Source organism: Crotalus tigris, unplaced genomic scaffold (genome assembly GCF_016545835.1).
Source record: "Crotalus tigris isolate CLP2741 ecotype Arizona unplaced genomic scaffold, ASM1654583v1 scf7180000019423.1032690, whole genome shotgun sequence".
In the NCBI taxonomy this organism is placed as follows: Eukaryota; Metazoa; Chordata; class Lepidosauria; order Squamata; family Viperidae; genus Crotalus; species Crotalus tigris.
Window position 1 is genome coordinate 192,060 of NW_024097532.1, and position 72,089 is coordinate 264,148.

The 72,089-nt window shown below is 37.2% G+C and overlaps 1 protein-coding gene across 2 annotated transcripts; it reads left to right on the top strand.

Annotated features, from left to right (window-relative positions):
- The first annotated feature begins 21,435 nt into the window (after positions 1–21,435).
- On the top strand, positions 21,436–40,933 carry RGS18 (regulator of G protein signaling 18). 2 transcript variants are annotated; one of them, XM_039362332.1, is made up of 5 exons: positions 21,436–21,590; positions 27,706–27,804; positions 34,470–34,531; positions 37,438–37,604; positions 39,085–40,933. In XM_039362332.1, the coding sequence occupies exons 1-5, from the start codon at positions 21,571–21,573 to the stop codon at positions 39,340–39,342; spliced, it is 606 nt and encodes a 201-aa protein (XP_039218266.1). In that variant the 5' UTR covers positions 21,436–21,570; the 3' UTR covers positions 39,343–40,933. The 2 variants fall into 2 exon arrangements, with proteins under 2 accessions (XP_039218266.1, XP_039218264.1); XM_039362330.1 differs by having other exon boundaries at positions 21,442–21,812.
- Positions 40,934–72,089: the final 31,156 nt, after the last annotated feature.

A 72,089-nucleotide genomic window follows, 5' to 3' on the forward strand; every position in this document is an offset into this window, starting at 1 on the left:
ATGATATCATCCTACTACTACTTCCAGCCTATTGCAAAGGCATCACATTCTTGTATGTTCCAGCTTCAATTCAAAACTGCTGATTTCTGACCTTGTTAAAGCCCTTTAGAGGAGATGCTCTCCATTGCTTTGTTTTATACAGTAGTAGCCCAACTCTGATTGGCTGCTGTCCCTGACATGTTCTTTCCCTTTGAGTGACCGGTTGCTGACCTGGGCAATCATTTTGTCTCTGCTGGTCAACAATTGCTTTTAAATTGTATGTATGTATGTATGTATGTATGTATGTATGTATGTATGCATGCATGTATGTATGTATAGATGTGTGTATGTGTGTGTCTGTGTATATATCTTGCAGTTAATCCAATGATGACTTGTTAAGTGAATTATCCTCAACCCTCATGTTCTTTTTAATCTTTTCATTTCCCAGTAGGCATCCTTTGGCTTCCCAGAAAGTGGAAGGAGGAGGAGGAGGAGGAGGAGGAGGAGGAGGAGGAGGAGGAGGAGGAGGAGGAGGAGGAGGAGGAGGAAGAGGAAATCTGCTTCATGGCAATGTCTCATCCTGGCATTGTTTCCCTGTCCCTGGCAGATACCTATAATTGTGTTGATGGCCATACTTGTAGTTGTACAAGAGTTGCAAATTGCTGTAAACCACAATCACTACTTCCAATAAAGTGCTTTGATATATTCAAACCTCAATAATGAGATATACAGTACATTAGCTATTAAAATACAGGGAGGGAAATAACCTGTTTCTAGGCAGATTTACAGGCTGTCTTGCCTTACCTTAAGGTAAGAGATTTTGATACACTTTTGCAATTACTACCATAAAGATAAGCTTTTTTTCTCATTAAGCAATATAATTTAAAGCTCCTCATTAACTGATGCACATTAAATGGCATTAATCAAGGTTTAATATCATCCGGTGCTTCAGAAGGAAAGAGAGAATATTCACTTGGCTTGATTCACAAAGTTTTCTAAGAATCTAAATCAGAGATAGGCAAGGAAAGGCCTCCAGGCCACATGCAATCCCCAAACTTCTTGGATTTGAAAACATTCCAGCATTCCATCTAAAAGTCTTGAGTTGGAGATGTCCTAAAATTGCTATTACAATATAACATAATGTGATTGAAGGAAAAAAATTTAAACACATCATACAATAAATTACATTGACTATTCATTAAATGAAATTAGGTTTAGTTTATCTCCTAATCCCATCTACTATTTTGAGGAATGCAGTCCTGGGCTGAATACTCAGCCTCCACCATGCATAAACCAACCAACCAACAAATAAATCATGAACCTACACAGTAAGATGGCTTCAGAATACATGTAAGATCTTCAGACTGCATGAATGGAAAAAACAAACAGTGGTTAGTCACATATTATATATATCAAGCCTCATGGTAAGCTGAGTTAGTCATAGTGGGCATTATATGTTCTGTATATGTATAGGTATAGGTATAGGTGTACATATACTGTATGCATATGTATATGTATAAAATAATAATGAAATGTCCACCCTGATTACTCAGTTTACCATGAGGCTTGAAGAGCATCACATAAATTATGGAAATGATGAAAAATGTAGAATTGGCTCTATAATGAATAATGGAATATAAGGATGTTTTCTCAGCAGTAGTTCTGAAATGCCAGCTGTATGCAATCCTGCTCATTATTATTATGGAAATAAGCTGGAATAACTGCAACCAAGTAGACAAATTTGAAAAGTAGTACAACTTCGGAAGAACTCACAATTCTTAAATTCGCAGATGAAGACTGATCAAAAGAATGGGATTAGATTTATTACTTATGCACAAGCTATAACTGTGGTCTTCCAGTGCAAGAGGTGGATTAGAATCAGAATTAATAGACATTATAATTCAAAGGTTTGATTATATGATATTTAGTCCAGATCTATTATTTGTCCCATTGAACAAAATGCCTGCTCCATATGAGCTCAATATACTTTATTGACCAAGTGAAAAAGTAATTCTTAACTTTGATGGTATGAGAAAGTTTCTTGCCTTTATGATTTCCTATTTCTTTACCTTCTCCAAGGCCAAAGGCAAAATAATTAACAGAGTTAAGCTCTGGGTTCCATTTCATCCTGTTTCTAAAATGAATCTTCCAGCACAATAAAAATTACATTTTTCAAAAGATATTAGGAGTTACACTCTGAGTCTGAAGGAACTACAAGACAATTCACAGCTATTCACAGATATGGGAAACTAAAACACATGAATAATGGCTACGGGACTTGGGTTTGGCTAGTTTAAAGAAAAGAAGAAATAGGGGAGACATGATAGCAGTGTTCCAGTATCTGAGGGGCTGCCACAAGGGAGAGGGGGCCAAGTTGTTCACCAAAGCACCAGATGGAAGGACAAGAAACAATGGATGGAAACTAATCAAAGAGAGAAACAACCTGGGATTGAGAAGAAACTTCCTGACTGTGAGGACAATCAACCAGTGGAACAGCATACCCCAGAAATCGTGGGTGTCCATCACTGGAGATTTTTAAGAGGAGACTGGACATTCACCTGTCTGAGCCTGTAGGTTCTCCTGCTTGAGCAGGGGGCTGGACTAGAAGACCTTCAAGGTCGATTCTATTCTATTCTATTCTATTCTATTCTATTCTATTCTATTCTATTCTATTCTATTCTATTCTATTCTATTCTATTCTATTCTATTTTTGGTCTGCAAAAATCCAGATGCAAGAAAGAATTAGAGTTTCTTTATCTTCTTGAGACCATTTAGTGGTTGTTTGTATTTTTGCAGCCCAGATATAGTAATTTCCTATAGCTTGAATATCTCTTGGTCAAGGATTATATCTGGGAAATTGCATTCTACAACTCAAGCTACATAGAAAGGAAAGGATATAGCTTGAATAGGTCATTACTAATACTGCCTAAATAAATAACCCTAGGAATTATGACATTCTAAGTATCTAGCTGTCTCTCTCTATGTCTGTTTCTGAGATTCCTGAGGTTAAATCTTGAATTTTGGTCTTCCTGTCTTTTGCTGTACTGGACTGATTGCTGTTGATTTCTTGATATCCATACTGCAATTTGTCTGTCTCTAGCTTCTCATTGCCTATCTTGCCAGCTTCAGCTCTCCACTCTGTACAATAGCATCTCCCCTGCTTTAGATCCTTTTAGATAATGAACCTACGATTTAAAAGTCCTTTTGGCCATCTCTGAAAAGTCCTCTCATCTGTCTATTCTACTCAGACAGATGATACTAAAGAAGATTCTGATAACTTATGAACATTCTGGGAACATGATTCTACATAGGACAAGATTCAAGGGCAGCATGAATGATATCGGAAAATGTGGCAAAGCATCTAAAGACCCAATTTTCCTATATGTGTCCCAATTGTGCCAATTTTAATATCTATTAAAATGTGCACTGCATTGTGATGTAGTGGTTAAATTTATCTTCAACTCTCTAGGTGACTTCGGACAGTTATTCTTATTTAGCCCCACCTATCTCAGAGAATGATTGTTGTGGGGATCGATGGGAAGAAGAAGCACCATATGCTCCATCTTAAACTCCTGAACTCAAGATGGATTATAAATCTCAAAAATCAAATAAGCAACTTCTTTTTTATTATATTAATACACAAGAATAAAAACAGCTTGAATAATGAATGTTTTCATTTAACTCAATTGTCTACCATTTTATAGGTTTCTTAAATTAATATTGTCATTCATTAATGAATCTATTACATTTTAGTGGATTAATGAATTGCTGCAAACTAATTTCCATGGACTCTCCTAATACAACTCCATTTTCTGGGTCCAGTACAAAGTTGCATCTGTTGGTAAATTAAATCAATAGTTCTTATTCTGTAACTTCTAAAAACATTTTGTCAAATCTCAATTCACATTTTACCTTGCTAAGATATTTTGTGTACTTTATAATCCAATTCCCTTATGTACTTGCTGGCAAAATGTCACTCTGCCCTCACATATTTAGAGACCTTGACACTATCAGCCAATTAGAGTTTCTCTGCTGGCAGGTGCAAGTTACTTATTTAATTTAGCTATTTGATCATATTATCTAGTTTGCTTGGCTGACAACTCAGACCCAAGAGAATTGTGCTTACATTGCATGCAAAACAAGGAAAAAAATTGTCCAGTCAAAATTAGGATACTAAAATGGGATTTGAAAACACTTGGCTCAGCTGTAGGGAAAAATGCCCAGTTTTTCAGATTATTATTAATTTGGTTTGCTGCAAAATTTCATATGCATCTGTGAAAATATAATCGGCATTTCATGCCCATAATCTGAAGAATAAAAAAGTAGAGGAAGTACAGTATTGCATATCTTTTTTTTTTTAACTTGATCTGATTCTCATATTACCACATTACAATATTGCACCCCCTCCCTTCAGATCTGAAAAGGGACAGATAGATCTTAGGTTCCCATTCCTTGTTTGTTTGTAGTTTTCTTTTTATATAATATTTTGTACTTTATGATATAGAATGTGCTAATTAAAGAGCTATTCTCTATAGCTGAGTTAATTTGCTAGCATCCATGCCCAAAAATCAGCACAGAAAAGGCTAAAGATCAGCTTTCTCAGCCAGCTCTTATCTGCACTCCTAGAACTAAACCGAAACTTGATTAACATTCAGGCCTCCACATTACCGCCACCACAGTTATTCAGATTCTGAAAATTAAGATTTGGTGACATCTCAGCCAACTACTGTTATATGGACCAGAAACTGATGAGGAAGAGGTTTTCTCTACCACCTCTGCCTGTCAGCATATGTTTAAGAGGAAATACTGAACATATAAACTGCTGAATAGGGTCAGTCTTTTTTAACAAAACCAAGTAAAGCCATCAGGTATCCAAGGGCAATTGAGCAGGCTAGGACATTTTTTTTTAAAATTCCAGACTAAAGACAAGCACATTATATCTGCTAAATCACATATATCCACAGCCATAATCCACATGCTATCACTGTTATTTCTATCAGACATCTACGCACGGATTGCAAATGGTGGCAATGTGAACAATGCAAAAGACTGACAATGATATCCCAAGAAGCTTTTTATAATGTTGTGCCCTCCGGATATAATGGGACTACAATTCCCAGAATTCTCCCAGATGACTTGGCCGTATGGCCAAAAGATTTGAGGGATCTAATCACTACATGTTTGAAAAGAATGAAGTTGGGAAAACTGGCCCCAAGTATATAGCTTAAACCAAAAACTAGGAATTTTTTTTTCACCCAAACTTCATGACAGATTATACTCTCTGGCTAGCAAATCTACAGGAAGCAAAATTTGTCTCATTTAGATATACTGTACAAGTATTTATTTTTACACAGATATCTTTCTATGAGACTGAAATGGATTTCCTCCAAAGGCTAAATAAACCAGCCATATGTTGGCAGCTCATTGGTTATCATATCAAGGAAAATGATTGGTCCAATTACAATTCCTTCCAAGAGTGAGCAAACTCGTCATAAATATTCATCCAATTTTGATAAATGTGGAGATGCTTCCTGTGAGCTACTAAATTCATTTTCACATGCAAATGAATTCAGTTTTAATTTTCAACTCTTCATCTTCCACTGTAGTATGAAGAAAAAGAAGAAGGCTTGGAAGTTATCCTTCATAATATCTTTAAATGAAACTGCTTGATGAGTTGATGAAAGGTCTGTGCACTCACCTAGGCAACTCAACATTTAATGAAATGGTTTTTAGAATATGATTTTTTGTTGAAATCTCCATGGTTGCATCACATTTGGTTAGCTTTATAGATTTCTTCAAATCTAGATATGGAGAAGGAGGGACTCTGCCCTAAATTCATCCTTTCCTATTATGATTAGAAAATATAATGTAAGCAGTAAAAAATGTAATGCAAGGGCAAAGTGTCATAAGGTTGCAAGCAACAAGATTCCAGTTTTAAAAAAGAGATTTGGGATTATCTAGACTTGCTAGACTCTTCTATATGCTTAGAGTTAGCCGATAAAGACTGGACTTGCAATAAAGAAGCAAACTGCAATGAGATAAATAAGCTATGCAAGTCACTATATATCAACACAAGCCTTTAAATTACAACAAAATTTTAAACAATTATCAATAGAGAGGCTTCCTTTCTCCCTCTGCCCTGCTGTCTCCATCCCACCAACACTAGGAAGAGTAAAGCACATAATCTATAGTGATCAATGTTCCTGTACATTTCTATCTTGGTAGCTGCAATTTTAGTTTTTAGTTTTTTAGTTTTATCTATTATTTTATAGATAAACAGGAGGCAGAATGTTGAAAAACAAAGGAAAGAGCAGAGAGAAGGCCAAATTGGCATTATTATTTTTTTGTCTATCATGATTCCTCTGAGGTTATATGAAGTTTGCAGTAAATTGGTTGAGTGGCTGCAGTGTAGTGCCTTGTTGAGAAGCATGTGCTGCCCCAATCCACAAGAGAAAGATAAAATTGGGAGATCAGGATCATCTTGGGAATCTAGAGTGGTTGACTGAACTTTTTTAAGTGACAATATACCCAGCTTTCTCATCTGGTGATATGTACAATACATTGTTCTTTTAAACAAAACAAAACAGAGGGCTCAACAAAATTAGATTCATTCTATAGCAGAGACTCCATTCTTGTACTTGAAATTATCAGACCCTCTGAACAGCAGAGGACAAAAAAAAAAACAGTTAAAGAGCTGAGATTAGCTACATTCATTTTTAATACAAATACAAAAAAGAATATGGTTTATCAATAATTCAAATATGGTGTTTGTGTGTTGTAGGGGGAATGACTTTCATGTACCGTAAATGCCGGCGTACAAGGCGACCCGGCGTATAAGACGACCCCCGTCTTTATAGCCGGGCCGCATTCCTAGAACATTGTCTTATACGCCAGAAACTACCAGTATTTCCGGCATATAAGACGACTCGGCGTATAAGACGACCCCCGTCTTTGGCGCCGATTTCAGCGCTCGCGGAAGTCGCCTTATACGCCAGCATTTACGGTATATTGATTCTGCCTGATGTACAGTAAAAATTTAGATTCTCAAAAGTTCCCTACAATTACAACTTGAGGAAAAGCAGAATTTATGTAAACTATGAACAATCTAGCAAAAATCTGTCTGGTTTTATTCTTCTTTAAATTAATGTGATTTAAGCTATGATACTTTTGTCCTTGGAATGACATGCTATATAATAATTGCCTCTACCAAAATAAAGAAAGGATATTTGACTTCAGAGGCCTCTTAAAATCACACTAAAATCTTCCCCCCTATATTATTGAAGTACCAATGTCCCTAATGATAAAAAGAAGATCTGATCTTTAACACAGGATTCCATTCATTAGAAATTAATGGAACATACTTGTAAACTAAGATTGAAACAATCACTCTGCTGGTCAAGAGTTATGAGGTTTATATCCCTGATATATTCCATCTTGAAAAGAGGACATGAAATTAAACCAGCTTAAAATTAAATGTGGATTCAATGGGTCTCTGATGCTGCATTTACTTCATAAAAAAACTTGGATACTTAAGAGAATTCCAGTTGTCAACCTCTGGGCAAGACTAGGGAATTAGCACATATGGTGAGGGACTCTCATCTGCTTTCAGTGCTGTTACTGACATTTACATCATACTAGCTCTGACACATTGTGGATTGGAGAAAAGTCCATATTCCAGCCTTCCAGAGAACGAGTTTGTTTGTTTGTTTGTTTTTATCAGCACTCCTGCTATTATATTGTTCCTAGCCTTTTGTTTCCAGTTTGAGGAATAGGTATAGGTAGATGAGGGGATAGATAGTAGATAAGGTGTGAGGAGGAAGATAAGGGGATAGATGGAGAACTCATTAAAATTGCAGATGACACCAACCTGACAGAAATAGCCAACACTCCAGAAGAAAAGCTTAAGATACAAAAGGGTCTTGACAGACTTGAACATTGGGCCCTATATAGCAAAATGAAATTTCATGGTAATGAAAAAAGTAATGTTCTACACTTAGGCAAGGAAAACCAAATGCACAGGTATAGTATAGATGGTACTTGGCTCAACAGTAGCAATGTGAGAGGGATCTCGGAGTCCTAGTGGACAATCACTTACATGTGAGCCAGCAGTGATCTACAGCTGCCAAAAAAGCCAATACAGTGCTAGGCTACATTAACAGAGGGATAGAATCAAGATCATGCAAAGTGTTAATACCACTTTATATTGCCTTGGTAAGGCCACACTTGGAATACTGCAGCCAGTTTTGGTCGTCATGATGTAAAAAAAAAAATGTTGAGACTGTAGAAAAAGTACAGAGAAGAGCAACAAAGATGTTTAGGGGACTGGAGTAAAACATATGAAGAACAGTTGCAGGAATTGGGTATGTCTACCTTAATGAAAAGAAGGACCAGGGGTGACATGATAGCAGTGTTCCAATATCTCAAGGGTTGCCACAAAGAAGCGGGAATCAACTATTTTCCAAGGCGCCAAGAAACAATGGATGGAAACTAATCAAGGAGTGAAGCAGCCTAGGAATAAACAGAAATTTCCTGACGGTTAGAACAATTAATCAGTGGAACAACTTGCCTCCAGAAGTTGTGGATGCTTCAACAGTGGAAGTTTTTAAGAAGAGACTGGACAACCATTTGTCTAATATGGTACAGGATTTCCTGCCTGAGCAGGGGAGTTGGACTAGAAGACCTCTGTATCCATCACACCTCTGCTAAGTGTCTGGAATTTTCACTATTCAGCACAAGGGAGAATCATTCTCTGTATAATGCTGAGTATCAGAAGAAGAATTGTAAGCGAATACCAGTTTGAGGAGCTACACTCAAATTCTTTGATCTCATACTTCAACACCCGAATAATATGTTCTTTTTTAAAGTGATCCTGGCTGAATGCTGCCCTGACATAAACCACCAGGGCTATTAAAAAACAGGTATTAATAGCTAAAAGGGAAAGTTGGGAGAAACGTCACTTCCCATAGTATGCATAGAATCTCTTTTAAATTGAAATCCCTTCCACCTCTGAACCACGACAAGAGACAGAGGCTAAAGTGAGTGAGCCACCGTTCACTCTCTGACACTGCCTGTTTTTTCCTACGCATATTTTGGACCACCTTTCTCTTCTTTGCACAGTAGGCTGCCAGACAAAGAAGAGGTTGCTTTCGCCAGAAGCTATATGATTAAAAGCATAATAAAAAGGGTTTTAAATTAGGTCTGCTTGTGCACATACTCTGTCACTTCCAGTCAAAAAGCTTTTGCTGAGATTTACGTACAATGACACACTGCAAACATATATACAGTTTGAAATCCATTTGCCAAAGGCAAAGAGGAATTGCTATCAAACAAAAATTCCTTTCCTAGTTTCTATTTTTTTTCTCACACACACACACAACACCAGTGATCTGAACCCTGCAATGAACATATAGTGAGAAAAACATAAAATGGCTTTGTTCTATTCAGCACTATATTCCCCAATAACATACATTGTTTTAAATAGATGTGGTGGCATGGCAACTGAATGGATTTTATTCATAGCCTTTAAATCATCTTTCTGCAGCAATGGTGAAACTCCTTCAGGTCGAGTGGCTTGCTCCTCTTCACAAAACAACTGTAATAGGATTGACATTTTTGTAGGCAAATACTGAGCTAAGAAATATTGTGGAATAGTTAGTAGTGCACAACACCAATTACATGCCTGCTTGTGTTATGATAGCAAGAATGAAGAAGGAATAGCTGGGGAGGCATTTCTAGTATTTTCTTAAATTAAATGGATTATGAAACTCCAAGGAGAAAATAAAAATATGTTAAGAAGAAAAGAGTTGCTCCAGAATAAGAAAGCCATACATAGAAGTAAATGTTTTCAGGCTTCAGAAGTGCTTTAAAAAATAATCAATTCAACAAGTTTGTTAGTTCATTACTATCCATGAGGGGTCCTTGGTGCTCTCTGAGCTTGCTTGTTTTCTTGCAGATGTTTCATTACCCAAACTAGGTAACATCATAAGTGCTGATATGTCCATGTTACATTATATATGACTCTCATTGATGTGTGTTTGTGTGTATGTGTTTGTTTGTATTAGGCTTATAGCCTTGATTTCAAGTCCCTACTGAAGACTAAAATGCAAAGTTTATTTCTTAAATTAACAAAGAATTTTCTTTTGGTTTTCTTTTTTATTAAAGTAACAAAACCAAACCAGAAGAGTAAAAAACAAACAAACAACCAAGAACAAAAAACAAAAGGAAAAAGGAAATAAAAATATGGAAATATATAAAATATATAAATGTATATTTGTGTATTTATAAATACATGCAGGTGTGCATATTTAGGTATGTGTTAAGATTGCATTTTTCCCCCTTTTTCTGACCTTGATAAACTGGTCCAACTGAACTTCTGAGTATGGTGGAAAACACCTATAATGAAAAAGGTGACAACAAGCAGAATAAATTGTAGGTGATAATATAGCCCATAAAGCTTAATTTTGAGTCTAAATTGAACACTGGGAGGGAAATCTTTTGAAGTTCATTCCAAGAAAGCTTCTTTCTTTAAAGCTTTTTAGTAGCACTTTTAATTTAACCCACCATCTGTTAATTTGTTTGAGATGTTATCATTATCCTCTTCGTCTGTTTTCCTCTAACGCCTACTTTTTTAAAATGGCTATTGCTCATTTCAGGATTGCACATGAAGAACACTATTAATATTCATCAAACATCTACTGTAGTTAAATACCATTAAAATATCATTTTTGGTGCATGCTAAGTTACGGAGACCCCAGCTTTATTTGAATGCTAGCAAATAATGCATAACGAGCTTGCTCAGAAATTCACTTGCATAACTACATTAAATGCATGCATTCAATATGCAGTAATTGTGTTTGATGAAAAGCATGTTTTGAAACATGTATTACATTACATGCATTACATTAAAATCTTACAATTAGTTCCTTATTCTGGATCTCTTCAGATGGCAATCTGTGTGTGGTTGCAAAAGGGTGGCATACCATAGGCTATGTCTCACCAAGGGTCTCACTGCTAACCATGAAGGAAACCCTGCCTCCCTTTCCTCTTTGCTCTGTTTATTTTCCCTTTAAAAGGTGCAAACACTTTGCTGCTTGGAACTTCTTATAAACTTTTTGCATAAAAATGAAAAGGATGGACTTGCAATGTAAGGCTTTCATGATTAGACAAGACAGATTATAGTAAGAAGACTCAGATGATGTAACTTTAGAGAGAGAGGTCAAAATATACTTATATGCTGTATAACGAATAAGGGAAAACTCTTTTTATATTTTTTTCCAGCTTTTTTATTTTTCTTTAATTGTTTTCCATTTTCTTGCACCCTTTGGTTTTTATTTGATCTCTTTCTTTTTTTTTCTTTTTGCCCTTACTTTCTGTTAATTGGCATTAGCTTTTATCTTCTGTTTTAAATATTTTAATCAAGTGTATATATTAAAAAAGATGCAAACAGATGGAAGCACCCTGCATCAAAAAAAAGACCATAGCATCAGTAGCAAAGAGATATCCCTACTCCATTGACAAAACCTTGTCTAGGAGCCCACATAATCTGGAACCATCATTTAAAAACATAGAAAGTTGGTTTCAGTGAGTCAGATCATTCATCCTATTAGGATGTTATTGTTACTGTTGTCACATATTGACACTGGCAGATAGTGATTCTCTAACTTAATCATCCCTATCCTGAAATTTGTCTGGATTTCAACTCTTTCCATTCTTATCATGTTGTTTGGGAATTCTGAGAGCTGAAATAGCTATATTAGGAAAAGCTTGTAAAAGCTTTTTTGGCTATTTTCAGATGCCCTACTTTGGATTATATAAATATAAATCATATGAGCCCCCATCACCACATCTAAACTCTTAGAGACTAACTCATTGTTTGCAAATTGACTCTTCCAGGGCTTATATATATATACCTGACATTTAACATAAACAACAAAGGTGATGTGGTATCTTAGAATATAGAACATAGAACAACAGGGTTTAAAGAAACCTTGGAGGTTTTCTAGTCCAAATTCCTGCTCAAGAAGGAGACCCTATTATTGGAATACATGTTAGAATGTATTTTGCATTCCAATAACTGCCAGAATTATTCAGCCAGTAGATGGCAGTGTTTAGTTTGCATGTATGATTATAATCTATGGTTCCTTTTGTTTTGAGGAGAATTTTTCCTGTGACAGTTGAAACCGTTAAGTAGCAAGGCCCATGATGATTGTACACTGTACATTTTACTTGATCTCTTTGGCTAGGTATAACCATCCTCTGCTACCAATATGTATGGCTATATAATAATCCTCTGCTACAATTTTTATAGAATAAAAGAGAATTTCTAACACCTAGACTCTGTGCAAAGGCTTTCCTGGATACAGCAAAAATCTTTGCTGTCCAAAGATTTCTTTCTGCCATGGGGAAGAAGCTGCAAACCACTCACACACACGTGGGCCAGAATTTGCCCAGCTGTGCCTGGATTCAGGGCAGCATCGATGCAGAGGGAGTGTGGGCAGTCGGTCTGCCTGGTATAGGGGGCTGCTGCTCTCTTGGACTTCCTGTGATAGGGAGGGAGGCACTCAGAATCCAATTATATTTCATCTTTAGTTATCAAATATAGAAAACCCCAATTCTTCCTTCTCTGGATTCTGCCATAAGAGGGAGAGAAGGGGGAGAACAAAGTGGCTTTATGGCCCTCACTTCCTTCAGTATACTTCTAAGGAACTGAATGTGTATATTGCAAAAGAACTAACCATAAGAATGGGGCCTTTTTCCTTTCATGTAGTTTCTTTGAAGTCTCCATCCAGCCGGGCAATAATGAGAAGGGGGTGGAAGTGTAATGCCTGAGACTGTCGCTGAAAGAGGGGGTTGATTGAGTGAGGCTACTGGGGAAACCCTTAAAACCTTGAATTGGAGAGCTTGGACCCCAAGTCCTGTCTAGCATGCCTGCAAGCACTTCTTCTTAATAAAGGATTCCTGTTGGAAGAATTATTCCAAGAGTTCTGTCTCCTTAAGATGCAAAGTGGGGTGGGTCCTTACACTAGACAGGACTTGCAAAATATAATCCACCTGGAAGGGAGACCCTTGCCGGGGGATTTTGCAAAAAATTACCATGTCAGACAATGGAGCAAGAGAGGGGGAAAACTCCCTGGAAAGAGAGCCGCTGACCCAGTTGGAACCTTGCCAGATGTTGGGATCCGAGAGGTCAGATTCCTCAGGAGAAGAAGTGGTGGAGACACGGGACCACAGGCCTTGCTGGTCAATGGGCGTTGGAAGGAAAAGTGAGTGGAGAAAGGAATCAAGAAAGGTGACCCTGAGACGGGGGACCAAGCAACCAGAATGGAAGCAGGAGATGGAGAAATCCCTGCACGCAAGTGAAGAGGGAGGAAGCTGGGCACCGTACTCAGACTGGATCCTAGAGAAAGCTATTGACCTGATGAAGAGAACTCTCAGCTCCTTAGGAGAGGAGAATCCTGAGCCCTACAGCCGCCCCAGCTCCTGGAGCTGCAAAGGGAGAGACACCGAGGGGGACGTGGAACCTGCAACCCCGGGGACATCTGCTGCTCCAGTAGTCCCCACCCCCTACCGGACCACAGATGGCAATCTGGACGGAAGACACTACCACCAACAAGGGAGGCACCGATCCATTCCAAGACGTCCGCCGTTGGAGGTGAAATTCAAAGGGGAGCCAACACGCTTGGGGTTTTTCCTATCCCAAGTCCTCAGCTACATGGAGGAATACAGGCAGGACATCCCCAGCGACAAAGCCCGCATCCGGATCGTGCAATCTGCCCTGGATGGACCGGCTGCAGATTGGGTGGTGAACTTGCATGACTCCAATGCCCCAGAACTCAGTAACTTCAACCGTTTCATGTCCTCTCTGAGAAGACGATTTGAAGACCCCCTGGCTGATCACAAAGCCCGTGAAAGGATAAAAACGATGAGGCAAGGCAAACACCCAGTGGCTGAATATACACAAGAATTCCAGGCCATTGCCAGCAAACTGAATTGGCCAGAAGACATCCTCCTTAGCCATTTCAAAGACGGACTAAATTATGATCTATATGACGCTTGCCTGCCCTGAGGGGACCCACACCAACTTGAGGAATGGTACATCTTGGCAGAGGAAGTAGAGATCGACATATTGAAGAGACACCGCTGAAGAAAACAATGGAGATGCCCCCTGCCTGAGCTGACACACGAACCGGTGAAATCATCGGCTACAGCCAAGAAGCAAATGGGGTGTTTCAAGTGCGGAAGAGAAGGGCATCGAGCTGTAGAATGCCGCTCCAAAGCCCCCCAGCACAACCCAGACAGATCCCCAACCAACAAATCCGGAAAGTCTTCAGCTAAGCCAAAAGAAACTGCCATGAGAATGATGGAAATTACAGAACCCCTCACTTCTACTCACCAAGGGGAAAAAATTCCAGCCTACACCACAGGGCCAGTGGATGCCTCAGATGACAGCTCGGAGGGCGAACCCCTGGTAAGTGGACACATTGCACCCATCCTCAAGACAGTGACTATATTAATTCCCCCCATGCCCGAAGTTGTGAAGGTGAAAGCCTTAATAGACTCTGGCTGCACCCACTGCCTCATTAGCCCAACACTAGTGGGGAATCTGGGCATCCCATCGAGGAGACTGGAACAACCAATCTCATTTGGCCAGTTAGATGGATCCATAGCAGGAGGGGTGCCAGCTACCCTAGCCACTCTACCAATACACCTCTCCCTGGGCAAACATGAAGAGGACATAACGTTTGTGGTGACTCCAGGCATGGAATGCCCAATGATTCTAGGGATGGAATGGTTGAAAAAATGGAACCCCTGGGTAAATTGGAGGATGACAGAAATCAAATTCCCAAAGGGGGACCCTATGGACTTAAAACCCCAAGGGAGGCTACCAGAATCAAGAATAGAAAAAGCATCCATAGGAGAGGAAAAAGACTAACAGAAATACCAGAGGAATATAGAGACCTTGCTGAAGTTTTCAGTGAGGAGAGGGCGAATGAGCTCCCCCCCCCACCGACCCACAGACTGTACCATTGAATTCAAGCCTGGGGCAAAACTCCCGAAGCCCAGATTATACTCCATGAGCCCAAAGGAGAAGGAGGAAATGGAAAGATTCATAAAAAAAAACCTAGAGAGAGGTTTCATTGAGCCAGCCAAGCCTAAAGTGGCTGCCCCGGTCCTTTTTAGAGAGAAGAAGGATGGCTCTTTACGTTTATGCGTGGATTATAGGGCCCTGAATACAATCAGTGAAAGCAACCTATACCCTCTGCCCCTCATGAAAGACATGCTGTCACACCTATCGAAAGGGAAATTTTTTTCTAAACTAGACCTAAGGGAAGCTTACTATCGCGTGAGAATTAAGGAAGGGGATGAATGGAAGACTGCATTTAACTGCCCCATGGGGTGCTATCAATTCAAAGTCTTGCCATTTGGATTACAAGGGGGCCCTGCAGTCTTTATGCAATTAATCAATGACGTTCTAAGGGAGCACCTGTTTAAGGGGGTCCTTGTTTACTTGGACGACATTCTTATCTTCACTGAAACAAAAGAGGAACATGTCAACCTTGTCAGAGCGGTTTTAAAGAAGCTGCGAGCCGCCCACCTATATGCCAAACTCTCAAAATGCGAATTCCACCAGGAAAGGATAGACTACCTAGGTTATCGCATATCCCCCCAGGGCATTGAAATGGACCCAGAGAAGGTCAAAGCAGTATTAGATTGGGCACCACCCCGCACAAGAAAGCAACTACAAAGTTTCCTGGGCTTTGCAAACTTTTACCGCCAATTCATCCCCTCATTTGCCCAGATAGCCTTGCCCCTCACTAACTTACTAAAAATGAAGGGAGCATCCTCAGTAAAACCTAGCCAGCCACTAACATGGACAATGGAGTGCCAAGCAGCGTTTGAGAGACTAAAGAGACTTTTTTCTGCCGAACCAGTACTAAGGCACCCAGACATGGACAAGCCCTTCGTAATACAGGCAGATGCAAGTGATGTGGCAGTGGGGGCTGTTCTATTACAAGAAAACAATGAAGGGGTATTGCAACCCTGTGCATATACATCCAAGAAACTCACGGAAACAGAACAGCGCTGGCCCGTATGGGAGAAGGAGGCTTATGGGATACGTTGGGCATTACTCACGTGGCGACAGTTCCTGGAAGGCAACAAAATCCCCTTCCAGGTGTGGACTGATCACAAAAATTTAGAAGCCCTGAAAACGTCCAGGAAACTCAATCCCAAACAAGCCCGCTGGTCCCAGCATTTTCACCAATTCCAATTTAAGCTCAAACATTTACCAGGAAGAAAGAACTTCCTGGCAGATGCACTATCTCGCATGCCTCAATATAACAGCGCACGAACCACAGACTCTAGACCAATAATGGCAGAGTCACAACTGGCAGCACCAGTAACCACAAGAACCCAAGCCAAATTAAAACCACAACTGGACAGCCAAACTGGAATTGAATTCAGAAAAAGTTTGGAAACAGATGAATGGTTCCAGAAAAACAAAAATGTGTGCACAATGAGAGACGGGTTGCCTTGGGTAGGGGAAAAGTTATATATACCAACAACTCAAAAAGTCACTTTCATGCACCTTTGCCATGACACAAAATCAGCAGGGCATTTTGGATTTGTAAAAACTTTACATTTAATTAAACGGCAATTTTGGTGGTCATCCATGAAAAAGGACATAGAAAGTTATATTGCCAGCTGCCCAACATGTGCATCTGCAAAAAGGCTGCAAGGGAAATCGCCAGGGCTATTACAACCAGTGGCAAATCCCTCAGCCCCCTGGAGGGAAATAGCCATGGATTTTATAGTGGAATTGCCAGAAAGCAATGGGAATACTGTTATCTGGACAGTCACGGACTTGTTTTCCAAACAGGTGCACTTTATCCCTTGCCAAAAGATTCCCACTGCAAAGGCCTTAGCAAAACCCCAACGCATCATCTCTGATAGGGGAGTGCAATTTACGTCTGCATTTTGGAAGGAATTTTTATCCCTCTTAGGGACCACTCAGGGACTGACATCTAGCCATCACCCTCAGACAGATGGACAAACGGAACGTTGTCATTCAGTACTTGAGCAATATTTGAGATGTTTTTTAAATTTCAAACAGAGTGATTGGACAGACTTACTCCCTTTTGCAGAAGTTGCCTACAATAATGCAGTCCACTCCAGCACAGGCTACACTCCTTTTCAAATAGCCAACGGTCAAAGTTTCAGCCCCATGCCAGAATTAACCCCAAACGAACCAACGATCCCATCACTGAAAGAATGGATGGAAAAACTACAAAACACCTGGCCAATAGTTAGAAAAGCACTAGATGAAGCTAGGCAGGCATACAAAGCACAAGCTGATAAAAAAAGGATTGAGCCCACACCATTCATTATAGGTGAAATGGTGTACCTATCTACAAAATACCTAAAGTCTCTACAACCCTGTAAAAAACTTGGACCAAAATATATAGGGCCTTTTCCAATTAAAAGAATCATAAACCCAGTAACAGTAGAATTAGAATTACCCAAAAATCTCAGGCAAATACACCCAATTTTTCATTGCAGCTTGCTGAAAAGAGAGCATCAGTCACCTCTACGGCCAAAAATCCCCCCTCCACCACCTCCAATCATGGTAGAGGGCGAACAACACTTCGAAATAAAGGAAATCCTTGATTCTAGGAGACATCATGGAGCAACTCAGTACCTAGTTGCCTGGAAACACCTCCCTGCCTCACAAAACGAGTGGGTCCATAAACGTCATGTCAGAGCCCCGAAGCTATTGAAGAAGTTTCACACAGAGTACCCTAACAAGCCTGACTAACTTTTATACCTGTTTTGTTTCTTCCAGGTGGATCTCTCTTATTTTTGAGGGGGCCGGATGTCAGAATCCAATTATATTTCATCTTTAGTTATCAAATATAGAAAACCCCAATTCTGCCTTCTCTGGATTCTGCCATAAGAGGGAGAGAAGGGGGAGAACAAAGGGGCTTTATGGCCCTCACTTCCTTCAGTATACTTTTAAGGAACTGAATGTGTGTATTGCAAAAGAACTAACCATAAGAATGGGGCCGTTTTCCTTTCATGTAGTTTCTTTGAAGTCTCCATCCAGCCAGGCAATAATGAGAAGGGGGTGGAAGTGTAATGCCTGAGACTGTCACTGAAAGAGAGGGTTGATTGGGTGGGGCTACTGGGGAAACCCTTAAAACCTTGAATTGGAGAGCTTGGACCCCAAGTCCTGTCTAGCACGCCTGCAACCACTTCTTCTTAATAAAGGATTCCTGTTGGAAGAATTATTCCAAGAGTTCTGTCTTCTTAAGATGCAAAGGGGGGTGGGTCCTTACAGATGATGTCATTCCCATCCCTGAGCAAGCCTGGTTCTGATGTGGTTTTAGTACTACTATATTACTATATTAATGTGTATGAGAAAATTCTCATAACAATGACATGTAATCAGTGTTGAATTTTAAAAATTATATTTCATGTATGAGAATAATGAAAATATTTGCATATGGTGTAAACGATAGCACGCACCACCTGGAGTGGTGCCTTTTAGTAAATAAATAAACAAAATCCCTCTAATCCACATTTCCCAGCAAATAGACGAGAAGCAAGATAATGAAGCAGGGTGCCTGAATTTATTTAGTGTTTTGCCTAAAAGGAAGTGATTTCACTCAGCCATCCTAGGTATTGCTTTTATTAAGGTCCTCTTAAAAAGCTTCTTTTCTTCTTCTCCAAATGATCTAAGATAATATCAGGCAAAGGCATATGAAGCCAGAATATATGGATCTTACCTTTTAAAAATCCAATTAATCAATATTGTTTTGTTAAAGAAAATGAATGAGAAGAAAATAAAACATTTGTAAACATACAAACATACAAAATGATGGTGTAAACAAGAAGGTCAGCCTGTACAAATCCGTATTTTTGCATGCAAAAAGGAGGCCAGTGTAAGAGATTGTCCTATCAGAAGCAAGGAATATACCTTCCTCTCCCTTACGCATAGATGTCAGTTGTGCTGGTGTTTTAATCTTGCTACTTAACTAACAATGTGATATGGTTTTTCAGCACACACACAGACAATGTAAGTGCAGGGCTAGCTGTGAGCCTTTATGCTTACAGGATTTTCTATTTTCCAAAGCACCAGAAGGCAAGACACGAAACAATACATAGAAACTAATCAAGGAGAGATGCAACATAGAACTAAGGAGAAATTTTCTAACAGTGAGAACAATTAACCCATGGAATGGCTTGCCTCCAGAAGTGGTGGATGTTCCATCACTGGAGACTTTTAAGAAGAGACTGGACAGCCATTTTTCTGTAATGGTATAGGGTCCTGTGCTTGTGCAGGGCTTTGGAGTAGAAGACCTCCAAGGTCCCTTCCAACTCTGTTATTTTGTTATTCAGAGGCTCAGATGGAATGACCTATGGTTGCCAGCATCTGATGGTTAAGGCAGTTGCTTCACTGTTCCGTAGGACTGGGCCTGGGCTAGACTGTGATAGAAAGTAAAGCAGTGTATGTGCTTTCTTCAGTAACATTAATACTAATTGGACTAATTGCATTTGTTATTTACATTTCTCCCCTTATTCTTTTTTCACTTTTGCTTCTTCTTGGAAGTTTTCTCTTTTTTTTATTTCTTCTTTCCTGAGATTATTTTCTGTCTTCCTGGAATTAAACATTATTTCTGAAATGGGCTTGGGTTTTCTTTGTCTCATTCAACCTCATTAGTCTCTCCTCTTATCCTTCACTTTACTTGTATATTTAGTTTATAATGAAAGGAACTTCATAGGTCTTTGGGGGAATAGTGCACATTTGCACTGCATACTAACAATATTAATTTAAGCAACTAGTAATAATTGCCATCATATTACAGATCTATGCCAATATTCACAACCCATTCAATAGATAATCTAAAGGTTGTTTGGTCTATTTCAATGATTTAAATCAGAGGTCCCCAACCCTTTGGGCACCAGGGACTGGTTCCATGAAGAGAGGGGGTTTTTTGTGGACCAAAGGGGGTGTGGTTTTACATGCTGCCTGCATCCTGTGGATGGGGCTTCGCTTGTTTGCAAGGACCAGTTTATGGCATGCTACAGACTGGTACTGGTCCATGGACCGGGATTGGGGACCCCTGATTTAAATGTACATTTAAATAACATAGCTTGGAAAAGATGGATATTTTATTTTGCAAGTATACAATTACATATATATTAACATGTTTTAGAAAAAGTGTTTTAATTAAAACAAACAAACAAAAAACCATGCAGCTTATTGTGGAACAAAATAGAATTCTGAGTAAAATCTGCAAAAGTACTATGGACCTACTTTGAACTGTTAAGTCCATGCTAGCCTCTTAGATTTCTGGACTTCTTTCTTCTTTTCAAAGCTCTATTCTGTGTGCTATTTCTGCCCTGAGCAGAAAGCAGATTTGTTTATATATAATCTTAAAACAAGACAATTGGTAGTATACTTTTATTATATATCATAAATAAGCATTAAAATACAAACCAACTTAAATGGATTAATAAAATAGAGGCTCTTCACATTGTTTAGACATAAACATCAGATGCTGTTGGACCAGCTCTGTTTCATAGAAATTGAGGAATATACATATTTTCTGTGCAAATGTTATATTAATTAAGAAAAGGGCCATGTGAGAAAAGTTAGAATGTTAAAATAGAGAGATGAGATATGCATGTCTTTAAGATGTGTTCATTTTTACTAAATGTTTCTGTGCATAGTTAGAAATTATAGGATGTGAAACAGGATTCTGAGATTCGACACAAAATGCAATTTCTGACATACAAACTTTTCAAAGCTGGGTTTCGTATTACACAGTTTCCAGCTCATGTAGTTCTAAAGTAACTGTAAAAATCAACAACAAAGTTTGTGACTCAAATTCTGGTGACATTTTGTAGAGCTTTTATTCAGTCAGGATAAAGAATGGTAGCTGTAGGTCATATTAAATGGGTATAATATGTGCTTGAACGAAATATATGTAAAAGCCAGACTTTGATTTGAAAATTATTGATGAAAGACTGTCCATCAAAAATTCACCATCCAAGGGTCACATGTTTTGCCATTCAATCTAACCTCCTTCATAGACTTCTTGACCTCTTAGGAGTAGGTCTGGATGTCTATGAAATAAATGAAATAGTTAAAAAAAAACCTCTCAAAACAGCCCAGCTGAAGTTAATATGTCTCTTCACCAGTGCCTGACTGAACAACTACTTGCAGCACTTTAGGCTATTTTAAGTTCTGTTTTTTAAAAAGAACTGTAATAAGAGGATATCATATCAATTTTCCCTTTTGCTGCTCTGTGTGGCTGGTTTTGTTTAGTTCTCAGTATAGTGTGCTAAAGGCCATCTTGTTTGACCAAATATCGCATTCATATCTGCTAACCACAAGTTACAACCACAAGTTGGGGGAAGGCCTATGTTTATCTTTCCAACTTGCAAAACATAAGCCCATTTCTAATCTCTCTTTTGAAGAAATGACTTCTGGGTGGAAAAAAAGAAAAGAACTTCTCTAAAAAGTCACGTGTGCTTATCACAGCAGCTAGGACCATAGCGGGGAACATCTCACAAACTGAATAAGCCATGCCAAATCAAGATTCAAAGTAAGTGCAGCATAAGAAAGAGCAATCCAGTCCTTGAGGTTTTATTAACGTGCAACTGAAAAAAGATCAGAGGGAGATCTAATCTGTCAGAGTGCTTACATGCAAAATGGAGAACCCGCTGGTATTATCCTCTCAGCTCAACTCAGCATCAAGAGTGAAATCTCTCTGTAAAATCATGAAATCCTTGAACAGAGAAGGGGCAAAGCCAGACACAGGAGACAGGTAAGAGTCTAAGGGGTTTGGATTTGAATGTACTTTATTTTGTGACTTTCTTGCTTAGTGGAAAAACAACAAAATACCCAAGTCCAGACTACATTCCGCTGCTCAGGGCAGAAATTGCATGCAGGATATGTAGCTTTGAAAAGGAGAGAGAAGGCCAGAAGTGTAAGAGGCGAGTGCTGACCTACAGTTCAAAGTAATGGAGAAGAAATGGTGAGGAAGGGAATGTATTTCATTGAGCCTTTTGCAGTTACAGGGAAGATAAAAGTGTGTTCTTGTTTCAGTGCAAGCTTTATTCAATCCTTACTCCTTCCCCTCAAAAAAAATAAAAATAAATCAAGATGTAGTGAGGAGTCTACAGTAGTGAAAAAATTACCATTTCTTATTGTCAGTAAAAAATGTTGACAAATGCAGAAACTGGTGCACATTTGGTCAAATGCATAGCACGAAGTGAAAATCTTTGCAAATATATATGTATTTTATGGGTTTGGGAGGGGAGTTGCCAATCCACAGAAAAGCATACTATTGTAAAAGTCTGTTAAAATCTGAATGTTATTTATTTATTTAGAATGCTTAGTAGAAAATGTTTAAATAGAAATATGAAAGAAAAAAAGAACCATGTTTTTTCAAGCAAACCCAAGCAATTCAGTTAGTTGTCTCAGAAGTTGTTCTATAAAGAGGCCAGTATATCTCTCTAACCAAAAGCAAAATAAAACAATATAGTAACAATTGAAACAGTTCCAAATCACTTTGATCAGAATTCTGTATATGGAGATATGTGTTCCTCCTTTTGAAGTCAAAATTAAATATGCTTAGCTAATTCATGATCAGAACTAAAGATCTATCCACACAGCTATAATAATATCTGGTATCATGTCTAAGCATGACTCAGTACCTGCCCCACACCCACAATCATATTTCTCCCAAAATAAAAATATGGATGTTAACATTGGTAAGAGTCAAAGTTATCAGCTCAAATCAATGTGTCCTTTAAGCATAAAACAACATTCCCTGTCTTGATTAAATCCAACTTCAATCATGCGTATTTGCTAAAGAATCCTGCCTCAGAACACTAGTTTCTTTTCTGATTGCCAACAATACTAAAAAAAAATGTGTAAAGGGGAAAAACATATCACTTCTGTCTATTGAAGGGACAGTTTTTTGAAATACAATTAAGAAATAATTTAATTTAGTTAATTTAATTTAATGACCCTCCAATATTCTTTGATTTTCTTTTTGTTAAGTGTTGCTCTGAAATCCTGCAGGACAATTGAGCATTGTTCTTTTTTTCAAGTACTTAAACCCAATACATGATGATATTTCCTTGCCTGCCAGACTATTTTATTGTATGATGCTGCCCTATACCTCTCTTGCAAACTATAGTGATGGACAGGATTCAGTGGTTCTAAAACTTTGCTTCTTTCCTCATTCCCAAAGATGCTTTTTCAGGATGCAACTAGACTTTCTTGTTTTTCTTTGAAGACTTTTCGCTTCTCATCCAAGAAGCTTCTTCAGGTCTGATTGGACATTGGGGAACAGAAAGATTTATATTCCTTGCATCTTTCTATTCCCCATCATCCAGTCAGACATGAAGAAGCTTCTTGGATGAGAAAAGAAATGTCTTCAAAAAAAAAACAAGAAAGTCCAGTTGCCTCATGAAAAAGCATCTTTGGGATAACTATTACCTGGATGACTGAGAATCTCCATAGACATCTTCCTTCCTCACTTTATTAACATTGATAGCACAACATTTCTAAAATTTGCAACTAAGAACTACACCTCTTGGGTGGATTTCATGGTCACAGATCCAGTCAAAGATAAAACAAAGCAGTCATTTACAGCAGTGCCTTAGAATAGTCTGGATATTACCAAGGTTTGCTTGTGTGTGGCTACTCACATTAAAAGGGTATGCCAAAATGGAATCATGCTTACAGATCCTAGAATGTCAGCATAGAATGGCAAATGAAACCTGCAACATAATTGCTATGCAAATATTCTCTGTTCAAGATTCCAGTAATTTTCATTATTCCATGCCTGGGGCGCATATTTAAACTTCATGATATCATCATACCAATTCTCTTTTAGTCATTTTTCCCACCTTTAAATGTTTGCAATCTTGCAAATTTTGGATTTCCTGCAAGCCTGCTAACACTTCCGTACTGGGCACAGCTGATAGCTGGTACATTTTTGTTTATGTAAACACAACACTCATAACTTTAATACTGGAAAGTGAGGAAGTGGTTTCTTGTTTATACGTATGTTGATTTGAATACATACAAAGAAGCCATATATGCAAAGTAGTAGACAAACGTCAGTCTTGTGATGTTTAGCAATAATACTTGAAAACACACACACACACACACACACACACAAAACATTGCTATGCTAGACTGATGTAAATATGTAAATAATTAATATCGGTTGGAGACTTACAAAATACATTTTCAAGTTCTCGGGGTTTTTTAAATTGTAGTGTCATATTGGGTATTATGTACATAAAGCTAATTGTTTTCCCACATATGTGCAGGATTGCCTATCTTTGTTGGTCTATCCAGATCTATCAGGTTGGATGTTCTGAGTCCCCTGGGTGACCAATGTCAACCTACAAAGCATGCCTTCTCTGCCATGGTGCCTGCCTTATTTTCAGCCCTTTGAGGTTGTCCACATCAGGAAACAAACTCCATAAAATAGCAATAGCACTTAGACTTATGTACCATTCCATAGTGCTTTATAGCACTCTCTGAATGATTTACACTGTCTAAGCTGTTTACAGAGTCAGCGTATTGCCTCAGTAATCTGGGCCCTCATTTTACTGACCTTGGAAGGATGGAAGCTGAATCAACCTAGAGTTCATGATCCAACTCTAGGCTGTAGACAGAGATTGCCTGCAATACTGTATTCCAACCACTGCACCACCACAGATCCTAGACTAGAACCAAGCTTCATTGTGATATACTCTATGGACAGAATCTTGCAAGCCTGATGGTGCTTTTTGTTAGTGATTCAGGGAGCGAATCTTAAGGAATACCTCTGCCTTTTTTTTTTTCTTTTTGTAACAGATTCTGAATATTTCCATCAAGGCCACCTCTATGTTCCATGTTATAAAACAGTATCTCCCCCCCACCCGAGATAATCCTGACTTGCCAGCCTTCAAGAAAGCCATGAAAACCTGATCCCCCCCACATTGGGTTTGAATTTGCATTGCATTGCTATCCATTGTTCACTCTTCAGAGTTTCATTGCTTAGATGGGCGGTCATATAAATTTGTTAAATACAGGTGAAACTCGAAAAATTAGAATATCATGCAAAAGTTCATTTATTTCAGTAATGCAACTTAAAAGGTGAACCTAATATATGAGATAGACTCATTACATTCAAAGCAAGATCGTTCAAGCTGTGATGTGTCATAAGTGAAATGATTATGGCTTACAGCTCATGAAAACCCCAAATCCACAATCTCAGAAAATTAGAATATTACATGCAATCAATAAAACAAGGATTGTACATAGAACAATATGGACCTCTGAAAAGTATAAGCATGCATACATACTCAGTACTTGGTTTGGGCCCCTTTTGCAGCAATTACTGCCTCAATGCGGCGTGGCATGGAAGTTATCAGCCTGTGGCACCGCTGAGGTATTATGGAAGACCAGGATGCTTCAATAGAGGCCTTCAGCTCTTCTGCATTGTTCAGTCTCATGTCTCTCATCTTTCTCTTGGCAATGCCCCATAGATTCTCTATGGGGTTCAGGTCAGGCGAGTTTGCTGGCCAATCAAACACAGTAATCCCACAGTCATTGAACCAGGTTTTGGTGCTTTTGGCAGTGTGTGCCTCTCCATTCTTCCTCCAGACTCTGGGTTCTTGGTTCCCAAATGAGATGCAAAAGTTGCTCTCATCAGAAAAGAGGACTTTGGACTACTGAGCAACAGACCAGTTCTGTTTTTCTTTAGCCCAGGTAAGACGCTTCTAACGTTGTTGTTGACAAGAGGAATACGACATTTGAAGCCCATGTCCAGGATCCGTCTGTGTGTGGTGGCTCTTGATGCACTGACTCCAGCCTCAGTCTACTCCTTGTGAAAGTCCCCAACACTTTTGAATGGCCTTTTCCTGACAATCCTCTCCAGGCTGCGGTCATCCCTGCTGCTTTGCACCTTTTTCTTCCACACTTTTCCCTTCCACATAACTTTCTATTAATGTGCTTTGATACAGCACTTTGGGAACATACAACTTCTTTTGCAATTACCTTTTGAGGCTTTCCTTCCTTATGGAGGGGTGTCAATGATGGTTTTCTGCACAATTGTCAGGTCAGCAGTCTTTCCCATGATTGTGAGTCCTACTGAACCTAACTGAGAGACCATTTAAAGGCTCAGGAACCCTTTGCAGGTGTTACCTGATTAGAGTGGGACACTTTGAGCCTAGAATATTGAACCTTTTCACAATATTCTAATTTTCTGAGATTGTGGATTTGGAGTTTTCATGAGCTGTAAGCCATAATCATCTCACTTATGACACATCATGGCTTGAACTATCTTGCTTTTCATGTAATGAGTCTACCTCAAATATTAGGTTCCCCTTTTAAGTTGCATTACTGAAATAAATGAACTTTTGCATGATATTCTAATTTTTCGAGTTTCACCTGTAAATAAGCCAGATTTGATGCCATCTAGAAAATTCTCAAGCTGCATGGTTATATTTGGAGAGTACTAGGTTGTACTATACAACTTGTATTCAACTCTCAAAACTTTGGCCATGGTATCCAGAAAACTTTGCTATTTATAATGAAAAAGAAGAGTGAAATTACAAAATGTTTGAAAATGTCATCAGATTAAATGTAATTGAGGTTTAGTTTTTTGCACTTTCATTTTGTAGGTCAAGGATGCTACTAGATGCCAAATATTTCCATAAAAACAGATGTCTGCACCTATGCATACATTAATCCCTTTTCTTTATATTCATTATAGTAACTAAAATACAATACAAGTAATATGGTGCAATAGAGCTAAGGTTAAACATCAGGTTAAAAACTGGGAGACCGTGAGTTCTGGTCTCATCTTGAGTATGAAGCCAGCTGGATGACCATGGGCCAATCACCTTCTCTCAGTTCTACAAAGCAGGCAATGACAAAATCTGCAAAATCTACTCAAGGGAAACTCAGGGGGCTTGTCCAGACAATCAACAGGAGTTAATGCTCACAAGAAAGCATTACAAAAAATAGTGGTACAAGAAAAAAAATGTCCTAATGCTATTTTAATGGATGGGTGGTTTGGGCTGAAAGTTCCAACTCCATTTTGTTCTTGTCTCTTGAGATGATAGCGTCTACTTGCACAAATCCTATGATATGGCAACCAAGGAATCAGAGCACAGGAAAGGAAAGCCATTACAATATCACATCATCACCCCATTTGCATCGTTCAGCATTATCAAAGAAAGCAGCACTTTCTGTGGCAGCGATATACCAGCTAATACATTCAAGTTTCACTGAATGCATCATGAAATATGTTTCATTTTAATCATTTCAGCTATTGCATTTCCTCTTTTGTTATCTGATTTTTAAACAACACAGTCTCAGAAGGCTCATGATCTCAGCCTAGTTTCGCTAAGATTAAGCCTATTCCTTCCTCCCTCTCTAGTCTCTCCTGCTCTTGTCACCAAAGTAAACGGGAAAGACTATCAACATGAAAAGATGTTCATTTACCCTATGCAGATGATTCTGTGCAAATATATTCAGAGGTGTCAGTAAGGAATCTATTATTCTCTCTAGCAAATGGGAAAATAACATCAACATTTATGGGAATCATATGTGAAAGGGAAGCAATGAGCTTTACAAAGCACTCTGAGCTGGCACAAGAGAAATGTTTGAAAATCTTACCCACAGTAACTTTCATTTTCTTGTAGGTCTCTTGAAAAGAGGAACCGGCTAAGTCTTTTGCATAAGTCTGAATTGCACCCAGATATGAATTTTGACAAATTTGAAAAACTAGCGAAAGCATCAAGGTGAGACTTGTTATATAAATTAAAAAGACTACGCTAAAGAAGGAGTCATATTTAATTCAGCATATCTCTTGCATGCCTGTCTTACATGTTGTTTTGATTATGCCATCGTTGACAATCAGTGTTTTCTCAACTTTAGTAATTTTAAGATGTGTGGACTTCAACTCCCAGAATTTGAAGCCCATTATGCAACTCTAAATCATAGGAAGTAGTGCTCTGCCTCTCTCCTTCAGTTTAACAGGAAATAGCATTGTTTTGTTTCGTTTTTCTACTGAGAAAGTTTTATAAAAATGTTTCATAAGCAAGATATAGATTTTGCTTCTGCTTATTTTAATAAGATGACCGTTGAGGATGTTTTTTTAAAAAAAACTAAATCCCAAGTTTAAATCACAAGGGACTCTCTGGCAAGGAGCTGCCATGGCTACACTAAAGCAAGTTGGCATAGGCAGGGCATATTCAACAACTTTTAATATCACTTTGCTACAATGAAAGATGTTCAAAAACCCAACCCCCAAATGCTAAAGGAACTTGCAAGCAAAAAAAGGGCAAAAATAGAAAAAGTAAAGAACTGAAACATTTGAGGGGAAGTAGGACTGCAAGGCAATCAAACCGGTTAGTCCTAGAGAAGATCAACCCTGACTGTTCTTTAGAAGGCCAGATCCTGAAGTTGAAACTTAAATACTTTGGCCACCTAATGAGAAGGAAGGACTCACTGGATAAGAGCCTAATGCTGGGAAAGATTGAGGGCAATAGAAGAAGGGGATGACAGAGAATGAGGTGGCTAGGTAGAGTCACTGAAGCAGTAGATGTGAGCTTAAATGGACTCCAGAAGATGGTAGAGGACAGGAAGGCCTGGAGGAACATTGTCCATGGGGTCGCAATGGGTCAGACACGACTTCGAAACTAACAACAACAAGAGAATGTCAGCAGAGTATGATACCTCATGATCACTTTTTGATAGAGATTAGGAATATCTTTCAGTTCTTTTGCACCATTGTGCAGCTTAGTGATGGTCCAGTCAAACACGGATACATGCCTGTATGATTTTTATAAGATCTTATGCAATTTTTGAAATTCTTAATGGAATTCTTTTTTTTTTATTGAAATTTTTTTTAATTTTACAAAACAAATCCCCTCCCCAAACCCACCCTCCCATACCCTCCCCCAACTCCCCAAACCTCCCTAACCCTCCCCTAGGCCTCCCAGAGTTGATTACAGGCTTGTCCTAAATGTTTCAAAAAGAAAAAAGAAAAAAGAAAAAAAACTTAAAACACATATGAATCCTAAACAAATCTAAATACCTTAAATTAAATAGATTATCTTCTCTAAAAAAAATAGTAAATAAAATCATTAAACACATTATAATATACTCTAAACATCTTCTAATAATACTTATAATATTATCCATCATTCTATATAAACTCCTTCCAAAACACAATTTTAAACACTACTTTCTTTGAACATCTATACCTACAATATAAAATCTAATATAAATCATAAACAAATCTAAATACATTTGATTAAACAAGTTATACTCCCTCCAAAACACAAATTTAAACATTACTTAAAACTTAAAACAGTAGAATAAACAAGTTGTACTCCCTCCAAAACACAAATTTAAACATTACTTAAAACTTAAAACATTAGAATCCCCTTATAAACATTTAATCAAATTCCATCTTAAAAATAGTAATAATAATAATTACTGATATTATTATCATTCTTTATAAACTCCCTCCAAAACACAAGTTTAAACATTACTTAAGACTTAAAACATTAAAATTCCCTTATACACATTTAAATCTTTATCAATAACAAGTTCCATCGACAATAAACACATTAAACATTTAAATCTTCACCAATAACAAATTCCGTCCACAAAAAATACAGTCCTTATCAGTCTCAATTGTCCATTTTCATTCTCCATCCTTATCATACTAATATTATTATTATCAGTCTCAATTGTCCATTTTCATTCTCGATCCTTATCAATCTCTAATTTTCATTCTCCAAAAAACACGGTCCTTATCAGTCTCAATTGTCCATTTTCATTCTCCATCCTTATCATACTAATATTATTATTATCGGTCTCAATTGTCCATTTTCATTCTCAATCCTTATCAATCTCTAATTTTCATTCTCCATCCTTATCCTTATCAAGCTTGTTGAAACCCCTCAAGCTGAGATTTCCCATTTTCCATTTCTTCAGACAACAATTCCACCCTTGAAAATTGCTCCAAAGGCTTTATAAGTCTTGCTTCTCCCGCAAATTCAGAAACCACTAAATGTGAGGCTTCCTTAACCTTCTTCTGTTGCTGCTTTTCTTTACAGTTATGTGCTACACAAGTTATCTTCTGCTCCTCAACCTGAACTTGTTGAGGCCTCTCAAACAAAGGTTCCCCAATTTTCATAAATGTAGGCTCTTCAAACTGTAATTCTACATTCTTTTCTTCCAAGGCTTTAAACTTAATAGATGGCGATGAACATACCCCCAGGACCGAAGTATAAAAATCTTTTGCTTGAGAAACAGTATTAAGTCTATAACATATCCCCAGGTAATTCACCACCATTCCAATCGAAACATCCCATCTGAACGAAATTCATCTATTTTTAAGTTCATCTGCTAAGAAAACAAACTCCTTTCTTCTTCTTAAAATTTTAGATGGGATCTCCTTTAAAATTATGACGTCTTGTGAAGCAATTTGAAATCTCTTCTTATAAAAAGCTTGTATAATTTCATTGCGTAGAGATCTTTTTCCAAAGTAAATTACCACATCTCTTGGCAAATTCTTTTGCACTGCCACCACGGAATTAACTCTAAATAATTTTTCAATTTCACTAAGTATTTCCTCTTTTTCTTTATTCAAAATCACGGCAAAGTCCTTTGCAACCATCTCTTTCAGATCTCCTTGCAAAGACTCTCCCAAGCCTCTAATTCTTAAGGCATATTCCATTTGACCATATTGAAGCATAAGAATCTCATTTTCCATTTCTTTTTCCATACTTTCAATTTTTCCCTCCATTAATTCCACTTTTTCAGCTACTTCTTCCACACGGGAATTCAACTTTTCAAGAACAGAAGCAACTCCTTTTAAAGCCAAAACTATATCTTGCCTCAAAGTCTTATTATTTTCGTCTAAAATCTTTTTCATTTCTGCCCTAATTTGAATTATAGCATTTCCCATCATATCTTGCAAATCCTTCACAATTGTTGGCTGGACCACAGAAGAGGGTGGAACTATTGATTTAGGAACTGTAGAGGTCCCTGGGCGCTTTGAAGCCATCTTAAAAAAAAAACTTTACTCCTTCTTGAAAATTACAAAAATTCCTTCAAAAAGAAATCATAACTCCCTCAAAAGAGAATCATTATAATAAAAAGGGAGTTAAAAAAAAGGAAAGAAAAAAAAGGAATTAAAATATCCATTCCAATCATTAAAAAGAAAAGGAAAGAGAAGGGGGAGAAAAAACACCAAAAAGCCTGCCTTTTAAAAGTACAAAAGACAAAGCAAAAAAATCAAACAAAAACAATAATGCTTAAACACCAAGAAGCCTGACTGTTAAAAATACGAAAAACAAAACTAAAAAGTTAAACAACAAGAATAAAAAAAGAAGAGAAAGCAAAAGAAACCGATCGCCATTCTAGCTTCCCAAAAAAAAAAACGCCAGAAAATCTGCCGATCGCCATTTTACTTTCCCTTTCGGCAAAAAGTAAAAAGTAAAAGGAGAGAATATAAACATGAAAATAAGTCTTTAAACTTAAAATACATATAAAATCAAAGAAAGCAAAAAGTAAATCCTCTAATCAACTCTGTCCGCTTCTAAAAAAACTCACCAGATCCCTTTAAACGCGGAGGTCGTTGCAACGGCTTGTTTTGTCCCTAGGGACAAAAACAGCTGGGAAGCGGAGACAGTCTGAACTCCGTGGGAGCACTCTGTCACCCCCCAAAAAAGAGAAATGGGGGTACATAAGAGGCTCTACCACTATTCAGACAACCCTCTTCCCCCCCCTTTGCCCAGGAGGGGGATTTTGAACCGCTGAACAGCTGATGTCCGCTGTTCATAGCGATTCATTACACTTACCCAGGAGGACGGCTACAAAGTAGCCGCCATCGCCCACGCAGATCCACCGGAAGTCAATGGAATTCTTATAAGGATTTTTTTATAGGCTATTTTTTTTTTCTTTTTGCAGGAAACACATCTTCCCACAATCCTTTTTGCTCTGTTGTTTAGTCTGATTTTGTGACATCTTTTGTTCTGTTTCTTTCTTTCTCTTCCATGTGTCTTTCATAAAAATGGTAAATATTAGAAAACAATTTCCTTAATATAGTGCTTCTCAGCCTCAGCCACTTTATGATGGGTGGGCTTCAACTCAAAGCATTTTCCACCCAGCATTCTGACTGAGAAATTCTGGTAGTCGAAGTCCACACATCTTAAAGTTTCTCATGTTAAGAAACATTGCATCAATATATTAATGTTTTAAAATTGTCACATGTTCTTTGGATAGGCTTATTTTTCTCAGTGTATCTACATGAAATCTGCTTTTTATATGGGTATGTTTTTAGCTATAGGTTCACTGACATTCTGAAGACTACTTTCAACCTAAGTTTCCCCCATCTATAAAATGGATAAATATTTGTGAAAACAGCTTCTGATTTCTGTTTAAAAAAACACGGTTACTTACAACCACCTACAACCACAATTGGCATCAGCATTTTCAATGCTATGTAAGGCAGTTGTTAAGGGAATCTTACCCTATTTTATGTGCTTTTTTTTTACTATAGTTGTTAAGTGAATCACAGCAGTTGTTAAAGTCAAGCAATAGTTATAATAATAATAGTAGTAAAGTTGGAAGGGACCTTGCAGGTCATCTAGTCCAACCCCCTGCTCAGGCAGGAAACCCTACACCATTTCGGACAAATGGCTGTCCAGTCTCTTCTTAAAAACTTCCAGTGTTGGAGCATTTACTGCTTCTGGAGGCAAGCTGTTCCATGATTAATTGTTCTCACTGTCAGGAAGTTTCTCCTTAGTTCTAGGTTGCTTCTCTCCTTGATTAGTTTCCACCCGTTGCTTCTTGTCCTGCCTTCAGGTGCTTTGGAAAATAGCTTAATTCCCTCTTCTTTATGGCAGCCCCTGAGATATTGGAATACTGCTATCATGTCCCCCCTTGTCCTTCTCTTCGTTAAACTAGACATACCCAATTCTCGCAACCGTTCCTTATATGTTTAGCCTCCAGTCCCCTAATCATCTTTGTTGCTCTTCTCTGTACTCTTTCTAGAGTCTCAACATCTTTTTTTACATCGTGGTGACCAAAACTGGATGCAGTATTCCAAGTGTGGCCTTACCAAGGCATTGAAGAGTGGTATTAATACTTCACGTGATCTTGATTCTATCCCTCTGTTAATGCAGCCTAGCACTGTGTTGGCCTTTTGGCAGCTGCAGCACACTGCTGGCTCATATTTAGGTGATTGTCTACTAGGACTCTGAGGTCCCTCTCACAGTTACTACTATTGAGCATGGTGCCACCTATGCTGTACTTGTGCATTTGGTTTTTCTTGCCTAAATGTAGAACCTTGCTTTTTTCACCATTGAATTTCATTTTGCTAGTTAGTGCCCAGTGTTCAAGTCTGTCCAGATCCTTCTGTATCTGAAGCCTGTCTTCTGGAGTGTTGGCTATTCCTGCCAGCTTGGTGTCGTCTGCAAATTTGATGAGTTCCCCATCTATCCCTTCATCCAAATCGTTGAGACAGTTAAGACAGTCCAGCTCCCTACTGACTTTGCTTGTCAGAAATCAGCTGAAAAGGTTGCAAATGGTAATCTGCTCTGTCTCAGCTAGGTTATCAAGCTTGCCTGCTATTGTATTTATCTCCTTCTTGTTGGTTTCCCTCTGTAAATTGTCTAAATTAATTTATTTTGCACACTTCTCCAGGGCTATTGACATGTACTTGAAAAGGTCACTTCCCAAACTTTTTAGCAGAAGAATGATTGAGACTTTTTGGTGTACCTTTCAGTGGTAGTTGGCTTTTTACAAAGAAAAAGAAAAGCAACCTTCTTTCTCATCTCCTAAATTAAAAATAAGTCCTTCCAAAATAGTATGGCATTTGGTGAAAAAGTCATTATTTTGCTGTGCACAAATTGTGTGCTTATGTCACGGCTGCACTAATATTGCATCCTTCTTTCTGAATACCATGAAGCTTCCTGTGTAATGTTAAAAATAGCTTGTGATCATAGTGCCTTCGGCAGTGTTTGAAACCACATCTCAGTATGAACACTTCTCTTTCATTCCCAAGCTTTTTTGTGCAAAACCATTTCAAAGATCATTGACCCCTTCCCACACACAGAGACAAACAAAATACTCCTTTTATGGATTTATTTTAAAATAATAAAGGGGTGAGGCACGTATTTGCTTATTTTAAAAGATTACAGATGTACGATAAAATCATTCAGAAGGCAGCACTTCCTTTCAATACATTGATTATTTTCATAATTTAATAGGAAAAACATCAGCGAAATCAGATCAGCTTTTTGAAGCTTTTTTTCCCCCCCAAAGAAATCCTTATTCAATACCATTAGAAACATGACAGACTGAAATTAACAGGAGATAAAATATGTTAGGAAAATATGCAAGTGTGCACACAAACAGGTGATGCCTCTCTTTTTATCTTGTGTAGTGAGTCCCCTGAAGCTGTAAAAAAATGGGCTGAATCTTTTGACCAGCTGATTTCTCACAAAGGTTGGTATCAATGTTTTCCACTAGCATTATGCTTCATTACAGTTCAACATTCTCTTTCATTTTACAAGAAGGCTCAATTTTTTTTCACACAAAATATCTTTTCATTATTATTCTTCTGTGATGAAGGATTAACCATGTGTAAAGTGAAGAAGTCTATTAAGTTTGACTGCCAGATTGCTGTGAAAAAAGGCCCTGAATTTTGATCACTACCGTAAAAGCTTAGAAGTACTGAAGCTTCAATAGTGGAGAAAATTATTGAAGGAAGAAGTGAATATTTTATTAAATATTAATATTAATATATATTATGTAATGTACAATAAACAATTATGAAATGGAGCTTGTGACTAGTAACATAGATATGAACTTCTAGCTATTCTATCAATAACAATTATAATTAGGATATAAATATTACAAGCAAAATTATTTGGGTTTTTTTTATCCAAAGTTGAGTATACTATTGAAAATGAAACAAAAAGTCATACAATTTTTGAAGTTCAATTAAGGGAAAAAACTCAATGAAAATGGCTGTTGATTGTGACATCATCAGTCAACAGACCAATCATCTTCCTTTCCCATATCTAAACTGAATATTCTAGTTGAGTCTTCCAAGCAAAGCCATGTTGCAGCTTTCAATTATTCTCAGTAATTGTACATTAAGTTATAGTTTCTAAATATGCCTGCAGTGCTTATTTAATATCATTATAATATTATACATCACCATGTCTAGTGATCTTTTGCTGGCCCATTGTTCAATATGCATTACCTAAAAGCTGTCTTGCTGGGCCTCAAACAGAGTTTTGAGCAACCTGGTGAAATCTAGCTTTACAAAGTAGCACTGCAAATGAGTTAATCAGCATATAAGCAACTTTTGAGTTAACACCTGACTTATGCCCATTGCAATGCACATATGTTTGGACTGGTAGGATCTATATATAAACTCCATTGGGTCAGAGCAGAAGAAAATATTATTTCTTTTTGCTGATAACCCAATAGAAACCTCCAGAAAGATGGCCACGTTTTGTGTCATTGCTATCTTTGGGCAAAGACTAACTGTTTAGGTTCCCTACTTCCCAGAAGTTTTCTTTCCATGGCACTGAAAAATGTGAGCCCTTAACATGTGTTTGTGCACTTTTTATATAGGCATTGTATGCACTATATTTTGTATTCTAAACCAGGGGTCCCCAACCCCCAGTCTATGGACTGCTACTGGGCTCCGGCATGCCAGCAACTGGTCCACACAAACAAGCAAAGCCCCATCCCCAGGATGCAGGCAGCACATAAAACCATGCATCTCCATTCCATGGAAAAATCTCTCTCCACGGAACCGGTCCCTGGTGCCCAAAAGGTTGGGGACCTCTGTTCTAAACAATCTATTCATTTTAAGATATTACTCCATGTCTGCAATTTATATTAAGATTTTCTATAAAATATAGGATAGCATGACTGTTGATATATAAAAATAGCTGTGTATTGGATTAAGAGTGATAAACACACTTAAGCATTGTGCTATACTAAAGTAAACTTTATGATAAAACATTGTAATAAAAACTAAAGATAACTGGTGATAAGAAGGAATAAAGTAAATTTAAAAATAAGGCTTGATTGAAATCCGGTTCTTCGTATTTTACAGTTCTTTTATTTTGTTGTCAATATCTATTTTTTCATATTTGCTAAGATCCTTCTTGAGATAGATCAGCTAAAAGTCTATGAAGTATTTCCAATAGTATTTCTATTATTTTTTTCTTCAATTCAATTGTGACTGAGTCTCAGAGACTGCCTGAACAAGTCCCTGCAGTTACCTTGGCAAGTCTTTTCAAAAATGATTTGCCATTGCTTCCTTCCTAGGGCTGAAAGAGAATGACTGGCTCAAGGACACCCAACTGGCTTCATGTCTAAGTGGGACTAGAACTCATAGTCTCCTAGTTTCTAGCCTGATGCTTTAATCACTGCACTAAAGTGCTTCTCATCCACTAATATAAGTGGAACCAAATCCTGTAGTCAAAATATTATCTAGAGCCAGTATCTAAAGATAAATTTACAGTCAATGTGATTATTGAAGTAGATTAGTGGATTGTGGTGCAATTCTAAATTCAGTAACATTAATGGTGCATGTGAAATGCCTTTGTTGCAATAAACTATTTGACTCAAGCTGGATATTTTTGAAATTACAAATGAATATGCATATATAATTAATATGTAAATGAATCCAGGTGAAACTGACATTGAACTAAATAGTGTAATTTGCCCATTCTTAGACCAAACAAGGGGCACGTTGGAAAGAATATGGCATACCTATTACAGGAAGTCCTCAAGTTAAGAAGCAGTTCTGTTCTCTACCTCTATCTTTAACCCAAATTTATATTTAAATGAGAACTTGTACTTACAAACCGACTACCTATTACTAAAACTGGTGCACAGCATTGTCCTTCCTCAAGCTGATGAAGTGCTGAAACTGCACAATACTTTCAGGAACCCCTGAAAATTACTGAAAACAGGCTTGTATATGAAAAATGAAGAGCTTTAGCACTTTGCCACACTGAAGGAGAATGTCACCTGCCATTTTAGTAACAGACAGCCCATTCACATCTAATATTTGTCTTTAAATTAGACATGTTTTTAATCTGAATATTGCCTGCACTTTTCTCAAATTAAGCTCTGATTCTGCTGAAAGCTTTTCTGGTTTGTTCAAAATAAACTTCCACACAGTGAAAGTTTGGGACATTACTTTTGCTTATCCTTTACTACACAAACCACAGTTATTGTTCCAGGACTAACTTTACAAAAATAACAAAAATGTGTAATTTACGGAGAGAGTTAACTAAAAAAATATATCTAAAAATGGTAGTGAGAAAATGTTGTCATGTTTTATTTGATGTTCCTTTGATTACATGATGTTTATTCCGTAGGTGGCTTAGATGCATTCATCAAGTTTTTGAGAAGCGAGTTCAGTGAAGAGAACATTGAGTTTTGGATGGCATGTGAAGAGTATAAGAAAAGCAAAGATGCCTCCCAACTTCTACTCAAAGCAAAGACAATTTATGAGACATTCATTGAAAGAGAATCACCAAAAGAGGTACAGTGAAAATAGTTATTTTAACACAATTGGTCTTTTAAATCCTTAAATATTTTGTCTGCAGAGAAAGAATGTCAAGGTAATGTCCATGACATATCCCCTTGACTTTTCTGTCCTCTACCCCACCCCAGTTCTCAACCCTTCCTTCCAACAAAAACCCACTGCACATAGTGAAACTTACTTCTGAGAAAAATTGCAATAGCATTGTATTTTATTCTGTTTAATGTCATTTGGAATGAATCCATCATTGAAAAAGGTTAAGATCATAGCACATGCTGCCACAAGATTATCCCAGAAGTGAAATAGGAATAAAGAGTGAAAATACTTACTTGCTGAGAACTTTATCTCCCTATTTTTATTGCTACTTGTATTGTATAAGAATTATTCTTCATAAGTCTTCTGAAGCAATAATTACTGGTGTGATTATTAGTACATACAAGTTATTACTAACACATTGGCAAGATTTCAGATAAGACAAATGAATAAAACAAATCACAAATTTAAGAACAGCATTCAGAATAATAACTGTAATGCTATAAGCAGATTAAAAAAATTGATTACAGATTTGTTTAAAAGGCAAGAGTTAAGGATTGCATATTAATTATATGTAATGGTAAATAAATATACACATACACTCCATGTATTGGCTTAGATTTCATTTATAGTTAACTATCAAATGTCTATCATTGCGTCACGTATTCATGAAAGGAAAGCAGCTACATAGCATGTCAAAATATGTGTAGAAACTATTATGATTTGTGCAATTAATTAGAGCATTCCAATCAAGTGGGTGGTCATATAAATTGAACAAACTGTTATGGAAAGAAACTTTTCCCCCCTCCCAGTAAAGATTGACAAAGATTAAAACTAACCCTATTTGTCTTTCAGAAATAATATAACATTAGCATGGCTGGGAAGGTATCCATTCTAAATCCTACTAAATAAGTGATGAACATTGTTAATGCTTTACTGTGTCTGTTCAGTGTTTTTTTTAAAAAAATAAAGAAATTTGAACACACACTTCTTGTCACTGAAAATTTATGATACATCCCTTCAGTTTTGCTGAACATGCTTGTCATATGAATGCTCAGCACTTTAAATTTGATTTCCAGAAAGTGCCTCAGAGTATATAGAATGCAGATGTTGCACTTGTCTATAGTATGTTGGAACTGCCATGTGATCCCAGGCAAAGACCCAGCTTGTTAAGGTGTTGCAGGCAGATGTTTATAATAGGTAGTCAATTGACATAAGCCTATGAAACATATGACTCTCTGAGGACTCATTACTGAAACTTCAGTGTGTGTGAGTCTGACAAAATCCCCATCACAATATCCCCATGCTTCTCATAAAATGTGAATGTAGAAGATTTCTTTACAATACTTGGGTAAGAATTCATAGGTTAGGGAGTCAATACCTTATACAGAAAGATTGAGAATAACCAATAATCATCCACTTTATCAAATGTTTTGTTTTTCTCTAGGTCAACCTTGATTTTAATACCAAAGTCTCTGTAAATCAGAATATGGTTCATCCAACGCAAAACACGTTTGATGCTGCACAGAACAAAATTTATGCCTTGATGGAACAAGACAGTTATCCGCGCTTCTTAAAGTCCAACCTTTACTTAGACTTACTTCATGGCAGACCTTTAGGCTGTTCAGCTCTTCGGCGGAGATCACGTTCTTTTACCTTCAATGACTTCAAAGATGCTCAGCCAGATTTTGCTGTCTGGCTGTAAATGTTAGCTTCCCTTTGACCCCATCTTCATGCCAATGAAGGGGCAGCATTACCTCAAATAGTTTAGATGAGGAAAGTTATCATAGAACCCACAGAATTGTTTCCATTTTATTTTAACTTGTTTACTTGTAGATGATCGTATCCATATCCATCCATATCCATCGTATCAGTTTCACCTATTACATGGATTGCCAAGAACTTTTTATTCTCAGATACTCTTTATAAAATTAGGCCTTTCTGAGTTGCAAAAATTTGGATGACCATTAAAGAGGGACAAAGAGTTAGTTTTATATTTTTTCACTGCCATCTAGTGATCATCTGTATTTCTACAATTCATATATATTACACCTAGTACTGTGAAGGTCAAGTCCCTAATAAACAGTAGCACATTTAACAATAATCGCTATGCACATGCACAGCCATAAATAGAAATATGTTGGATTGTGTACAAAATCCAAATATAATATGTGACATAAAAGCAGGGAATTCCTGCCTCTTACAGTGTGGGAATGATTTTTGTATGAACATCAGATAGCATTATTCATCAAGCATTAGAGCTATCCGTTTGCTTTTTTTATATTCTGTGAAGCAATATATCACATTCTGAGAGAATGTGTGAAAAAGTGTGAAAATATTCATGCTCAACATTATGCTTCCTAATGTGAAAGAGTGAACAGATACATTCAACAATTTAGAAAGAATAAACACATAGTCAGAAGTTTGATTTTAAATGGGACCTAGAAAAACATTGAACAAATTGAGGATGAACTCTTTAGAAATTCAATTTGGTGAAATAGTTAAGCATCAAGCCAGAACCTAAAAGACCACAAGCATGAAGCCTGTTAGGAGACCTGGGACCAGTCACTGCCTCTCAGTTCTAGGAAGCAGCAATAGGAAACCATGTCTGAAAACCTTCCCAAGAAACCTGGAGGGACTTATTCAGGCAGCTGTCAGGAGTCAGTACTGACTTGAAGATACCCACACAACAAAAAGCAATAAAACTTATAGAATGTAGGGGGGGGGTTGATTCCTGATTAAATCTTCTTAGATACTGTAATTAAAAAAAGGACAAAGAAGCATGGTATTTTCCCTTCCCTGTGAAACCACAAGCAGAAATCTTTTTTTGACATAGGTATAAAATTGTAAGCTTGAATGAGAGGACAAATAATTCAGAAAAAAATACTTATTTTTTTTTCAAACCTGCTGTCGAGGTTTAACTACTTACAACCTAATCTTTCATAAAATAAAGTGATTGGTTGCCATGGGAACTAGGTACTTAGACAACTCTTTGTTAGAATTAGGCCATTTTGAGAAAGCTCTGACTAGGAGTAAAAGGAATAAACTAACCTATGATATTATGCAATGTTCGCCTCCCAAGGATATCCCTGAAGATAATCCATATAACTGTATGTGTGATGAGAGAATGTGTACAAAGGCAAAGAAAGAGATGAGGAACGTTGCGTTTCCAATTCTGTCAGAATCTGCCTTAAAATCTTATGCAGGGTACTGTACTTCAGTTTTCTGTGAAAAACTGTACCATTTGTATGTTCACTCTGTACATTTGTAAATAAAAGCATAGTGTGACATTCCGAGAAGACTTTTGTTATCTCTTTCCAAACCAAAGAGAAACCTGGATACCCATTGTATATGGACTATCTCGGGGCTCAAACCAGTAGGAAAGGTGTATCACTGCAGCGCAGTCTCAGTTTTAAAATATTCCTGTTTATTTAGCCGCATACCTGGAAACTTCCACAAATCTATAATGCTTTTCCTCCCAGAAAAGTAAATGTGGACCATTTGTTTGCATGCTCAAAAGAACATAAGCAAGTTTATTCTGTTGCAGAGGTTAGTATGACCTAAAGCAGGGGTCTTTGAATCTGGCCCTTTTATGATTTGTGGACTTCAACTCCCAGAATTCCTCAGCCAGGCACACTGATTGAGGAATTCTGGGAGTTGAAGTCCACAAGTCTTAAAAGGGCCAAGTTTGAAGACCCCTGACCTAAAGTTTATTTCTTTTCCTTGTGCTGCAGTTTTAAAAATCTGATTCAGGGAGCTTTAACCTCTTTACTTTATATTACAGTATTGCAGTGACTGATTTTCTATTCATTCCATGTAAATGAATGAAGAGGGTGGTCTCTTTTTGTTCCTAAGTTTGAGGATGTAATTATATAAATACACTTGAAAATAAAATAAAAGCTCAAAGACTGGGAGGAAAAGAGGGGGGGATTTATTTAGACATGGAGACTAAAGGAAAGCTGCTATTTTAATTTTAAGATTAAGCTGTTTGTTGAAACTGCTGTCTAGAGATATTGATAGTGAAGAAAGAGTGTTCTTTCTATTAAAACATTTACTATTCAAGTCATGCTTGTAGTATATGATTCAGCATGTGCCAATTACTATGCTCAGCTCTTTCTTCTTCTTTTTGCTTCAGGGTATCTGGTAGGGATATCTTGCAGTGCACAGTGACTTCTAAAATATTAAACATGAGTTTCATTCATTAAATAAAAAATAACAGGATTAAATAATAAGTACTGCTGACATACTCAATGATCCTGCAAAAAAATGGCATCTATCCCTCCAGAAGCAACTGTTGAGGGTGGCAATTTCATATGCATTAGCTGTGCAGTTCTTAAAAAATTTAAAAATCATCAGAGAAAAGGGTATAATGAGAAAGAAATGCCCCTTAGGCAGAAAAAGAAACAAGACATCAGTGAGGTCATGGCAAGTACTACCAATTCAGTTGGAAACAGATGGTGGAGATTTGATTGTAGCAACCGTATCCAAAACTGTAACAATAACAAGGTTAGAAGGGACCTTGGAGTCATCTAGTCTAACCCCCTGCTCTCAAAGACCTATACTGTTTCTGATAGCGATGGTGCAGTGGTTAGAATGTAGTACTGCAGGCTAATTCTGCTGACTGCTGGCTGCCTGTGGTTTGGCAGTTTGAGTCTCAGCAGTTCAAGGTTGACTCAGCCTTCCATCCTTCCAAGGTCAATAAAATGAGGACCAAGGTTGTTGGGGTCGGTATGCTGACTCTGTAAACCGCTTAGATGGGTGTAAAGCACTGTGAAGTAGTATCTAAGTCTAAATGCTATTGCTATTCCAGTCTCTTTTAAAAAGCTTCCAGTGTTGGTTCATTGTTTTACTGTTAGGAATTTTCTCCTTAGTTCTAGGTTGCTTCTTTGAGTTGCATTACCTTTCTTTTTATCAGGGAACTCTGTTCGTGGCATAGGAAACCTAATGAAAGTCTTCCCTATTTTATTAAGTCCTGATTGGACAGTGGTTAAAGTTTAGTATTGCAGGCAAACTCTGCCCACAGCCAAGAGTTTGATCCTGATATGGATTGAAGTTGATTCAGCTTTCCGTCCTTCTGAGGTTGATAAAATGAGGACCCATATTTTTAGGGGCAATATGCAAATCCAAATACTATTGTTAAGGAAAGAACTTGGAAGTATCAATTTACCAAATTTAAAATGCACAGAAAATGTCAGTAGCTTTAACTACGAAGGAAGAGATTAAACATTGCACATTTGAAAGCATAAATCATCTAGGTTATTGTGAGTGCAGATGAAAGCAAGAATTTTGTGGGAAGTTGGACAACGTTGCATGTCAAGCTGCAATGAATGGTACTAATGAAAGTACTGGAGATAAGTTTAGGATGAAACATATAGAATATTCTGAATGCATAAATTCCAAAATAAAAATTATTCTGCTGGATGCCAAAAAATTGTGTTCCAAATTGGTGATTTAAGGGTAAGTCTCTTCTTACCTACATGTGGGAAAAGAATAAAAGTGTGACAGATTGGACTGATTATACTGAATGGCTGAGAAATCAGTGAAAGACACACAAGAGTGATAAGAGATTCTGAATGTTAGAAGACCATTATTTAAAGCTCTCATGAGGAGATCTGTCTAAAAAGTGGATATGGAAGAAAAAAATGTGAAAGAAAAAGTGAAAAGTGAATCCTGGATGGATGGATGGATGGATGGATGGATGGTTATGATAGATAGATAGATAGATAGATAGATAGATAGATAGATAGATAGATAGATAGATAGATAGATAGATAGATAGAGGCAGGCAGACAGATCTATCAAACAGAATAAATAGAAAGTAAACACAAGGAAACTGAATGCAGAAGCTACTTGAAACATAATAAAAAGAACAACAATACAATACAGTGTGCCACAAAACTGTATAGAGTTACATTAATAGAAAATATGAAAATGATCTTTGGTAGAATAATGAAGTGCAAGCAACTATAGAATGAAAAAAACCAAGATCTAGGAGAATTATGGAATTATGGAAAAAAATGAAAGAAAAATATTGCATACTGTAATAGGTATAGAAAGAAGAATACTGTTGTGAAGACTGTAGTCAAAGAGAACAAGGAATGGATAAGATTAAAGGAAGCAGAGAAATGTAGATCAGTTTGATGAAAAAAAGATATTGCTTTGGAAGTAGATGGAAAGGAATAAATAAGAAGCCTCTAAAAGTGTGAATGGAATTTTTTAAAAGTGATTAAATTATTCAGGATGAAATTGATGTGTGATAATCCTATTATAAAATGAATATTGTAGAGATTTGTGAAATGGGAGGATAGCAATATGTGAAAATTCAATTGAAATAAAAACTAAAAATATTAGAGCCCAACAAAAAAAAATTAATAATAATAATAATGATGATAAAGTTGGAAGGGACCTTGGAGGTCATCTAGTCCAACCCCCTGCTCAGGCAGGAAACCCTATACCATTTCAGACAAATGGCTGTCCAGTTTCTTCTTAAAAACTTCCAGTGTTGGAGCATTCACCGCTTCTGGAGGCAGGTTGTTCCACTGGTTAATTGTTCTGTCAGGAAGTTTCTCCTTAGTTCTAGGTTGCTTCTCTCTTTGGTTGGTTTCCACCCGTTGCTTCTTGTCCTGCCTTCAGGTGCTTTGGAAATTAGCTTGACTCCCTCTTCTTTGTGGCAGCCCCTGAGATATTGGAACACTGCTATCATGTCCCCCCTCATCCTTCTCTGCATTAAACTAGACATACCCAATTCCAGCAACCTTTCCTTATATGTTTTAACTTCCAGTCCCCTAATCATCTTTGTTGTTCTTCTCTGTACTCTTTCTGGAATCTCAACATCTTTTTTACATCATGGTGACCAAAACTGGATGCAGTATTCCAAGTGTGGCCTTACCAAGGCATTGAAGAGTGGTATTAATACTTCATGTGATCTTGATTCTATCCCTCTGTTAATGCAGCCTAGCACTGTGTTGGCTTTTTTGGCAGCTGCAGCACACTGCTGGCTCATATTTAAATGATTGTCCTCTAGGACTCCGAGATCCTTCTCACAATTACTACTATTGATGAAAAGCAAGTGATAAATGCTGTGAGGAATGTTGAAAAGAGGGCAAAATTGCACATATAGACAATGTAATTGTATTAAATTACAGTAAGGATTTAGTTTGCTTCTGGAGTGCTGTGCGCTTTGTTTTATATATGTGATATGACTGTATCTGTGTGTGTGATGGTTCCAAGAATGCTATTATTGTTCTCCTGCCTGCAGGCAAAAGTAGTATTAGGAATGCTAGAACTATACAGAAGGATTTGTTTTCAAGTATGCCTCGGAAAGTATTTGGTAGATTTCTGATGGAAAGGCTACGAGCTACAACAATGAACAAAATAAGGGAATTACAAGGTAGCCTTATGCCAGATAATGAACGTGCAGATCATATTTTGCTCTTCAACAGGTCATTGAGAAGTATATAAACGTGGGAAAGAATGTCAATTGTACATTTGTTGATTTAGACAAAGCTTATGATGATTGGAATCAGCCTGAATTATGAAATGTGTGCATATGGTTGGTTGCTGAATGAAATAAGAGAGGTGTCATTTAGAAGTAAAGCTTACTTTGGATTAAATAGAATATTTAGTAAAAAGCTGAAGATTAAGCAGGGAGTCAGCTGTCCCCCTAGTTAATCAATTTATTTAAAGACAAATACATAAAAGCATCATTGCATCCGGAATGTCATGCTTGCCATCGTGCTGTTTCATTGTAATGGTTTTGTTTGATTGTTGTGAAGCACCCAGAAATGTTGTGAGTCAGGAAGCATACAAGTTTAATAAATCATTGGTATTCATTGTATCCCTCGGTTTATCATAAGATCTTGCTTTGCCCTCTTTGTGTTACCCTGCATACATTGTATTGGATCCCTATTGGACAAATCACTCAGATTCTTTCCATACAATGTTCAGCCAGCTGGAATGTTTCTCATTTCTTGTTTGTAAAGAAAAGATTGCAAGAGAAATTCTCACTGTTCAAATTTTCTTGCTGAGTGTATTTCCCTTTTTCTATAAATTTCCCTACATCAAACAGTGAGTTCCTCTTGAAGCAACCATCCTCCAAGAAGGACTGGCATGCCTCCAGCATCACTTAACAACAAGGCAATAGCTCTGTCTACTAATAGTTGGACACATAATTGCTTCTTCACATTTTCATTTAATCTGAGCACTTATAAATTTTCATGTGATGTTAAGAAGCAAGCAAGCAAACAAAAACACTTATTAAAGAAGGAACCATTATTTTGCCTCTAATTAAGTAAATTATTTCCTGTAATTTAGAGCAGTCTTGTCCAAACTAGACATCTTCATAGTTTGGATTTCAAGCCCACAATGACTGAGATGGCATGGTTGTTTTAAAAGTTGACGTCTAATAATAGTAATAATAATAATAATAATGTTGGAAGGGACCTTGGAGGTCATCTAGTCCAACCCCCTGCTCAGGCAGGAAACCCTATAACATTTCAGACAAATGGCTGTCCAGTCTCTTCTTAAAAACCTCCAGTGTTGGAGCATTCATTGCTTCTGGAGGCACGTTGTTCCACTGGTTAATTGTTCTAACTGTCAGGAAGTTTCTCCTTAGTTCTAGGTTGCTTCTCTCCTTGATTAGTTTTCACCCATTGCTTCTTGTCCTGCCTTCAGGCACTTTGGAGAATAGCTTGAATCCCTCTCCTTTGTGGCAGCCCCTGAGATATTGGAACACTGATATCATGTTGCCCCTCATCCTTCTCTTCGTTAAACTAGACATACCCAGTTCCAGCAACCATTCCTTATATGTTTCAGCCTCCAGTCTTCTAATCATCTTTGTTGCTCTTCTCTGTACTCTTTCTACAGTCTCAACATCTTTTTTATATCGTGGTGACATCTGAAAGGCAGATTGAGAAAAACTTATTTATAGCATATTGGAACAATATACACAAATTAAATCCTTTAAATCTGGGGTCCCTGATCCCTGGGCCATGTGCTGGCACTGGTCCGCAGACCATCAGGAACCGGGCCATGCAAACAAGAAAGCCCCATCCACTCATACACCAGATCAGACACTATACATAGCCCCCTGCTATGTAGAAAAACTTCCCACCACAGAATCAGTCCCTGGTGTCCAAAAGATTGAGAGCTACTGCTTTAAATAATAATAACAAAATACCACCTCCATTGTGAGCAAACAATGTCAAAATACTTAGCATGTTCGGCAGTTACTTTCAATAGTTTAACAGTGATCACAATACATTGATTCTGGGAAATTTTTTCCAGCTATAAATAAAAATCCCCCTGTCTGCTTGGGAATACAAGAGTCCAAAGCCATGAACAGCATGAGATTTCCAATATCACCACATATAAATAGTAGCATAACTCCATCCTCTACTATCTATAAAAGCTAAATTTCCATTGGAGTGGTAGGGCAATATGTAACTGCCTTTTCTTATTATTATTCTCTTCTCTACTTTTGTTGCTGCATAAATGTGAATTGAAAGCAGTTTGGGATAGGTGCTCCTCATTCTGCTTGTATCACTCCACAAGCTTCTATGAGTGTTATGGATGCCAAGCCAAAATGTGCATTGAAAGCAACAAGTCAGGTAAAAACAGATATATAGTTTTTCATTTTACATGATTAAACGTCTTGGCAAAACTCTCCCTCCCTGCATCAGGAAAACAGTATAGATGTCCATGAAATATTAATGTGGGTAGCCTTATGCTCTTGAAAAATTATATTATTTAAGTAATTCTCCCCAAAGCTTATATTATTTATATGGTAGATATGGAAATCAAGTTTAGTCCCTGGTTTGCTTGACATCATTGTGACCTGTTTGCATTAGAAGGGCCAGAGATTTTAATCTAGAAACTGCCAATATATTTTCCTTTTAGAATTTCTCTCTTCAGTTTTGCAGAATCTGAACTCAGAATGCAGATCACGGAACCTGTCATGCCTCCATAGAGGGGGAGGTGTCTGTGACTTCAGAGGAATGTGGGGAAGAGCAGGCAGAGGCAGGCCAGGGCCCTTCAGGATTGGGACAGGAGGAACAGGAGAGACAGAGTTCAGGTGATGAACAAGCGCCACCCCCACCTGATCCTAGAGCACAGAGAGTGGAGAGAAGGAGGGAACAATGCAGGCAGGCTCAACTACTCAGGAGGAGAGTGTCCCACCCCTCTCCACAAAGCACACCTGGAGAATGAGATTTAAGGAGATGCTGCAGGGAGAGGCTTTTGTAGGGAACAAATACTGATTCCTTGGAGTTGTGTGTGTGTGTTGTTGTTGTTGTTGCTGATCTCTTGTTGTGACTTCTGCTTGGAAACCTGGAAACTCTGACCCTTGGACTGGCTGACAATGTTGTTTGGATATTTATAGATCTCGGACTGTATTTTGGCTCCCCTTTTGAAACTGTTCAGGCAAGGTGTATTCCCACAGACTTGTTAGGTTTGTGATGTATGTGTCATTCTTTCTTATCTCCATGACCTTGAGTAAATTTCTCTCCTAAATCAGACTGTATGTGAAACTATTTCTAGCCAGAGGTGTGTGTGTTTTCCTTTGTTTGGAAGCTTGCCAGAAATGTGGGAGCATTTGGGGAAAATTTGGAGCAATTAAAGGGTGGTTTGAATTGCCATCTGACTGCATTGCCTCTGTGCTGTGCCCTGGGTCATCACAGAACCTGTTTTGACACCAACTTTGAAAAACAAAACAAAACACAACACAACAACCCATGATATTGATTTATCAAGCGTTCATTACCACCCCTGGTTTATTCTGGGAAGCCTTCTGAACACCTCGCAACCTTTAATATGAAAAACATTGTACAAGAAATTAACCACTCAGACTGAAATTAACCCTAAAGCACAGGCATTTGCATTGAATAGAGGACATGAGGGCTCAGATAAGGTTGTGATGGAGATCCGGCCCTTACACATTTTTAGCCCAACTTCTCTGTGTTTTCTCCCTTATTCCCCCTTGCTCTCACCTATGAAATAAAATAAATATTGACAAATTTTGACAAAAACCTGAAAAAAAGAAAGATGTGCATCTTTACAGTCTATAGCAGACATGTCAAACACAAGGCCCAGGGGCCGGATGTGGCCTGCAAAGTGGTTTCATGTGGCCCGTGAAGCCGCCCTGGAAACAGTGAGAGAACGGTCCCTGCTGCCTTGGCCCTGGACCAGGCTGGCCAGGAGCCAATGTACAATTTTGTGGTGGCCATCTATCCTGAAACGCATTCAGTCTTAGCTCCATAAGGCCGTCTAGAAATAGTGAGGAACCAGCCCCATGTCAGCCCCACCCCCAGGGTGCATGCTGGGAAGGTGTCACCCTTTGTGAGGAATGAAGAAATGGACCATGCCTTGGCGCTTGCCCTGGTCCCACCCCCTTCACCAGAGACCCTCAGATCTGTCCCACTCCTGGCCAGGCCCCCACAGGCACCCTTGATACAAACGATGAAGAGCTGGCCATGCCCACCCAGTAGGCCACACCCACCTGGCTCCCTGAGGGCAACCGCAATGCTGATGCGGCCCTCAATGAAATTGAGTTTGACACCCCTGGTCTATAGGAACAGTGAGAGAGCGAAAGCCGTGCACACTGTCAGAAAGTGTGCATTATATATCCCAGGAGCAATGCAGGAGAATGTCCTCTACTGCACAGCAAAGATGAGATCTCTGTCAATAGAGATATTAAGGGTCTGAAAAAATTCAGTTCTGGAAAAAACGAACCTTTAGATAATCATTCCCGAACAGCTTATAACTTTACAAGTCAAACTAATAAATTAAATTATGCAAATAAGAGGAGGAAGGAGTAGTAGGCATGATGCTTTGAGTTAAAGGTAAAAATAATAAAGGTGGGATAAAAAGATTCTAACATAAAATAACTAAAAAAAAATAAGGAACTAGTAACCAGTATAGATTTTTCAATATGATCTCTCTACGGTGTTTAATAGAGTTGCTACCACATTTTACACCAAACTTCCAGTTCCTTTTTATGGAGAACATGTTCAGGCAATGAAAACAGGATGTAAGTATGTCATGAATAGAGGTAACTGTTGCCAAATTTAAAGGCATTCCTCACTCTGTCCACTATTTAAGAATTGAGTGATAGCTGAGAATTAATTCAGAGTCCGCAAACAGTTGTTTCCCACAGAGTACAATTGTTTTCAGGTAAATGGCATTTCTTGCAGATATTCCAATGCTACTTTGTTGCTATTTGGTCGTGCCATTGTTCGTAGTCAGTCTGTGCAGTCTTCAAGCAGCAGCTAACCCAGTGGTCCACTGTTTCTTAGCTTTTTTGCAAAGGTGGCAATAGCTGCCTGTTATTATTTTCTCAATTCTAGCTTTGTATGTATTTGTTTTTAAGACTTGGTCTTAAGAACAAACGCAGTCAGAATTAGTCCTCTGTCTCTTTCTTCACTTTTCCTGCTCTTTGCCATTACCAGGTCTTGTTATCTCTTTTGGCTCTTCCTTCCTTCCTTCCTTCCTTCCTTCCTTCCTTCCTTCCTTCCTTCCTTCCTTCCTTCCTTCCTTCCTTCCTTCCTTCCTCCCTCCCTTCCTCCCTCCCTCCCTCCCTCCCTCTTTCTCTTTCTTTCTTTCTTTCTTTCTTTCTTTCTTTCTTTCTTTCTTTCTTTCTTTCTTCCATGTAATACTTTGCCTTGCCATGTCTCTTTTCTGTTCTTCATTTGGCCTTTCTATTCTTCATTTGTAGACCAGTTTGGTCTTTCCAGTACTCAGTAAACCTTCATGGTATATCTTCTTCACCTCAGATATTTTTCAACTGTCTGGTGTACTTCCAATATTCTGTATTTATCTGTTTTTCTTGGTAAGTAGAGTCTATCAGCATCATTACATGGGTGAATGACATAATTCATTGCTATTATTCTTTCTATTCAGGGCTTTTAATTTTGTTTGAATCCTGTCCACTACTATAGCCATGAATCTAATAGCTGGATTGATCTGGGTGTTAATTGCCTTGATAGTATTTCCTGCACTGAGTTTGGAAGAATTTTTTCACTCTCACAATGTTTTCACTTCTAACCTTTTACTTAACTTCAGTATGTTTGATGTTGTCAGCTTGAAATCTGCTCAAGTATTTGTAGTGATCATCTTCATCATCAGACTCATAGGCCATCATGATTCCTTCAATTTTCATTATTTTTCTCCTGTTGATAGTGAGAGTGGCATATTTGTCCAGTCCAAACTCCACTGCATATTTTTGACTATTTATATGCACAGTGTTGAGAGGTAATTCTATTTCAGATGGTGCTTTTCCATGCAACTTAAGATCATCCATATAAAGGAGGTGGGATGTGTGGCAGATGTGTGTTAGCCATGGTCTATCTTATTCAGTATTGTTCAGTAATCAATGCAATGACAAACAGTAAGGATAGTGAGTTTCCTTGAAAGATTACTGTCTTGTCATTAATCTCTCCCAGTGTATCACCTTTGACCAGTAACAGTATTGTCCATTATGCCATTGATCTTGCACAAAGCTTGGGATGTTTCCTGCTATTTCTAAGTACTTGATTATCATTATCATTATTTTAGCTCATTAATTATCACCATTATTATCGTAGCTCAATGCTCTGTTTAGAAAATGCAACAAAAATCAAAGGAAGATTAACTTTCAAAGACTGGATTTTTCCTGCAAGAACTGTTAAACAAATAATGAAATCAGTAGAAAGGAGATATAAAAGTGAAGTTAGATTAAATTTTGGGCTATGGAAACTATATTGCTGATTCCATTTCTACCCAAGCACTAAGATCATCATGTAAAATGTATGAACCGAGGGAAGTAGAGGACGATATTGAGAATACAAGATTAAAAAGGTAAGCCTGTCTTGCTCCTTTTCTCATGAGATTCCACCATAATATATGAATGAAGACATAATGTGAGGCTGGGAAGGAGAAGAAAAGAAGCAAGACCCAGTGTATAACTAAATAAAACTAGTATAGATCTATTATTAACACTTAGATGCTTGAAAATAATAGCTTGCTCAGAAATGATTCCTTTCTCATGTTGCAACAAAAAAGTAGCTCTCCCAAAAGAGCAGCAAAGAATATTGCATACACAGGCATGAGTTTGGCATTTTGACACTAGTAACCTGCTGATAGTTGTAGTCTAGATCACACAGCTAGCCGTGGGAGAGTTAAGGCATCTGGATTCCCCTCCCACATAATGCTTGAGGGACATTCAGGCTGTACCAGGGATTCCATATACAGATGTTTTTTGCATCTTTTGTATAGATGCAATCCATGAGCAGCTGAAAAACATCTGGGTGTTGATTCTTCACGATAATATAGCCTCCAGTTTAGAGCTTTCCACAGGATATGTTCACAAAAGTCAAAATAGCACAACAATAAGGTTAAAGGAGAGCTTTCATCATACTATCAAGGCCATCCAGTTTACTTTTTTTCTCCCATACTCTCTAAACATACTAAACCCATACTCAACAACTCTCTAAAAGAATGTGCATGACCAGCTATCCCCAAGGAATATAAATCCTTCCATTCCACACCATCTAATCGGAGCTAAAGAAACTTCTTGGATGGGAAGCGAAACATCTTCAAAGAAAAACAAGGAAGTCCAGTTGCCTCCTGAAAAAGTACCTTTGGGTTTTCCCCATGCTCCAAAGACACATTGGTTCCAGTTGAACTTCCCCATGCGCTGAGTGTTTTGACAGGAGTGTTTTGCCTGCAGTTTATTTTTGGTATCAGGTTAACACTTGTGAGAGTTTTAGCACCCTGCTTCCACTGATGGTACCACAGTTTGGGAATCACTTAATGTCTTTTAGATTGAAGAATCATTTTCAGGATGGTTGGTTGGTTGAGTTTTTTCCCTTTCCGAGCCAAGAAAAAGACTATTTAATTCACTCAGGCTTTTGAAAGCTATTTCTGTTATTTATTATTTATGTCCTTCAAAAGTTTTTTTTCTGCTTTTTAAAGAGGTTTTCACCATAACTCCTCATCAGCTTCAGTTAGTAGAATTGGAATTAAAACCAGTATCCCGAAGGATACTAAACTGAGAAACATCTAGAATGACAGGATAACATCTTAGTAATTTGTTGGCAGAAAGCTATCAATATTTCTCCAAATACTGAGCTGAAATAAATAAATGATTCCATACAACCAGTACAGCATGGGTGTCCAAACTTAGCAAATTTTAAGATTTCTGGACTTGAATTCCCAGAATTCCCAGAATTCCCTAGCCAGCATGCTAGCTGAAGTCCAAAGGTCTTAAAGTTGCAAAAGTTGGACATTCCTGCACTACCGTGTAAGGCAGCAAAGAAATTCAACAAACTCTCTTTAGCGCCATCTAGTGATCATCAAAATATTAATCCATCCAATAGAGTGGCCCCTTATTTCAAGTGGTAAAGTCACTTCCCTCCCTCCCCCCCCCCCAGTTTCCTGTAGACTTCTCCCCAAATGGTCCCTACCATGCAACTTATTTTTTAAAGTTTTGGATGAGAGGATTGGTGGACAATTCCAAACAAAGCACTGAGCTGTGTCTATAAAAGTTTCAGAGTCAAAACAAAACTATGGACATTTTTTTGAAATACTTCCAAAATGCTGGAGGCCAGTATTTTGCAATTTGCCAATTTCTGTCACCTATTTATTTATTTCTGTTACTGTTATTTATTTAAAAGAACCTTAAAATATACTTAAAGCCTGGAAAGCAGAGAGACACCAAGAGAATCATATAACAAGTTCAAATTGATGACCCCTACACTGGCCATCTCTATTGGAAGAAGGATACAAACAAAAATTTGCCTGATATTTGAGAAATTTTCATGATGTTCCATCTTCCAGTAAACATCAGAAGATATGAGACAGCAGATCACGGATTTACTTTTCTTGTAAATTGTGATCAGGATGCAAAACTTGGATGTGATTTTCATAGCTATGAGTTTATTCATTATCACATCTGACTATTTTAAAAAAATAAGACAAAAATCATTTCTCTGCACTGAATATTCATATTAAACTCTGCACTTTTTTTCTTTCTCTCTCTCTCTCTTTGAGCTCACTGTGTATGGTAATGTGTTGTTAATTGCTTGTCATATGGTGGCGGGTAGGAATATATGAATATAATTAATTCCCACTCATTTTATGTTTGAATGCATAATTATATTTATTGTTTCACTTGATTGGATACACCTAGATTAACCTAAGAAGAGACACAGTATTAGAAGCTGTGAATAAGATTAAAATATATTAAAAAGCAGCAAACAAGTCATGTTTAATGACTTTATCCCTGAATAGGATGTTATTGTAAAACATGAAAATGTCGCTTTTCTAAAATAATTATGTAAAGATGCTATATCTAGAACTGTTTTCTTCTTAAGATGTTTTCCCAGGGGATAATAAATTATTTGATTTATCCTGAATAATTCTTTAAGGAAGTTGGGACTAATTTGCTACAGGGAAACTGTACATTCCCACTTGAAAAATCTGGAAACTGGTATCCATAAATGACGTCACTCTCCATCATATATAATGGCATTTTGGGCAGCATGATAGTATTTCCATTCTAGTACAGCACTAGTCAGAAGTTCAACAGAGCAATGCTGGCTGTGGTCAACTAACTGTATATACTTAAGAATTTCTGTGAAGGAAATGGTTCAGATTAGATAATCTCAATGAGTCAAACAGATTCATCTGGCTTTTAATTTTGAAGAAGCATTTTCCATGCCATACAGTTCAAAAAATCATCAGCCTCAGTGCAGTGACTTAGCTTAGTAGCCAGTAAAAACAATGCTTCAAAACAATTGATAAGACTATACCATCTATGGAATATATATATCAAAATCTGCAGCATGGTGAGCAGGACATCACAATCCAAGCCCTCTCTGTTTTGTACATTGTGTGATGTTGATGCATCATGTTCCACATGTCATCTTGCAGATGTTGTCATCCCAACCTACCCCATCCACCTTCAGAAGATTCTGCTGGATTCATATACCTATTGACATTATTCTGGTTCCTCACTTGTATCCTGGTTTAATAATAAACTTGCAAATTCTCCAACTATAATTTCTGCAGTTGTGAACTGAAGCTCCTAATTTCAAGTGCTGGGTTTTCAATACTGACGCTGAAGAATTAATTTTTGCAGAAACATTATGATTGGTCACAAGATGACCAAATATATTTCTCAAACCATGGAAGCATGTTCTTATGCAACTCTTGTTCTAATGACCTAAGGGTGCTTTAAAACCCACATATGTTCAGTTTTGGCCTGGAGCAAGTAGAAGTCACTGATCGAGAGAAACGATTTATTTTTGAAGAATGGTGAATCAGAAACAACCTAAACTGCCCATTCTACCATTTCCCTCTTACCAGATTCCCCATTTTAAAAAAGGGGGAAAGTAAAAGACTAAAAAAAGCTATCTGAGAGCCAGCTGTGCACACCTAATTTCATGTGAAATTTGTGCTACTGCAGAAGATACTGACTTTTAATTTAGATCATCATCTGTTCCGATGCATATGCAGCTCTTCAAAGAGAATGGCAAAGGGCTCAGAGTATATTTCTTTCAGCTCAGAATGTCAGCAGCTCCAATAAAACCATGTGATAGCAGGTGATAAGAAAGACTTTTACTTTAAACCCTGGAGAGATCAGGATAATCATAGGTAGCCCAGATAATATTTTGCTAGAGAAACCAATAACTTGCCTCAGACAAAGCATTTTCCTTATAAAATGTCAATGGCTGTAATAAAGAGGAAGGAAGGAAGGAAGGAAGGAAGGAAGGAAGGAAGGAAGGAAGGAAGGAAGGAAGGAAGGAAAGAAGGAAGGAAGGAAGGAAGGAAGGAGATACCATGGCTCATGTGTCTTTCTTCAAGTTCAGCTTGTTCAAAAGAAAGAAGGAAGGCAATGGCAGACAAGGATTGGAAAAACTAATCAACCAGCCAACCTCAGGTTGGATTGAAGCTGAAACCAAAATGAAATCAACCCTGAATAACCTTCCTTCTCTCCCTTTAAGGAGAGATTTGCACTAGCTGGGTTTATTTCTTTACAACCCCTATATGGAACACTTACTTCTCATGAAATATATTTTGTGGTAAACCAGTGGCATATTCATTCCTCCACCACAGTAATGTGATGACTGTCCAGCAATGTATTATTTTATTTACTATTTAGAATATGTACTCCAGCTCTCCAAAGGCATTGTTCTATGAGTGACTCACAAGCATTTAAAAGGGCCCTTGTACAGAAGAGAAGGGCAACATATTATTTTAGCTCATGAAAAAAGAATGGTGAAATGCCTAAGTAAAGGTAACCGCATACAAATGAATTGCTAAAAGTTCAACTATTATCAAATATTTAGTACAAATCACATTGCCTATGTCTGTAAAACTACTAACACAATAACAGTTAATTACAGGACCAAAGGTTAGCAACTAGGGGCTTGTTATCATTATGTACTTTTCAAATTGATACACTACTCTGTCTGAAGGGCTATTGAAAATGCCTGCAATATACAATATAAGTTCACAGGGTTAGAATCAGAGAGCTTTAGTTGTTCATCTTGTGCGTTAGGCAGGACAAAGGAAAGGAAATCCGATTTACAGTAAAAGCCCTGCTGCAAAAGAAAAAGGAAAGAAATACTGATGAAAGTTATTCACCATTAATGTCAATGCTGCTAACATCGGATGTTCTTGCTTTGACAACAGATGGAAATGTAGCCATCTTTTCTCTTTCGCTTTTAGAGTTACATGATGCTGGGAGGGGGGATGTGGATGAGAGTCCAGTTAGTCATAACAACAATAACTCAGCTGTGGGAATCAAGGTTATTGCACTCAGAGCTGATAAAGATTTCGTGGGCTGGAGGGCTGGGGAGAAAGCCCATGCTTCAAGCTAATTGGGGAATGTGATTTATGACTGTTAATTGGAGGAGGGAATTGTGCTTTGATGCTTTGTGTAGGGGGGAGAGAATTCAGTTTTTGGCTTTAACTATGTAGTGCCAATGCTTTGCTTCTCGAATAAAAGATTCTTTAAGGTAAACAATGCCTCGAAGTTCTTTTAAAGAGTTTCATCTGTCAGAATATAATAACTAATGCGTGAATCACATAATATATACACTCTGTGTTAGGATTAGCAAATTACCCAATTGTCTTATACAGTTTGCCTAGTTTATCAATAAATGATGTTGCCTTGAGGAAAGAGAGTTGTAAATCTTTTCCTAGTAAGCCTCCCTAAACCATAAACAATCATTTGGAAAGCCCTTAGCTTCTTAATCCAGAAAAGGGACAGATTGAAAAAAATAATTCAGTCTCACAAAAATTATAAATATTTTTCCTAATTTATTTAAATTGCACATATTACAGTACTTCCACAAACTCAGAGTGATTCTTTATGACAGTGGTCCCCAACCTTTCTTGCTCCATGGATCGGCAGCAGTGGTGACGGTGGGGGGAGGAGGAGATGTTTTTGTGCATGCAACCTAGTTCTCACACATGTGCAAATGAAGTTTCACACACTCGCTCACTGCTTGTGTGGCCCAGTTCCCAAAGAGCCACAGACAAGTTGGGGAACCCTGCTTTCAGAGATATCCCACAATCAAATGCTACAATGAAAATAAATTTAGAACAATAATTGATTTCCCAATGCTCCCCTTTACATAAACATACAAAGTCTCCAAGTCAAACTCAACTCTTAGTAATGATTTTATTACCTTCTTGTTCTTTTTTTTTTTTTTTTTTTGCAATCTCAGAGATGTGGTTTCCCACTGCTCTCTCTCAATAAGGTATTTACAACTTGCCAATTAAGTCTATGGCTCCAGAATTTTGTATACTCCTCACACACATACTGGAATTAGGAAAATAAGGACCTATGGAAGTGTAGAATGGGGAAAGATGATTTTGATGGAAATATGCAAGAGCCTTTTTTCTAGGCAACAGGAGTCCATAAAAACAAGATGACATTTGGAAGGGACTTAGATTCTGCCCTGATTTACTGAATATAAGAAAGAGAAAGAAGTACAGCACAATTTATATATTTATTTTTATCCTGCCATTATTTTTATAAATAACTCAAGGCAGTAAACATATCTAATGTGCCTTCCTCATCCTGTTTTCTTCACAATAGCTGAGAGAGAGTTTGGGCTGAGAGACAGTGACTGCAGTCACCCAGCCAGCTGTCATGCCTAAAATGGGACTAGAACTCACTCTCTAGCCTGTTTCTAGCCTGAAGCCATACCCACTAAACCAGATTAGTTCTTTGTAAGATTTGCAAAGATTATTTGTTAGTAGATTTACAAGATTCTGTTGTAATAGCCAATCCTAATAATTTTAGTCTGCCTGGAGAGTTGATTACCTGTTAAGTTTACTTAGTGGGTTGACAAGAGGGTAGAGAGATTATGATTGTCAACAAATACAAAAAGGAAGCTTTATGAGGAAAGGGCAAACTCAGATATAGGTCATATTTATCATTCAAAGTTAGGTTGTGGTTTGTGTAAATCCAATCATTATTTAAAATGCATCATAATTTAGTGCAACATACAAGCTCAATCAGAAGTTAATGGACATATGATTGAGCAAAGTAATACCTGGAATTATTTACCTGTCCCAAAGAAAACACGGCCTAAAATAGCCTTTCCAGAAGTCTTGCAACACAGCATTTGGTTTACTGCATGTCTGAGTGAAATAGTTTGGGGTCCATTTCTTTATGCAGTAATAACATTTAGAAATTTGCCCTGAAGGGATTGGATGCCAGAATTACAGATATTTCAGTTCATAAAGTAATAGTAGGAATAAATCATCTTTGCTAAAATATTTGTCTGATTTTTCTAGTTTAGTATATTGATTTCTATTAATTCTAAAATATGTTCACTACTTCAAAATAGACTGAATATGAATATATTACATACACATAAGCATAGACATACATCCTATTTTACTGATTATATGCTGCCAAATGCATTTTAACTATTAAGGATATTGTTCCAGTAAACCATGGATCAAATTGGAAGAGATTTACAAAGTGCATATTGTAATTCCTTTCCTTATTTCTTTTTTACAACATTTAAGATAACTTAGAACATGGATGTCAAATTCGCAATGTCATGTGACATGTCACAACATATCGTGACTTTTTCCCCATTGTCAGCAATGGGATGGGCATGGTTTTGACATGACACATCCGGCCTGCAGGCTGGCAGTTTGACCCCCCTGACTTAGAAGATATTTTCCACTTAGAAGAATTTCTAGTTTTAGAAAATGAAGTGAGATCAGCACATCTGTTCATAACCCAGAAGGCTACAGGAACTGATGAAGTACCAAATGAAATATGTTCTAACCATGGTTCTAACTAACTAATATTCCAATCAGCCAACCAAATCAGGAGAACAACACAGAGACCACAGATTGAAAGGCATCAATCTACACACCAATACCATTAAAAAAAAAGACTTAACAGAGTGTACAAACTATCAGCCAATTAATGAAGTAACTCTAGTTCTCTTTTCTCCCCTATCACAGTCTAATAGAATGCCTTTTCTTAGATAGTAGTTAATGAAAAGGTGGTAATAAAATAATAACTAATATTTGCACCAAAGTTACTTACTTGCAATGTTGATGTGCCATCCCAATTTGGGATGCTGTTGCAATTATTTATATGGCTTTAATTTGTAACTTGGTGCTGTGTAAAGTCATAAATCAGATTACATCTAAGTCCTTGGACTTTGAGCAAAGTAGAGTAGTGGACTCAGCTCCTTCATCTGTCAGCTATTTAAAATGCTCCTTTGGTCTTTCTGCTTTTGATATTTTCAAGGTTAGTTTGTCACAATCAATAAACTGTCCTTCTTCCAAAGACATTTTTTTCCAGCCTGCAAGGTTATTGAATTGTTTTGTTTCTTGTACACTTGTCAGCAGGTTTTTGGAAAGCAGGGGTTGTTGTTTTTTTGTTGTTTTTTAATGTAGTTAAGGAGATCATCAAAATAAGAAAAATGGACTTTCAATACAATACCTATATTTAGGCATATGTATACTTTGCATTTGCCTAATGACAAATTATTGCACAGAGGGGGAGGATCGAAGCACCTGCTGGCATTTAACTCATAACCTGTTTTGACCTGTTTCAGCAAAGATTTCATTATTTTCTCTGCAGGTAATTTCTCTTCAGTCATCTGGTTTCAGCAGATCTCAGATACTTTTGAAAATACTCATTTCCATAGGAAAAAAATATTTGCAAAGGCTGTTCTCCAGTTGGGCTTACGTAAATTCAGGGCCACGTGCAATTCCTTTAACACAAGGACACTGCAGCTATTTAAGATACAATCCAAAGAAATGTCAAGGAATTATAGTGTTTGGCTATAGGAAAATAAGCCAGATTTATCCTTCTGGATAAATCTAGTCCATTTAACTACTCATCAAATTCCAGATGTGATTTTTTTTTTAAAAAAATCTACATTTATACAAGTTAAGGTGTAAGATATATGCAAGCTTATCAGCCGCTAGTACTTGTGATTTGTACTAGGTCCTTATTTATTTATTTTTAAGGCATTTTCTTGTCTCCATGCAGTAACTGCTGTTATGGATAATTTCAGATGAATTATACTATTTTGAAGTAAACTGATTTAGTGTCAAAATTCTGGACAGCTTTAAAGCATAAGCACTATTATCAGAGCCAGAAAAAAATCATTTTCTGGTTTGTGCAATTTTTCTCCAAGCTGCCCTCTATGGATCAATAGTACATTTAGGCACAGTTTGCACTTCTGTTTAAACTTCTTTTGCTGGAGACTAGCAAGACTTTCTGCCCAATTTTAAGCATATTGTTTCAGAAGTAAAACTGACGATCTAAATACACTGATTTGGAAATCTATCTGGCAAAGGAAGAAAGCTAGAGTTAGACTAAAGAAAATAGATATCTTGACCTATTGGATGGGGTCCTATATTATCAAACATCTTTTTGAATATGGCTAAAAGAAATAGATAATCCTTAGATATTAAAAGATCATTATACTTAGAAAAATATGATTTATAATTAGGATGACACACTTTTCTGTGGGATGGGAAATGTGAAAATATCAGGATGGCTTTTAACAAGGGAAGCTTGTATTCACCCAAATGTAATTAACTTTGAGAAAATTGTAACTTATAAAGATATTTTGAATACTGAAGGGAAACTAAAGTTGAAATAAGAGTTGGGAAGATAGTGTATTGGTTTAATAAGATGGCCTCAACTGCAAAATATAATTGAGAGATGAGCTGGATAGAAACGATGTTATAAACTGGAATTATTTTTATTAGATATAATATTAGAAAAATAAGAGGACATATATATTTAATGTTGTATGTATTAATAGCAGTAAGAATTGTATTGGTTTAGTGTCCAAGAAATGAAGAAACATTGCCTGAAGAAGAGAGGATCAAGAAAACACTGGAATGTGTGTAGAAATGGACAGAGCGATATTGAAGGATAAAGAAAAAGAAGATATAGAATAATTTCAAATATGGGATATAGTTTATTATTGGCTGGAAAAAAGCAATAGAGATTAGGAATTTAATGTGTATTTTTAAGTAAAAAAAGGACCAAAATAACACATTGTTTACTAAGCACTTATGATTTGTAAAAATAAAAAATTAGTAAAATATTATAAGAAAAAAAAGAAGTAAAACTCCATTGTTTTAGCATGGAGATGAGAAAGGAAGAAAGGAGATGTGTGTTACCCCTTCTCATCTAGAGCCATTTAGACTCAGAATTTTTGCATCAAGAAAAGCTGTCAGGGTAGCATTTATGCTCAGAGATTTCTGCAAAGTTAGAGAACTTGCTTTTATTTTATTATTTTTATTATTTTTACAGCCACCCATCTCCACTGACTCTTTAATGGAACATCCTTGGACAAGGAAATGTCTCTTTTTTGCAACTGTGATGTGGAAATGTCTTTTTCAGCTTTTCTTCCTCCCAGAATGGAAAAGTTGAGAAAGGGAAAATGGGACCACCATTTTGGGTCTTCCGTTGCAAGCATTAACTGGCTTTACCTTTTTTTTTTAACTTTCATTCACAAAAGGATATTAGAGAAAGTTACAGGAACAATAAAATCACTCTGTCATGAATGAAATTGGAATATTGATGTAGGAAAGTTGAGTGGTACAAATAATTTCAGTCTTCTAAAATTGGAGTGTTATATTTTAAATCCCAGTGTTATGAAAGTAGAGTTATTGATTGATGGACCTTCAAATCATGATTAAATCCTGGCAAGTGCCTGAGTTCTCTTGGAAAGATGTTGGAAGTGGTTTCACATTGCCTCCCTTGTAGTGCTGAAAAGATAGTGACTGGCCCAAGATCACTGGGTTGGCTTTTCTAAAATGGGACTAGAATTCACTATCTCCTGGTTTCATGCCTTTAACCTCTGTACAGTACTATTCACCTAAGGTAGTTTTATACTTGCCCTCAATATACACTATTACACATATGCCTGCAATGGTCCAGATATTGGAGGACATCAATCCATTACTTGATAATTCCTAGGCTCCCATCTAGAACTCTTTTCCCCAAAACACCAGCCAAAGATGTGACCAATTTTGTTTGTGGTTACAATACTGTGCTATTCTTTGATGAATAAAGTCATCATTGTGCAGAACTAAAATATTTTTGTTGCATAGGGTGCCCTACAGAAGTTAAACAGTTCCAGTAGAAATTAGATTATTAGATTATTATCATATTTAACTGCTATCAGAATTTTAGAATGAGTATCTGTGTTGCTTCCAATTTTGTCCTAAAGCCAAAAGTATTTATAGAAGGGGCAAAAAAGTCAAAATGATGGTCACAACCACACCTCTTTCTTATATGTATTACACGTGAAGCATGTTTTAAAAAAGGTAGAATATTTGTACGGTTATGACCAATATTCATAGATACCTGTGTTGGAAGGCAAGAGGCTTATGATTTTAGCATTTACCCATTTTCTAAATATTTGTGATTATTAGTAATGTATTCTCACAAACAACATTCATAGCGTTGCCTGGAAAATAAATATGAGGCTCTTTGGGCAAGATATTGTACCTCCACATATGTTCAGTATATCAGAATAATGATTTAGCTCTTTGGTATCATTCCAAAGTAGTTTCTAGAATGGTAATTTGTGTAGTTCACCAGTTAATTGCCCTTCTCCCCATGCTTCATCCCTACTTTAGAATTTTATCATGTTCCCCAAGCTTACCACAAAGGTGAATCTATGCCTTGTTGCTTAATAGGTTTTGCTCAGTTGATGGTGTTTCTGCCATTTTCTAAACAATGCCTTTTGCATTCAAAAAGCTCTTTAGTGGCTGACATTTGGCTGCATCTGTTCGGCTATGCTACCCATTAAGGTTTGAGCAGAAATCATTAACTAGCTTGCTTGTACCGGGACTATTCAAATAGTGCTGTAAGGATAGTTTCCTCCCCCTCAGGGGTACCATTACATGAGTGGAATGTAATTCTAACAGCAAATCAAGTCCTCTTCTTTATTTACATATCCCTGCAAAATCTGTTGCCACTCTTTAATTAGAAACAAACACATGCTCATTATTCATTATACTTAAAAACAGGTATCTTGTACTACTGCCACTTTATACTCTGATTGCTTCTTAATATAAGCATATAATATTGAAGATGCTTATTTTTTCCCTCCTCTTTATTAACTTGGGTATGAATTCTAAAATTAGCTCTAAGGCACAGTATATCTGAAATATTTTCAGGCTGTATAGAGAATTCTTATTAAAGGGAGCTTTGAAACTGGTCTGTGAAGAAACTGGAATTGGTTTAATGAGTGCAACTTTTAATGGGTAGAGCCAGGTCACCCTTTTTCCCTTTATCCTGAACTGAGGAACTTTATAAGAAACATTATAGGTTTATAACCTCTGACTCATTCTTCACTTATGATCAAGACCAGCTTTACTTCTTCAGGATCTCAATGTTTACTTTTTCCTTCTGAAATTTCAAACCCAAGAAATCACTATTTCTCCATCTATAAAACCATCATGGAACCAATATTATTGTATATATTGAAATTGCTGAACTGTAACATTAAAGCCTCTTCTTTAAACTTAAAAAGAAAATAAAATAAAATTATGGAGAACCTCAGCAATTGCCTAATAATGTCCCTGGGGGAAAAAAAGAGGCTAAAATTGTTTCCCTTTGGGAGTTTTTATTGAAGCAAACATTTTATAGATATGTTAAGAAAGCATTTTATTGGATTGCCCCCCCCCCAAAAAAAAACCTCTGAAAATTACATTAGTATTTATCTGCCATTCAGATAACTTGGGATCCACATGGTGGTAGAGCTGCAATTTGTCTACCCCTCAAAGAAAATGAAGTGAGGTGTCTAGGCTATGTAAAAATCTAAGAATAAGTTTCAGTAATGCTATAAAATTTTTGGAAATGCCAAGAAAGTCAGATCAGATACAACAGAGACAGGCAAGATTATGAAATGTCTTTATTTGTCCCACTCACTTTTGATTGGCTTTTAGTATCAAAACAATGAAGAAACAAAGCTGCTTTGTTTTTGCTCCTTCTTTGTTTTAGAATAACCTTACCTTTCATTATTATTCTATTCCTAACCCCAATACTGGAAATACAATAGCTTGAAGAGCAATGCAGCTAGAGTACAAACAAACACCCTGTCATTTTATGTCTTTGGTGGCTCCAGATGATTTCTCGATTCTGTGCCAATTCAAAAGAAGCTCTGAACTTTCTCAGTGCCATGAGCTGCTGATCTGTTGTAATGCAATTACAGACACTGCAAAAACAGAACAATTCTGTTTTCCCATAGGTGGAAACTCTTATCTCAGCCCACTTCTCAAACTACCTTGGCAAGTTTTTGATGAGGAATTCTGGCTCAGTGACTTTGGCTGGGTTTTCTATCATTTCCCTTCTTTTTGTGAGGGGCCTAAGAAGCAATGTGGAAGTGTCCTTAAAATGAGAATCAGTTCTAGTAACTTAAAAAGGGTGCTTTTTTTTGTCTTTATTATCTTCTCCCCCTCACTGCAATCCCTAACCATGATTAGAGGACTTGGAAAAAGCACACAGTTGCAAAGATGTTAACATGTTATATCAGTTTGATATACACCATTAGAGTGATCCATTTTTCTTTGTAAAAAAAACAAACACATACAACATGTGCTGCAAATATATATATATATATTCTGAGGTTTTTGCAGGTGTTTGTACGTAGGTCTTTGGTTATTCGTGTTTTCTCCCGCGTCAAATTGGAAGTGTCTTGGCGACGTTTCGACAAAGTCTCATCCGTCATCTTCAGGCTGGTGTTTTCAGTTTCGTGCTTCTAGGAGCACAAAGCCGAAAACACCAGCCTGAAGATGATGAATGAGACTTCATTGAAACATCACCAAGACACTTCCAATTTGACGTGGGAGAAAACCCGAATTACCAAAGACCTACATATATATATATATATATATATATATATATATATATATATATATATGTGTGTGTGTGTGTGTGTGTGTGTGTGTGTGTGTGTGTGTGTGTGTGTCTGAGGTTTTCGCGGGTGTTTGTATGTAGGTCTTTGGTTTCGGGTTTTCTCCTGCGTAAAATTGGAAGTGTCTTAGCGACGTTTCGACAAAGTCCCATTTGTCATCTTCAGGCTGGTGTTTTCAGCTTTGTGCTTCGAGGAGCAATGTGTGGTCTTAGCTGTTTCATCCTTTAAACTGCCAGTGGGGGTATGAACTGATTGGGTGGGAGCTTGGCTGTGTTCTGATTGGGTGGAGGTGTGTTCTGATTGGTTAGGGGCTTGGCTGTGCTCTGATTGGCTGGGGGAGTGTTCTGTTTGGGTGGGGGCTTTGTTGTGCTCAGGTTAATCTGAGTTGCAGGGGGATTTAAGATGGTGGGCTGCCTTGCTATTTTTTGGCTTCGCGTTCGTGGTTGTGCCTCATCTTCATGGAGGGTGTCAGTTTGCTTCATATATGGATTGGAGGGGTTTAAAGTGGCTGATGATGCAGCTGTGGTCTGGCTTCTGGTTTGTGGTCATGCCTCATCATCGGTGTGGCTTTGGGTTTGCTTTTTGCGTGGATGTGTGGTGATGACATCCTGTGTGGTTTTTGTGAGTGTGGGTCTGGTGTCATTTTTTGTGTTAGGGAGTCATTTGTCAATAAGGGCAGGTTTCCAAATGGCTGGTAGGCGGGAGGTATCATCTCATTTGTTCATGCTGTGTGGGCGTTTTTCTATCTCAATGGCTTCTCTGATTATTCTGTTATTAAAATGTTCACTTTTGGCAATAGTTCTGGTATTTTTAAAGTCAATTTCATGTCCTGTGGCTTTAAGGTGTTGGACCAGGGAAGATGTTGGTTCCTCTTTTTTGACTGAGTTCTTATGTTCTTCAATGCATGCACTTATTCTTCTGTTGGTTTGTCCGATGTATGTGTTGGGATAAGCAGTGCATGTGATTTCATATACTCCTTGATTTTCTAACTCAATTTTATCTTTGGGGTTTCTTAGGATGGTGGATATTTTTCTGTTTGTGCAGAATGCTGTTTTGATGTTGTGTTTATGGAGGATCTTACTGATTCTGTCTGTGGTGCCTTTTATGTATGGGAGGAGAGCTTTGCCGTTTTCTTGTTCTCTGTCTTGGATTTTAGTGGGGGTTTCTTTTTGGATTAGGTTTGTAATCTTATTTCTTTGGAATCCATTGGATGTTAGTACATTGGTGAGAGTGTGTAGTTCGGTTTTTAGTGTTGTTCGTCAGCTAAGCATTTTGTTTTAGAGATGAGTATCTTGGCTATGGAGTTGATCTGTGCTGGGTGGTGGTGTGATATATACTAGTTACCAATTATATACTAGTTACCAATTATATACTAGTTACCAATTCCTTTCCTTTTTGTGAACAGCAGAGATGAGATTTAAAACCACTAGTAGCTTGGGCAGGATTGAACTTAAAAAAGAAAACTGAATGATTTTTTTTTCAGTAAGCTTCAAACAAACAACTGGAAAGAGAACAGTAATTCATTGCATTGTATTGTATTCATTGCATTCTTAGAATGCTGAGATTGACAAGAATAGAGTTGATCAGCAGGTCCTCTTCAGTTGATCAGCAGGTCCTTGTAGATATGGTGAAAACTGATTTACATTGGAGGTCAATGACAAGGGAAGAGGCCTGGGATTGGGGTTGAGATCTCTTGAGATCTGGAGGTCTCCCACTCTGCTAGTATTTTTTGAAAGCCTGGGAGACTTGCCTATTTGCTGAGGCCTTTCACAAGGATGATTAAAAACTTTTACTAGTCCACTTAGTAAGAAAATATCTCCTTGCTTCTTTATTTTTGTCATTGTATTATTTTATTTCCAACCTAATGGCTCTTAACATGGAAGAAAATTTCTTTTACATTAATAAAAATAACAAGAATATGGAATAATACTACTGAAACTGAATCTTTTATTCTAGGAATATACTAACTGCACTGCACCTTTTTCATTACAGACGTTCATAAATTAATCCAAAGATTTCAGTCTATATGCTCTGGAGATTACATGCTGTATATTAAAGTTGAAGATGGAGAGAACTTGCACAAGGAGAAGAAGAGGGAGCACATGGAATCACTAAAATTTCATTCTCCAGCCTTATGTAGTGAGAGGAAAAAACTCCCATTTTAAAAACATGCCTGTTAAAAAGGAGAAATAAGTACTTTCAGAGTACATGTGAGATTATCTCAACTATATTTGTTTCCTGTCACCCACAACTTAGAATAACTGTGTGTGTTTTTTTTTAATTGTCACATACAGAGAAGCCAAAAATTGAAATTGAAATTTAATTAGGTCCCTGAATCAAAATGACTGGCTGATGTTTTTTAGTTATATTACTGATTATTTTCTCTTAAAGAAAAATTTAGATAAATACAATGAGTAAATTCTATAAATCGGGCTTCTGTACAACTTAAATGTACAGTTTGGGGATAATTTAGAACCTTTCTGATAGATTCCATCTTCAAGGATTCACAATAAAAGATACTTATGATAACCCACCATTCAGCCTAAACTTTCTGACACCCCAAAGGTGTTGGAAGCTTCTTAGATGAGAAGTGAAATGCCTTCAAGCAAAAACAAAGAAAACCTAGTTGTCTTTTGAAAAAGCACTTTTGGGACAAACATGACCTGGATGACTGAGGATCTCCACAGACCTTCTGACACCCCCAAATTTGTTCTCATGGACAAGTCTTTGCCCTTTTTTTAGCCAAGTACAAGAAATTGAAAAGAAACTGCTAATATTCCCATTCTTCCCATGTGTTGGAAGAAGATTGATTTCTACATGTTGAGAATTTAAAGGCCTAAATGACTCCATTTCTTACTCCTAGCTTCTTTTCTAATGCCATAGTGAAGTGCAGAAGTCAGCATGCTTCCCAGTATATCATCATTCTACTTACTGTCTACAATTAATGGCATGGCCATTGGCAGCAAACTGTGGGGGGTGCTAATCTTTGTACTACATTGAAATTAATTAAAGTTAGAAAAATGAAAATCAGAGAAAAACTGAAATTGGCATATGTTGTCCATAAGACATCTTGATTTGGTAACTGTTGAAGATCACCTTATCTGAATGAACTCAGATTTATTCCAAAGATTTGAATAGACATCATCCTTTGCTGGGGTTCCATGTAATAAACAAAGCCTAAGTCTTTGTCATTTGTAAACAGCTGGAAGATCTACTATGAAGTCCAGTAACCCTTAATTAGAATCTTAAAATTATAGATCTCATAGGGGAAATTTAAAGTATCAAACCTAGTTTTCCATTCTGTACAGGAATGCAAATTAAAGATCCATAATCTAAAGCTGATGTAACCTGCTGCTTCTGCTTGGTCATATTCAATGATTGTACACTTCCTCTTGCATCCACCTCTGTCCATATTTGGGTATCTAGCTATTGTGATCCAGAAAGATACACCAGAAAGAAGAAGCAGTTCTGCCAACTTCATCTGCGAAACTTTGAATACCATCATCCTGGAAGCCAGAAAAACCTGACAATCTCCAACTAGCCAAGCAGTCCACTTGATCTATATGATATCAAGAAAGCAGAGTAGGGAAATGCTACTCATTTTGTTCATAAACAAACATTTATTTTGTGTCGATAACATACTTGCTTTGGTCGTCTTGCCAAATTGCATCAGAGCTGTGAGTTTATTGCCCTTATATGTAAGTTTAAAATAGATATTGTTGATTAAGAAGCTTGTATTGATTCACTCTCTCGCACAGGAAATCCAATTAAAACCTATCTAAGCTGCCATGATAAATTCATTTTGGACACTTGTGTTACTATAGAAAAATACATTTATGAGACTATGGTCATGATGCAAGCGTAAGCATAATTATTACAGAGTAACCCAATTAAACACTGTTAAAAGTATTGCTGAATAAAAACACATAGGCTTTTACTGAATGATGGAACTGCTGTACAAGTAGTTGCCAGTTTAAGAATAAGTTATTTTCTCCAAGTCTGTCATAAGTCACATTTGTATGTAAACCAGAACACTATTATTTTATAATACTGTATGTAGCATTGAACCACTGTGTATTTAACTTGAATCATTATGTATTTAACTCAATTTTTTCTGTGATAGGCTCTGTTCTTAACTATGGGTTGTCCTTAAACCAGAATGTTTTTAACCTGAAGACCCAATGAACATGCTTCTAAGATTTTTTTCCCCTGGTAGTAACAGATGTCAACCAGTTGAACAAGCTGTCTCGTGAAGTGGTAAATTTCCCTGCCCAGGAAGTCTGAAATGCTATAGCAAATTATACAGCAAGCAAGGTTTTCAACTAGAAAAATATCTCAGTTTCTCTGCAGTTCTATGGGTCTAAGAAATTGAGTAAATTCGTAATTATATCATTTAAATCAATATTGAAAACAATATTCATAATAAGGCTATGTATTATGATGGCATATGAATAAATATTTCAGAAACAACATAATTATTTTTTCTCTACTGACGATCTTGCCTAAGGACCTGCCTCTTCACTTATGACCTGCTCTCATAAACTCCTAGTTAGCTTGGCCAAGATTAAAACCAACAAGATGATGGGTTTGGTGCCTCAATAGAAATCCTGACCTTTTTGTGTGTTCCAAAAAGACAGGGTTTCAATCATAGTAACACACATGTCACTTTACAGTTTTTGATACACACATCTCCATGATATGGACCCTAAGCATGGGGATTATAGATAGAGTGTTTGAGAATGTTTTTGCTCATGGATTTGTCTATGCAGTTTTCTTGGCAAGATTTTCAGAAGTGGTTTAAGTGTCTAAATAGTATTAGTGTAATTGCTTCCTTACTAGGGTTGAGACAATGACTGATGCAAGGTCACCTAGCTAGCTTTGTGTCTAAGGACGATTAAAACATGATTTCACTCTTTCTGGCCCAGGGCTTTAACCACTACTTGATCTTGGCCATTATAGTTTGGACTTATTAAAGTTGAACTCCACTACCCAAGATTACTATATAAACTATAGTAAACCAAGTACATGTAGAAGCAAACTCTATTTATTAAATTTATATCTCAGTTTTCATTTGGCAGTTCAAGGCGAGAAACACCAGCACTACCTTCTCCTATTTTTCCTTGCAGCACAACCCTATAAACTAGACTGTGATGAAGCTATCCCATCTCCTAATCTAATACCTTCACCACATCATCCCATCAAGCACATGTGAATGTGGGTTTTAAAAAGGACAACCTGCTACATATCACATGTTTTCATAAGGCCATGCATCACTTTTGTGGGTAATTTCCAAACAATGAATGCAAAATTTAGAGTGTTAAATTTAATATTTAATAATTAATTGTAAGTTTGCTCATCTCTAGTTAGAACTAGATAAAATAATCCTCATTCAGTATCAATGGAAAGCCATTGAAATGTATGCATAAAGGTGTTTTTTTTTTTTTTTTAAGAAGTAGTAGGAGACCAAAATCTGACTCAGAGTTTTCTCTATTTTATAAAATGTAAATGAAGAGCTTAGGGAACTCACAGCAGGTATTGGTGAGTTTTGAACATTATTTCAGTCTTGGTCTTGCTCCAGATATGATGAAGTTGTGTATTATTGTATTAAACACAGTAGGAGACAGCTTGTAACTTCCCACTCCTTTTCAGAGGCAAGTGGCTTTCTTAAACACACAGCTGCAAACTCTGAAACCTACTGTAGTTTTCAGTTGCAGAGAACTTAACTTGATGCTAAGTTTCTTCTTTTCTGTTTGCATGGATCTGGGAGATTCTCATAGCAATGGTTGACTAGTTCCTCTCTTTTTAAAATATTCATTAAACCTTTTAAAATAATTTGTAGGAACTGCAATTAACATCTGTTTCCTTACTGGTACTGAAAAAAATGGGCTGCAAATTAGGCCTCATGGAGTGATTTCTCTTTGAATTTGTTATTAGGTTTCATAACCTTTATGCTGTGAACTGCCAATAAAAGGATCTTCTGTAGCAAAACAGCTACTCTTTCTAGTCTGGGATCTGAACGGTGCTTTGAATGTTTCTGCTTTGTGGACGATGCAAGCATTCTCCGAATAACAATATAAAAGAGACTTTTTCTCTCCTTCTCTCTCTATGCTGGTATCCGCTAATGAAGAATAAGAACAAAAGGGGCAAGAAACAAGTAGAAAAGCATTTGCTATTATTTGAATATTCTAATGTTGGTATTAAAATGATAATGTCTCATGTTAGGCAAGGTTCTAAGTTTCTGAATTCTCATATTCCTAAAACAATGACATGTCTCTCGGAATACTTTGTTTAAACAATAGATATCAGACTTCCCTAAACTAACAGAAGATCAGAAACAAGAAATTAATGGTTTAATTACCAATGAGGAAATTGTGACAGTTATTAAGCAATTAAAATTAGGTAAAGCGCCGGGTACGGATGGTTTGACATCCATTTATTATAAAACTTTAGTAGAAGAGATGATTCAACCTTTATGTGAGCTTTTTAATAATATATTACAGGGCTCAGAGATTCCTCCATCATGGCGCAGTGCTTTTATATCCTTGATTCCAAAAGAAGATCAAGATCTTACTTTACCAAAGAATTATAGGCCTATATCTCTCTTAAATGTAGATTATAAGATTTTTGCAAAAATTTTAGCTAATAGGCTTATGAGGGTTTTGCATCAGCTTATACATAAGGATCAATCAGGTTTTATAACTGGTAGGTATATGAAAAATAATACTAGACAAATTATCAATTTATTAGAATATTTAGATAAGAATAACCAAATCTCTCCAGGGCTGATATTTTTAGATGCTGAAAAAGCTTTTGATCAATTGAATTGGCAGTTTATGTTAAGAGTAATTGAGGAGATGAATTTTGGAGAAAAAATATTACAAGCTTTTGGTGCTATATATCAAAAACAAACGGCACAACTTATTGTTAATGGGGGTTTGTCAGAGGTTTTTACAATAGAAAAAGGTACAAGACAGGGATGTCCATTGTCACCGTTACTGTTTGTTCTAACATTGGAAATTTTGTTGATTAAAATTCGACA

Coding starts and splice junctions, on each gene's coding strand:
- RGS18 (XM_039362330.1), top strand. CDS start 21,697: ATGGAGAACCCGCTGGTATTATCCTCTCAGCTCAACTCAGCATCAAGA. Junction 27,805..34,469: donor AAACTAGCGAAAGCATCAAG/GTGAGACTTGTT, acceptor TATCTTGTGTAG/TGAGTCCCCTGAAGCTGTAA. Junction 37,605..39,084: donor AAAGAGAATCACCAAAAGAG/GTACAGTGAAAA, acceptor GTTTTTCTCTAG/GTCAACCTTGATTTTAATAC.